At 36.0% G+C, this 55358-nt stretch overlaps 3 protein-coding genes and 1 non-coding gene across 4 annotated transcripts; 1 reads left to right on the forward strand and 3 right to left on the reverse strand.

Moving 5' to 3' along the window:
- Positions 1–468: 468 nt before the first annotated feature.
- Positions 469–2725, reverse strand: LOC125588713. Its single transcript, XM_048760420.1, has one exon. The coding sequence runs from the start codon at positions 2385–2387 to the stop codon at positions 1545–1547; it is 843 nt and encodes a 280-aa protein (XP_048616377.1). The 5' UTR covers positions 2388–2725; the 3' UTR covers positions 469–1544.
- Positions 2726–12693: 9968 nt separating this feature from the next.
- On the reverse strand, positions 12694–12800 carry LOC125589406. The gene has a single exon (XR_007325599.1). It is a non-coding gene; the product is annotated as a small nucleolar RNA R71 (small nucleolar RNA).
- Positions 12801–29281: 16481 nt separating this feature from the next.
- On the reverse strand, positions 29282–31122 carry LOC106379506 (putative FBD-associated F-box protein At1g50980). Its single transcript, XM_013819441.3, has one exon. The coding sequence runs from the start codon at positions 30699–30701 to the stop codon at positions 29526–29528; it is 1176 nt and encodes a 391-aa protein (XP_013674895.2). The 5' UTR covers positions 30702–31122; the 3' UTR covers positions 29282–29525.
- Positions 31123–40941: 9819 nt separating this feature from the next.
- LOC106380477 (phosphatidylinositol 4-kinase alpha 1) lies at positions 40942–50922 on the forward strand. The gene is made up of 26 exons (XM_013820246.3): positions 40942–41815; positions 41960–42292; positions 42420–42581; positions 42663–42830; positions 42954–43112; positions 43205–43332; positions 43574–43814; positions 43951–44119; positions 44247–44464; positions 44643–44801; positions 44868–45050; positions 45457–45882; positions 45973–46335; positions 46549–46763; positions 46929–47109; positions 47207–47328; positions 47419–47572; positions 47925–48191; positions 48462–48539; positions 48642–48686; positions 49005–49177; positions 49260–49470; positions 49716–49856; positions 49933–50141; positions 50213–50374; positions 50459–50922. The coding sequence occupies exons 1-26, from the start codon at positions 41054–41056 to the stop codon at positions 50556–50558; spliced, it is 5529 nt and encodes a 1842-aa protein (XP_013675700.2). The 5' UTR covers positions 40942–41053; the 3' UTR covers positions 50559–50922.
- The last annotated feature ends 4436 nt before the right edge of the window (positions 50923–55358 follow it).

A 55358-nucleotide genomic window follows, 5' to 3' on the forward strand; every position in this document is an offset into this window, starting at 1 on the left:
TGAAGCTGAGAAAGGGAAAACATCTTCATCAAATATCACATCCCGAGATACTGAGAACAATTGTTTCTCGAGATCAAATACACGCCATCCTTTCTTACCGTATGGGTAGCCAACCAGAACACATTTTCTGCTGCGGCTTTCAAATTTATCTCCCCTCGTCTCCCGGTTGTGAATATAACACAACGAGCCTAGCACACACAGCTGTTCATACGCTGGTTGCTTCCCATGAATGACCTCATAAGGCGTCTTCCCTTGTAATATCACAGACGGTGTACGATTTATCAAATATGCTTCTGATAACACACATTCAGCCCAGAATTCGATCGGAAAGTGACCTTGGAATAAGATCGCCCTTGCCACGTTTAAGATGTGTCTGTGCTTCCTTTCAACTCGTCCATTTTGTTGCGGAGTTCCGACGCATGATGTTTCATGATGAATCCCTTGTTCTTGGAAGTAAGTGGTCATCGATAAGAACTCACTTCCATTATCGCTTCTAACAACTCGAACCAGTTTGTCAAATTGGCGATATATCATCGAAAAAAATATATCGAAGTTTGGTCTGTGTTTCACTTTTCGTCTTCATGAGATATACCCACGTTCCTCATGAGTAATCGTCCACAATGGTCAGAAAATATCGATCACCAGAGTGTGAAGGGATCCGATATGGTCCCCATATATCGCAATGAATCATTTCAAAAATCTTCGTAGTTTTATTATTGCTTAAAGGAAAAGAACACCGAGTTTGCTTAGCGCGATGACATATCTCACACACAGAATTCAACAAATCAGAACTAGTACTAGAAAACTTAAAACCCTTCAAAGCTGCAACTACTTTCAAAGATGGGTGGCCAAGGCGTCAATGCCACAGTTCTAGAGACTCAGCTGGAAGAACTTTCGCCACCGCAACCACTTCCACATTCTGAAAGTAGACCAATCCTCCTCTCGGCTTACCCACTCCAGTCAGGATCCTCGTAGTGCGGTCCTGAAGAATACAAAACGGAACCGACAATTGCATTACACAATCATTTTCTGCCATCAGCTGAGTAACAGAGATCAAATCAAAACCCAAATCTTCAATGTAGTACACCTCAGCCAAACTAAGATAAGAATTCAGCCTAACTGATCCAACTGTATCTGCCAAAACTGTCCGTTTATCCGCTAAGACAATATATGTAGGTGTAGATTTTCGCAAGTTTTCTAGGATATCTTTCCTACAAGTCAGGTGGTGTGTAGCTCCTGTATCTAAAATCCAAGTAGGAGAAGAAATCATACCAGACAAGTGCTCATCTGCACTAATAGTGGCCGCATTGAGGACCCGTTTCACACTTAGCCACTGCTCATCACTGAGCCCTTGAACCGCTGTTCGATCAGCTTCGGTAATGGCTAGATTTGCATGCGCTACATTTGATTGTCTCACAGCTACATTGGCACGTCCAGTTCCTCCTCTGCCACGGGTTCCAGAACCACCAGCTGCACCAAGTCTTCCTCGACCAGTTCGATTACGAGGTCAACATTACGGATATCCAAGAGTTTGGAAACAACTCTTAGCAGCGCTCACAATTTGAGCACAGAACAGAGTTATATTTGTCTCTTGGTCGGATGGCTTGTTGGCTTACAAAGGCCATTCCTTCTTGTCGTTCATCGCCAAGTCGCGTCTGTACCCGAGTGTCCTCATCTTGAGTCACCTTGAGGTACGCATGTTCAAGGCTCGGGATTGGCTCCTGCATCAGTAGCGAGGAACAAACAGTTCCGAACACACTCTCATCAAGACCCATCAGAAAGTCATGCACCTTGTCTTCCTCCCGCTGTGCCTCAAGAGTTGCACCAAGCTTGCAGATGCATCCATTACAAACACAGCTCAGCATTGGACGGTAACACGCCAAACTGTCCCAAATCTTCGTGAGTTTTCCATAGTATGCCTCGATGCTGAGACCAGTTTGACGGCAGTTTGCAAGTTCCTTCCTCAGATGTTGAACCCGGGGTCCGTTCGTCACACGAAATCGTCTGCGTATGTGTTCCCACAAGTCTCTAGCAAGCGGTTTGTGTGAGATGTTCGATCGCAACTTTGGATCAATCGTCATCTTGATCCACGAGACCAACAATGCATTGATGGTCTTCCAATCTTCATAGTCGGATGAGTCTTCAGCTAGCTGGGAAAGACTCCCATCTACGAATCCAAACTTCTTCCTTGAACTCAAGGCAGTCTCAAGGTTGATAGCCCATTCTTCATAGTTATCTCCTTGTAACAAGGGATGTGAGATAACATTCCCGGGATTGTCGTTCGAGGTGAGATCGTACGGCGAGATCGTACGCCTTTGAATCTCCGTCGTTACTGTCGTGACTCCAGATCTGGCAGCCGAGTTCTCAGTCATGTTTTTATCACCCATATCGTAGAACAAAGTGTTCAGTCGTTAGAAATCGAAAAAAGAGTCGAGACTAAGAAAACAAGGAGATCACAAAATTATTTGTGTAGGCTCTGATACCATGTAAACAGTTGCAGAGATCAGAGAAGGTTTTCCTGTGTCTTATTCACGTTATAGATCGTCTCCATATATAGAAGTTGTCTAAAGTAAAGCCCAAGTAACCTAGCTATACGAATATGTAAACATTCCTTACAAGAAAGATTTTGTATTAACTATCGTATATACTCTAATAAATGCAGCAGCCTTATTTCGACGACGCATTTGCTATGATGAACTTTGCACTTTCTCTCTCTTGGTCGGTGCCGTTGAACTTTCAGGTTGGCCAGAAACAGTGTTGACATCATTTTTTGAGGCCAATCAAAGAAAAGTTAGATGGGACATCCACTAGACTCACTACAAGAAAACACGCCGAATTCCGACGGAGGTTTCGACGGACATCAATGTCGTCGGACGTTTGTGACGGATTACCGACCAATTTCCGACAAAATCCAAAATTTTGAAGTCGTCGGAATTCCGTCGGCCATTTCTGACGAAATTCCAACGAAACATGGGTCGTCGGAATTTTCCGACGACTTTTCGACGACATTTCGATAAAAAATGTAACCGTTGTAGTCGTCAGAAATTCGTCGGAATATACCGACAAACTTCCGACGACATTCCGATTAACAGTACAGTCGTCGGTATTCCGTCGGAATTTTCCGACGAATTTCCGACGAACCATGTGACCGTTGCCGACAAATATATATGACCGTTGTATAGCCGTTTGAGATTGGACAATACCGACGGAATTCCGACGGAATTCCGACGGACTGCTTTACATCCATCGGAATTTCGTCGGAAAGTCGTCAAAGGGCCGTAAGCAATTTCCTATAAATACAACCCCTCCTCATTCAACTCATTCACACTTCATTCTCTCCTCATTCTCTTTAGTCATAACAATTCCGTGAAAATCATGTCTTCAGAAGTTTATTATTGTTCGTGGATGGATAAACCTCATTTGGATCCGAACACCAATTTGCTTACGGAAGAATACGTTCAAGGGATTGGAGAATTCATGAGGCTTGTTCAACAGCAACCGGATGCAAAAAGTGGTATGTTAAGATGTCCCTGCTCTACTTGCAATAATAATAAGGTTATAAAAGAATTTGATGTTTGGACACATTTGTATATGAAAGGGTTTTCACGTAATTATAAAGTTTGGTACCTTCATGGGGAAACTGGTTATGAATATGGTAGTACTAGCGAACCTCAGCCTGTTAGTGAACTTCAGCCTGATATTATGTTAGAAGAATCTAGAACGGATATAGATTATGGTGTAGGTACTGAGCAGATGGTACATGATCATTATAGAGGGAAAGAACCAAATCCCGAATCTAGGAGATTTTTTGACATGTTGGATGCAGGAAAACAACCTTTGTATCAAAATTGTAGAGATGGTCATTCAGTCTTATCATCTTCAACTAGATTAATGGGTATTAAGACAGACTATAATTTGGCTGAAGAATGTATGGATGCGATTACTGATTTTGTCAAAGGTATTCTACCTGAGGACAACCTTGCACCGGGTTCATACTACGAGGTTCAGAAACTTGTTGCTGGTCTTCAACTACCGTATGAAGTGATAGATGTATGTATTGACAACTGCATGATCTACTGGAGAGCGGATGAGACACGGAATGTATGCAAATTTTGTGGGAAACCTCGTTATCAGGAGACGAGGGGAAGAGTTCTGATCCCATTCAAAAGAATGTGGTATTTGCCTTTGACGGAAAGATTGAAGAGGTTGTATCAGTGTGAGCGCACAGCAAAAGCAATGAGATGGCATGCAGAGCATTCCACAAATGGTGAGATTAGACATCCTTCAGATGCGAAGGCTTGGAAACATTTCCAGTCAACATATCCAGAATTTGCGGAAGAGAGAAGAAATGTTTATCTTGGATTATCTACTGATGGTTTCAGCCCATTTGGAAAGCATGGAAGACAGTATTCTCTATGGCCAGTTATTGTGACACCGTACAACTTACGGCCGAGCTTGTGCATGCGACGAGAGTTTTTGTTTCTCTCAATTCTCGTCCCCGGGCCAGATCATCCTAAAAGATCACTAGATGTGTTTCTTCAACCACTGATATATGAGTTGCAACAACTATGGGCGCATGGTTTTGAGACATACGATGTTTCGTGCAAAGAAAACTTTCAGATGCGGGCAGTACTTATGTGGACAATAAGTGACTTTCCAGCATATGGTATGTTATCTGGATGGACAACACATGGGAGGCTATCATGTCCATATTGTCAAGATGACACAGATGCTTTCCAACTAAAGAACGGAAGGAAAACGTGTTGGTTTGACTGTCACAGACGATTTCTACCACCTGATCATCCATACCGCAGGAGTAAGACTTCGTTTACGAAGAACAAGCAGGTGTTTGATGGTCCACCTGAGGAAGTTAGTGGGAAAGATTTGTTGAAGCAGTTTAGGTATTTTGATGCAGAAAGGACGCCAGATGTAGGTGGACATGAAAACATTCGAGTCAGTGCGGTTGGAGAGCTACATAACTGGCACAAAAAAGGTATTTTCTGGGATCTGCCATATTGGGAGAGTCATCTATTGCGGCATAATTTAGATGTCATGCATATTGAGAAGAACTTCTTCGACAATCTGATGAACACAGTCCTTAACATCCAAGGTAAAACGAAGGATAATTTGAAGTCAAGGTTGGATTTAGTCGATATCTGTGATCGTTCTGAACTTCACGTTGATGAGAACGGTACGGCCCCTTTTCCCATTTATCGGCTGGATGGTGCTAGAAAAGAAGAGTTCTTTGATTGGATTACAGATAAAGTGAAATTTCCTGACGGATATGCATCAAATTTGGGGAACTGCGTTGATAGAAGCGAAGGAAAGTTTACTGGCTTGAAGAGTCATGATTGTCATGTAATTATGCAGCGCCTCCTTCCGTTTGCTTTTTCAGCATTATTGCCACGTAATGTTCATGAAGCAATTGCAGGTATCTTATATTTTTACAATTTTATTTATTTTTATATTTGACAATTATGCTTATAAAAACTTAATACTTACGAAAATTATGTCTTTTATCTATGTAGGGATTAGTGTTTTCTTCCGCGACTTATGCAGCAGAGTAGTGACTGAAGAGGGTATTAATAATTTGAAGACAAACGCACCAGTCAGCATGTGCAACCTTGAGAAGATATTTCCTCCATCATTCTTTGATGTAATGGAACATCTTGCTATTCATCTCGCAAGAGAATTGGAACTTGGTGGTCCTGTGCAGTACAGATGGATGTATATTTTTGAGCGTTATATGCATCATCTGAAGAAGATGGTCAAAAATCAAAGCAGGGTGGAAGGATCTATAGTGGCACAGGTGATCAATGAAGAAACTGCAATCTTTGCTGAAAATTATTTTCCACCAGAAGTGCATACAAAACACCGAAGACCTGCTCGGCATGATGATAGAGGGGAGAGAGCAACATATCATGTTACTGTCCCAAGCATGTTCAAGGAAATAGGATGACTTAGTGGAAAATTCACGACGCGAAGACTTACGGACACTGAGCACGCTCATTTGCAAACATATTTGCTCACCAACTGTGAAGATGTTCTACAATATGAGAGGTAAAAATATTTATTCATTTATTGTTAGATTAATATTCAATAAATTTATTTCATATTGATAATATTTTTGTATATAGTGTATATATGGCGGAGTTGCGTATGACTCACAGGCATGCAACAGAAGATGAGCTTCGACAACTTAGAGATAATGGATTTGCTGCGTGGCTTCGTAGTTATGTGAGTCATATATCATATTACCCTATGCAAATGATTAGTTTAAATTTAATCATATATGTTTTTAATTTATAGGTGAATGATGGTTTGGCCAGAGGTCTTGTGTTCGATGATTGGATACGTGAATTTGTGCAGGAACCAAACCATGTGGTCAAATCATATCCTAAATTTTGTACGCGAGAATATGCATTCAAAAGGAAAGGTCATTCTAAGACAACATATGATGCTGGTGTTTCATCTTCTTCCGGTGACGATGTCTACTACGGCAACATAAAAGAAATATTGGAAATCCAATTTCCTGGAATGGTTGGATTGCGTTGTGTAGTATTCTATTGTGATTGGTATGACACCACCCCAGATAGAGGAGTGAAGATTGATGCGTTTGGTGTTACATCAGTTCATTCGCGGCGGAAACTTCAATATTATGATCCCTTCATTCTTGGTTCGCAAGCTGATCAGGTATGTCAATCTATTCATAATTTTTTACCAATATAATTAATTAATGTTATATATTTTACTAATACTTGTATAATTGATATGTATAGGTGTGCTACATCAGTTACCCTCGGGTGACGTACAGAGACGATCCATGGGTTACTGTAACGCAAATCAACCCAAGAGGACGAGTGGATGGAACTTCTAATGATGATGAACCATTGCAACCAGAGTCTACCAGCAACGCCCAGGCAGTTGAAGATTTGGAAAATGTTCAACTCGTTGAGAATTTGACTGTGTTTGGACATGATGCTGTTGTACATTCGGAGCCAGAAGCCGAGGTTGGGGAGTTTGATGAAGATTCAGAAGATTCTGATTAGTTTTTTTTTTTTTTTTTATTGGTCCGGAAATCCCTCGCAATATACCGACGACATTGGTTTTCATTGAAATTTGGAAAGGTCGTCGGTAATTCGTCGGAATATACCAACGACATTCTGACGAACTTGTCTAGTTCGTCGGAATGTCGTCGGTATATTCCGACGAATTACCGACGACATGTGTTTCTAAAAAATTTCAATCATAAAAATCTATAAATTTAGATGCCAAAACTATGAAAATAACACATAATAAGTGTTTAGTATAGTATTAGATCGCAACCGTTCAAATATAACAACTCATTAAAATATTTATGTATGCATATCATTGTTTTCATAACATCTCATCTTAACACTCATATACTTATACAATCGTATTCATATAATCTTACATTACAAAAAATGTTGTTGTGTAAAATCGTGTTATAAAAACATTTTTATTGTTAAATCTTTATGCAAATACTATATATCTTATCAAAGATATGGATTTTGCATTTAGAAACTTGTAATCAACACCCTAAACACTAAGTCGTCGGAATTCCGTCGGAATATACTGACGGACACATTCCGTCGGAAATCCAATTTGCCCGGGAGAACCAAACCGCGTGAAAATTTTCGCGAATCGCCATTTGGTATATTTTAATTATACCGACGGAATACTGACGAACCCATGTCCGTCGGAATCTTCGGATATAATAACCCTTCTTCTTCCTTCTTCGTTATTTCCGCCTCTCTCTCTCAAAAATCCTCTCTCTCACGGCGATTCCTCCCTCTACACCGGCGATTCTGGCCATTATCCACCTCCTTTCACCGGCGAATCCTCTTCTCACCCTCATATCTCTTCCCCAAACCCCAAATCATGTAAGAATCATCCCAAACCTTCTTTAATCTCAATTGTTTAGGGTTTTGGAAGTTAGATCTCAGATTTTAGGTTGTTTGAGTGAAAATTTTAGGATTGAATGGATAGTTTAGGATATATAAGTTAGGATTGCTGTTTGGATTGTTGTTTTAGTTTTTTTTGGAACGTTCTTTGATTTTTAAAAACGTTTTTCAAGTTTCCAGTAATGAAATATATATAATAAAACGCTTTTAAAATTTTTTAAAAATATTTAACAACATTATTCTTTATTTATAATTTTTTATAATTTTGTATACATATATATATATATATAAATCATGTATTATAAAAATTTTAAAATTTTTTATAATTTTTTATAAGTTTCCACAAATAAACTATGTATGATAAAACGTTTTTTAAAAAAATTTATAAATATTTAACAACATTTTTCTTCATTTATAAATTTTTTATAATTGTGTATACATATATATATATATATATATATATATATATATAAATCATGTATAATAAAAAATTTTAAATTTTTTATTATTTTTTATAAGTTTCTAGTAATAAACTATGTATAATAAAAGGTTCAATAGTTTTTTTTTAAAACGTTTATAAAACCTTTTGTAAATATATAAATGAAAACATTAAAAATAGAAATGATTTGAAAATATTTTTGATGTATTAATTTTTTTTTTAGGGCCGAGGATGAACCCCGCCCCGCAGCCCGTCTTCGACGTAGTTCGGTGAGCAGTTCCCGTGCATCGGGATCGTCTCATGACTCGGTTCCCGCATATATTCCCGCTCCAGCTCCCGCTGCCCCTCGCGCTGCTGCTCAACAGGATCCGGGGGTCATGCCAGTTCATCTATTGGTTCAACAACCAGGTCGAGAGCATCTCCCGGTTCTCCAACCCAACCCACGACGAGGACATAGCATTTGGTTAGTATTTTTTTTATTTGTACCATTATGTTTTTTTCCTTTAATTAACTTGCTAACTTGTATTTTTTTTAAAGGTTCACCAAGTCGAAAAATGGCATTAGCCGGAGCATCAACCAGATGATGTACTTCGTGCTCCGTTTTGGATATCCAAAGTGGAGTGTGATCCCTTCCGACGAACGAGAGTTGTGGTTTCGTCAGTTTGCGGTATAGTAACTCTTCATTTTTTTTAAGTTTTTTACATTTTTTTAAATATATTTACTTATTAAATTATGTTTGTTTTGTAGCAAGAGTTCAATTGGCACTCCGATCTTACGGAAACAGTCCGTAAGAAATTCAACGAAAAGGCCATGGACTCTTATACGAAGCAGATAAACGCGTGGAAGACAGTTTGGCAGAAGAACAAGAGGCCACGGTTCATCAACGGGACGGTGTGGGAGCAGTTGATAGCTCATTGGGAGAAGGAAGAAACTGCAGAGACGTCTTCTAGGAACTCCAAGAACCGGAAGAGCGATCGTGGCAGGAAAGGTATGTATGTGCACAACCTCGACGCTTGCTCTATGTCTACTAAAGAGGATGAACTTGTAAGTTTTTTATTATTATTTATCTTTATATTTTTTAAATAAATATTTTATATATTTCTTGGCTAATAATGGCGGTTTTTTAGATCGAAGCAAATTACGGTAATCCCGTTGATCGTCTCCAATTCATTAAGGTGACTCACACTAACAAGACGACGGGTAAAATTCAGGACCCCGTGATCAAAGGTGTCATTGATTTGGTAGAAGCTGAAATAGTATCTCAATCTCAGCCTCTCTCTGATGACGGCGATTCTACGGGAGCTTCAACCAACTTGTCTCTATTGCAAATAAATGAGATGGTTGAAAAAGTAATTTTTTTTATTAATATATTTTTTTTATAATGTCGATTACTAACTTGTCCCTATTAACTAACTTTAAATATTTTTGTAGGCGGTTCCTAAAAGGAAAGGAGGCCGTTTAGTTGGGTTGGCCCGCCGTGCTTCTTCGTATCCGGCATCTTCTTCGCAAGCTCCGTATGCCGATCCCATGATTCTCGAGGAGCTACATGACAAAGATGAACGGATTGGGGCATTGGAGGAGCAGAACACCACTATCCTTTCTGAGAATGCCACTATCCGTTCGGAGAATGCCACTATCCTTGCTGAGTTGGCATCCTAGAAGAAGTTCAACACCGAGATAATGCAGAAGCTAGATCGTTTGATGTCTTCGAGTTCATCTTAGTTTTTTTCGGCTTTTTAAAACTTTCTGAATGTTTTTTTCTTCTATTTCTGTTTGTATAAATTTTAAACTTTCTGAATGTTTTTTTTCTATTTCGGTTTGTATGAATTTAAATTATATAATATTATTAGTTTTAAATTTCTGATTTTTTTAATTTATTAATTAGTTTTTAATATAAAAAAAATATTTAAAAATGCAAAATTAATTTGTTTTTAAAATTGGTATATTCCGACGAACTCTGGGCGTCGGAATATACCGACGGACAACGGTTCCTCGGAATATACCGACGAACCTACATCCGTCAGAATTTACCGACGAACCAATATCCGTCGGAATATACCGACGAACAAATATCCGTCGGTATATTCCGACGACCTATGTCCGTTGGTATATTCCGACGAACCAACGTCCGTCGGAATTGTCCGAGGAATCCACTACGTCAGAATTGTCCGAGGAACGTTCTCCGTCGGTACATAGTTTTTCCGATGAACTCTGGTCTCGTGTGTCCGCATCGTAATATCGTCGGAAGTTGATATTCCGTGTTTTTAACGGTTTTAAACTCGTTTTGGAGCAATTAAATGGTCGGTTTTAATTAATGTTTTGGTCTATTTGATGCGTTTTGGTGTTCTTAAGTGTAATATGCAGGTTACTAGATAGCTTGAAAGAAAAGAACGCATTCGGGATTTATTCAGAAGCAAGATGGACCGAACAATGGACCGAATGAAGTATTGATCGCACAGAGCACGAGATCGACCGATCCAAGATACCTGGATCGACCGATCCCAGGCTTTCATACACAAGATCGACCGATCCGAGCAATGTGGATCGACCGATCTCAGGCGCTACGGGCTCCACACGCACAAACGAGCTTTTCACTCCTTTTTACCCACTCCCCTCAATAATTAAGAGGAGAACTCGACCTTTGAGACTCAGAAAAGACCAGGGGCGACCAAGGAGGAGATTTACAAGTTCTAGAGAGAAGATTTGAGTGTTTTGTACTTGTTTTGGTGTGATTTGTGAAGATTTGTAAAGGAGTTCATCTCAAAACCATTTGGAGAAGATCTTCTGAACCTTTACTCTGTTTTAATACAATCTTATCATGTTTTCTTCATCAAAATCGTTTTGTTCTTGCTTAGTTATGTGTGAGTAGTCATCTAGTTGGGTTTAGGGGTTCTCATAGGGGATTTCTTGATGTTTTGATCCATAAAACGTGTGTAGACTAAGGGATTACGTTTTGGTTCTTCATCTAATGGATTTCTTACTGCTTGAACTGAATTGATCACTTAGTTCATGATTTCAGATTGTTTGATGCACCGAAAGTGATTGTTTGAACTTCCGAAAATACTTTAGATGAGCAAAGTGTCCTTAACCCTCGGAAGTTGATGTTATTGCGCTTTGTGAACATATTGAACCTGTTCTTAATGCTTGTTTAGAAATTGAAACTCAGCGGAAGTTAGTGTGGAGATTTCTATAACATAGAGAATTAGCGCTACGGAAGTAGGTTAATTCTAATATCGTGTTTGAGTTCTAGACGGTTCTTAATATATCCCTGTGTCTTCCATTAATTGTATCTTGATTAAAAAGAAATCCCTGAGAATTCCCAATGCCCAACGTTTGTTTTAAAATAGTTTTCAAATCGTTTAAATCATCTTTTTACATGCTTGTTTATGCTTTGTGACACTAGAGAAAATTAAATAAAAACCATCAAAAATATATTTTGATTCGCTGTAGCTATTAACTTGTCTGCAACTCTACGTGTGATCATCGGTCCCTGTGGATTCGATCCCGTATTACTACTGCGTACTTTACTGTGCACTTGCAGTTAGATAATCGGGTTAAAACTCGAGACATCAAGTTTTTGGCGCCGTTGCCGGGGACCATTTGGTCACCCTAGAGTTAATGATCAGTTTAAGACTATAGCATTTTCTTTATTTTGTCTAATGTTTCTGTCTTTCTCTTTCTGTTTGTGTTTTCAGGTGAATGAGCGGATTTCATACTAGAAGCAAAGGATCATCGAATTTAATACCTTTGGAGTTAGAGCTCGGCCGCCTAGAGAGACAAGTGAAAAAGAAAAGACTTGAGTCCGCTGAAGAGGTTGAAATGGCTGAACACCAAGAAGACCAATTTCAGGACAACCCGCAAAATCCAATTCCTGTAAATGAACGAGAAGGCAACAATGCTGGTGATAATCAGCAGGCTGGTGTAGCTGCAAGACAACAGGCTGGAGACTATGGCATGCCTAGGATGACGCTTGCACATTATGATACACCAGATGCATTCTATGCCGATCGTTCTGGGATTCGCCCACCTCCCATTGAGAGAAGAGACTTTGAGATCAAGACTGGTCTCATTAATTTGGTGGAGAAAAATCCGTTTCATGGAAACCCGTCTGAGGACCCGATGTATCACTTGGAGCATTTTGAGCGAGTCTGTGACACCAGCAGACATAATGGAGTTCCTCAAGGCGCTTTGAAATGCAGGTTGTTCCCGTTTTCCTTAGCTGATAAAGCTATCAGATGGTTAAAGTCCATCCCTCCAGGATCTCTTACTACATGGGAAGAGACAAGAGCTGCTTTTCTACAGCATTTCTTCACCAAGTCAAGGTCCACATATCTGAGAAGCAGAATTGGAAGCTTTCAGCAACTTGATTCAGAAAGCTTTCATGAGGCTTGGGAGCGTTTCAAGGAGTACACACAGGACTGCCCTCACCATGGCTACACTGATGTGAGTTTGCTGAACATTTTCTATAATGGAGTTCATGAAGAGAGTCAAGATGCCATGGACACAGCAAGTAATGGTGATTTCATGACCAAGACTGTTGAAGAAGCTTACACCTTGTTGAACAACCTGTCATCCAGCAAAGCAAACCGCAAGTCAAGGTTTGATACCAGCCAGAAGGGTGTTGGTTATGAATCCAAGAAGATAGATGAGTTGAATGCCAAGATTGAGATGCTTCTCAAGAGAGATCAGAAATCTGTGAAATTTGTGGAGGAGCAAGGCTATCGTTCCTCACAAGAAGCTGTTGGTGATGATTCAAGTGATATGCAGGCTGATGTGAACTACATTGGTGGTCAAGGAAACTACAACAGAGGCTACAATCAGAACCTTGGGTGGAATCAAAATCAGCAAAATAATCTGTCTTACCGGAGCAACAATGTGGAGAATCCACAACATCAGTCCTACCCTCAGGCAGGAAACAGGCAGAACCAGAATCAGAACCAGAGTGTGTTCAACCAAGGATTTCAGAACAGAAATCAATATCAGGGGAACAACTCGGGCAACTCAGGATTTCAGCAAAGGCAGCAGTACAACAACTATCAGAATCAAGGAAATGCCTCTTCGTCACAGCCTTCTCAGGATAACGAAATTAAGAAAATGCTGCAAATGGTGCTAGAAGGTCAGAAGAATAGCACTGCAGAGATAAACACCAAGGTGGATAACATGTATGGAGAGCTTAATGGGAAGTTTGAAACTTTGAACACCCATTTGAAAGTTTTGGAAAAGCAAGTTGCTCAAACCGCCTCCAGCAGCAGAACAGCACCTGGATTTCTACCAGGGAAGTCAGAGACGAATCCAAAGGAGTTTGTGAATGCTATAACACTTAGGAGTGGAAAAACGATTGAGGAACGAAAGAGAAAGAGATCGACCGATCTCAAGAACAGATCGACCGATCCAAGGGGAAGGAGATCGACCGATCCGGTCCATCTGGATCGACCGATCCCGTGTCGACAAAGCCAAATTCCTCTGAACCTGAAGACGTGTATGTGGCGCCTCCTGCTTATGTTCCTAAGGCTCCATACCCATCCAGACCAAGGCAGAAGATCAAAGAACGTGAGTACGAGAAGCTAAAGAACCTTGTTGGGGAGTTACATGTGAGATTGCCATTCGTTGAAGCGGTGAAGATGGTACCTTCTCTTAAAAGGTACATGAAAGAGATTCTTACCGATAAGATGAGCCTAGAGCGGGGTGTGTTGATGCTCAATGAGGAGTGTAGCGCAGTTCTACAAAATGTCATGCCTAAAAAGCGTGAAGATCCCGGAGCATTTGTTCTACCATGCCGCATTGGATCACTTACTTTTGAGAAGAGTCTCTGCGATCTGGGTTCAGGAGTGAGCCTAATGCCTTTCTCTGTCTCTGAGAGGCTAGGCATGACGAACTACAAACCTACAAGGATCTCCTTGGTCCTTGCTGACCGATCAGTGCGAAGACCAGTCGGTGTACTAGAGAACATCCCTGTTGGTGTTGGAAAGGGATACGTGCTTACCGATTTTGTAGTTCTGGAGCTGGAAGAGGAACCTAAAGATCCTCTCATTTTGGGCAGACCGTTTTTAGCTACTGCTGGAGCCATGATTGATGTACAGAATGGGCATATAGACTTACGTCTAGGAGACATGGCGATGAGATACAATGTGGAGAAGGTGCTGAAAAATCCGACTATTGATGGACAGACTTTCTGGGTTGATACATTGACTGAACTGGTGGAGGAAATGGATGAAGAGTTGCACACTGATGATCCTCTACAAGTCGCATTGACCCAAAGGGAGAGTGAGTTCGGGTTCATGAACCAAGAAGTGGTTGGATTTTCTGAGATTTTGGATTCAGCCTCACCGATTGAGAAGCATGTCGCCTATGTCAGCCTTGAAGACTCAGGCACCGATAAAACCGTCAAACCGTCATCCTCCCAACCAGATTGGAGTGAGGAGAATGCTCCAAAGGTGGAACTTAAAGCCCTCCCAGCTGGGCTGAGGTATGCATTCTTGGGACCGAATTCCACATATCCTGTTATTATTTGTGCTAACCTGAATAATGTGGAGACCGCTTTGCTTCTTTCAAAATTGCGAAAGTATAGAAAAGCATTGGGGTACTCTTTGGATGATATTACAGGTATTTCTCCAGATCTTTGCATGCACAAGATTCACTTGGAGGATGAGTCAAAGACGTCCATAGAGCACCAGCGAAGACTGAATCCCAAACTGATGGAAGTTGTGAAAAAGGAGATTCTAAAGCTGTTGAGTGCAGGGGTGATCTACCCAATTTCAGACAGCACTTGGGTGAGCCCGGTTCATGTGGTTCCTAAGAAGGGTGGCATCACTGTCATCACAAATGAGAAGGATGAGCTGATTCCTACCAGAACAGTCACAGGGCATAGGATGTGCATTGACTACAGGAAGCTAAACTCAGCCACAAGGAAGGACCACTTCCCACTTCCTTTCATTGACCAGATGCTGGAAAGACTAGCCAACCACCCCTACTACTGTTTTCTCGATGGCTACTCCGGGTTCTTTCAGATACCCATTCATCCAGACGACCAAGAGAAGACAACATTCACCTGCCCATACGGTACTTTTGCCTACAGGAGAATGCCTTTCGGATTGTGCAATGCTCCTGCCACTTTCCAGAGATGCATGATGTCGATCTTTACTGATCTTATTGAGGACATTATGGAGGTTTTTATGGACGATTTCTCAGTCTACGGTTCTTCATTTAGCGACTGCCTTGCTAATCTGTGCAAGGTGCTGGAAAGATGTGAGGAGAAGAACTTGGTGTTAAATTGGGAGAAGTGTCATTTCATGGTGAAAGATGGCATTGTTTTGGGTCACAGGATATCAGAGCAGGGTATCGAGGTTGACAAAGCAAAGATTGAAGTTATGACCAGCCTACAGCCTCCCAGGACAGTGAGGGATATTCGGAGTTTTCTGGGACATGCCGGTTTTTACAGGAGGTTTATCAAAGACTTCTCTATGATAGCGAGGCCACTCACCCGTCTGCTGTGCAAAGAAGCGAAGTTTGTTTTTGATGCTGACTGCCTCGCTGCGTTTCAGATTCTCAAGAAGTCTCTAGTCAGTGCTCCCATTGTGCAGCCACCAGATTGGGACTTGCCATTTGAAATAATGTGTGACGCAAGTGATTACGCGATTGGAGCTGTTTTGGGGCAGAGAAAAGACAAGAAACTCCATGTGATCTATTATGCCAGCCGAACGCTTGATGATGCTCAAATCAAGTATGCTACCACTGAGAAGGAGTTGCTGGCAGTAGTTTATGCTTTCGAGAAGTTCAGGTCCTATTTGGTGGGCTCGAAAGTAATTGTGCACACAGATCATGCAGCCTTGAAGTACCTGATGACGAAAAAAGATGCTAAACCGAGACTCTTAAGGTGGATCTTACTCCTACAGGAGTTTGATATTGAGATCAGAGACAAGAGAGGAGCAGAAAATGGAGTGGCAGATCATCTTTCCCGAATGAGAGTGGAAGCTGAAACACCACTGGATGATACATTACCCGAGGAGAATGTCTATGTGATCACCTTGCTGGAGGATGAGTATTTGGATCAGGCTGATTGCTGTGCCATGAGACAAATTCAGGATGATCTCCCATGGTTTGCAGACTTTGCAAACTACCTATGTGCTGGAATTGAACCACCGAACCTGAAGGGATATGAGAGGAAAAAGTTCATGAGAGATGTGAACCACTACTACTGGGATGATCCCTTCCTCTACAAGAGATGCTCAGATGGTTTATTCAGGAGATGTGTTCTGGAGAATGAGATGCAAGGGATTCTTTTCCACTGCCACAGTTCAGAATACGCAGGCCATTTTGCAACATTCAAGACGGTTTCTAAGGTCCTGCAGGCTGGTTACTGGTGGCCTACACTTTTCAGAGACGCCCATGAGTTTGTCTCAAAGTGTGATGCATGTCAGCGGAAGGGCAACATCAGTAAGAGAAATGAGATGCCCCAAAATTTCATCCTTGAAGTTGAAGTTTTTGATGTATGGGGAATTGATTTTATGGGCCCTTTCCCATCTTCTTATGGAAATGAGTACATCCTGGTTGCGGTTGATTATGTCTCCAAGTGGGTGGAAGCAGTAGCCAGCAAGACAAATGACTCTAGTGTTGTCAAGAAAATGTTCAAGACAGTCATTTTTCCAAGATTCGGGATCCCGAGAGTGGTTATTAGTGATGGAGGCTCTCACTTCATCAACAAGACGTTCGATAAACTGCTGAAGAAACATGGAGTAAAGCATAAGGTAGCTACACCTTATCATCCTCAGACAAGTGGGCAGGTTGAAATATCGAACCGAGAAATCAAGGGAATTTTGGAGAAGGCTGTAGGCAAAACAAGGAAAGACTGGGCTGTGAAGCTTGATGACGCCTTATGGGCGTATAGAACCGCCTACAAGACTCCCTTGGGCACCACTCCTTTTAATCTGGTCTATGGAAAGTCTTGTCACCTACCTGTGGAATTGGAGTACAGTGGTTTTTGGGCAACGAAGTTGATGAACTTCGACATTAAAACCGCAGCAGAAAGGAGGATGGTTCAGTTGAACGAGCTGGACGAGATTCGGTTGAACGCCTATGAGAACACCAAAATCTACAAGGAAAGAACTAAGGCATGGCATGACAGAAAGATAATCCCGAGAGACTTCGCTGCTGGAGACAAAGTCCTTCTGTTCAACTCTAGACTCAAGCTATTTCCTGGAAAGCTTAAGTCTCGTTGGTCCGGACCTTTCACCATCACAGAGGTTAGACCTTATGGAGCTGTTGTCTTGGAAGACAATGGGAGGAAATTCACCGTCAATGGGCAGAGGCTAAAACCTTACTTCACAGATGCAAAACCCGAAGAAGGAACCAACATTCCTTTAACGGAACCCGATCTCGCCTAAGGACAACAAAATAGTCAGGCTCGCGACTTTAAACAAGCGCTGACTGGGAGGCAACCCACATGGTTTGATTTTCTTTCTCTTTTGTGATTATATTTTCTTGTGTGAATTGATTTTTGGTTGTGTTTTTAGATGATTTTTAGGCATGTATCACGATCAGGCATAAATCGATCGATCCACGACACCGCTGCTGGACCTGAGGCAGCGGAGGACTCTCATGATGATGGAGCCTTGGAGAGGCGCTCCAAGAGGCGTACTGACCGCAACGCCTGATCGGTAATCTCTCTTGGAATTATTTTCACACCGAGACGGTGTGAAGTAAGTCTGGGGGAGGATGCTACTTATGTACCATATTGCTTTTATTTCTTTTATTTTCTTAGTTTATCGGATTTGATCTCTCTACGTATTTTTCTCAGACCCTGTGATGATTATTAGACTATTTCCTTGTGTATTGTGTATTACATTTCATATTGACCATTTTTCAGGACTGTTAGCGCAGACAAACCGAGGAACTACTTGACCAAGCAACCTCTCCTTAAATCTTTTATCAAGTCTCGGTGAATTGTAATCGACTCAAATATTTTTGACCATTAATGAATTTAATTTCTTTTGACCAGGAATCAACATCAGGAAACGGTACACCATATACACATTCAGGATTTTCTTTACCACATTTTACCACTCTTTAATAATCCTGAATGGCCAGACTCATCAATAGTTTGGTACCACACCTACACCTTACCCTTTTATTTCATCTCCATGCATTCTTACACACTGATTATATGTGCATACATGTTCAAAAACAATGGAGAGATTAGGGTAGACATGGTTCATCCGACTGCTTAGGTAGGATCGGAACATTTAGGTGGTTAGACACGGACCTGTGTGTCTAGAGGCGTAAATGGAAAAATTGGGTTTTGTAAGTGTGTGATTGCATCGCAGTGTATATATTCGATTTCGGTTTGTATATTGTTTTCAAAAAAAAAAAAAAAAAAAAAAAAAAAAAAAAAAATGATTCGATCGATTACCACAAAACATTTGCAAGTAATCGGCCCAAAAAAAAAAAAAAAAAAAAAAAAAAAAAAAAAAAGAGTTCATGTTTATATCTCATTCAGTATATTTGATTTAGACATTTTATTTTTATTTTATGTACTAGAGATGATGCTTTGTTTAAATTTGGGGTTAGAGTTTGAGATTTGTTGGGTTTTGATCATTTGAGACTTGAGCAGTTCGAAAACATGGTTATCAATATACTCGGTCTCTCCAGCGATTTTGCATAATGTTTTGCATTTTTTTTGTTATCGCTGATACCCACAAACACTTGAGCCTCACCTAATTAAACACTAAAACAGCCTCCCAAACACCGAGCCCGTTATACCTGATGGAGATATCTTTGGTGGAAAGGTCACGCCCTTTTTAATGAATGTAAAGAGTTGATTACTTGAAACTGAGACTTGCAGGTCTGAAATATGGAAAGGTTTGCGCGGTCTTGGTGGGGATTTGGAATGAAAGCCTTGACAGTCTCTGATTTAAGTGGTTAGCGAGATCACAAGGTAAGGTCTACTGAGGGTTAGTGAGCTGAGCTCCCAAATTTTAATCCTCTTTACTTGAGGACAAGCAAAGATTCAAGTCTGGGGGAGTTGATATTCCGTGTTTTTAACGGTTTTAAACTCGTTTTGGAGCAATTAAATGGTCGGTTTTAATTAATGTTTTGGTCTATTTGATGCGTTTTGGTGTTCTTAAGTGTAATATGCAGGTTACTAGATAGCTTGAAAGAAAAGAACGCATTCGGGATTTATTCAGAAGCAAGATGGACCGAACAATGGACCGAATGAAGTATTGATCGCACAGAGCACGAGATCGACCGATCCAAGATACCTGGATCGACCGATCCCAGGCTTTCATACACAAGATCGACCGATCCGAGCAATGTGGATCGACCGATCTCAGGCGCTACGGGCTCCACACGCACAAACGAGCTTTTCACTCCTTTTTACCCACTCCCCTCAATAATTAAGAGGAGAACTCGACCTTTGAGACTCAGAAAAGACCAGGGGCGACCAAGGAGGAGATTTACAAGTTCTAGAGAGAAGATTTGAGTGTTTTGTACTTGTTTTGGTGTGATTTGTGAAGATTTGTAAAGGAGTTCATCTCAAAACCATTTGGAGAAGATCTTCTGAACCTTTACTCTGTTTTAATACAATCTTATCATGTTTTCTTCATCAAAATCGTTTTGTTCTTGCTTAGTTATGTGTGAGTAGTCATCTAGTTGGGTTTAGGGGTTCTCATAGGGGATTTCTTGATGTTTTGATCCATAAAACGTGTGTAGACTAAGGGATTACGTTTTGGTTCTTCATCTAATGGATTTCTTACTGCTTGAACTGAATTGATCACTTAGTTCATGATTTCAGATTGTTTGATGCACCGAAAGTGATTGTTTGAACTTCCGAAAATACTTTAGATGAGCAAAGTGTCCTTAACCCTCGGAAGTTGATGTTATTGCGCTTTGTGAACATATTGAACCTGTTCTTAATGCTTGTTTAGAAATTGAAACTCAGCGGAAGTTAGTGTGGAGATTTCTATAACATAGAGAATTAGCGCTACGGAAGTAGGTTAATTCTAATATCGTGTTTGAGTTCTAGACGGTTCTTAATATATCCCTGTGTCTTCCATTAATTGTATCTTGATTAAAAAGAAATTCCTGAGAATTCCCAATGCCCAACGTTTGTTTTAAAATAGTTTTCAAATCGTTTAAATCATCTTTTTATATGCTTGTTTATGCTTTGTGACACTAGAGAAAATTAAATAAAAACCATCAAAAATATATTTTGATTCGTTGTAGCTATTAACTTGTCTGCAACTCTACGTGTGATCATCGGTCCCTGTGGATTCGATCCCGTATTACTACTGCGTACTTTACTGTGCACTTGCAGTTAGATAATCGGGTTAAAACTCGAGACATCAGAAGTTCGTCAGAATGTCGTTTCTCGGTATTCGTCAGAAAGTCGTCGGAAGTTCTGACGAAATTCCGACGAATTTTTTTTTCCCGACAAAACGATACCGACAGACAGGTTCGTCAGAAATTCGTTGGAATCGGTCTATTCCGACGAATTTCTGACGATTTCGGCCATCAGAATCCCCCTGTTTTCTTGTAGTGACTAGGTTTCTCGAGTTTGAGGGTTTCAAGATGTGGATAGAAATACAAGCTTTCAGGCCACTCAAAAGAGTTGTAAAGCATCTCAATTCTCAATTCTCTCAAAGAGCGAGCAACTAAATCATCAACCAAAGGATTGATGAGTACACTCAAAAAATATTGGTTCAGCTTGAGCGGCAAGCTCTCTATACTTGATCCACTTCTAAAAAATAGCGTAAACATATAAAAGTGCCATCATTTGGAAGAGTATCATCATTTCTGAATGTCTTTACCTCCTTCTAAAGAGACTTCCACCGTTTTGACATGGCACTCGTGGCTACAACATCTTTACTAGAAAGGAAAGACAGTATCTTCAGCAGCAACTCGTCTGGAAACTCACTCATTGTAACCCTCATATGAATCTCATTATTCATTGCTTTGACAATAGCCAGATTCTTATACACAAGGAATGAAGGAACAAACCCAAAACTCAGCCGGTGATTTTTAAAAAAAAAAATATCTTAACCTTATCTTGTATTTGCGATTGTGCTCACTTCATTTCTACAAAACTGTGTATATACATATGTTTTTATATAGTTTTGATATCTCAAGGAAAATCCTGTTCAGACTTTGCTTTTCAAATATGCGTTACATTTTTTCCTTTCCTTTTTTATCCTTTTTGTTTCCATCTTAAAACGAGAAAAAATGAATAAAACACCCTATTACAAAAATATTTATAGTCATTGTGGTTACCAGAAATGTATATATATTTTTCGGAGTCAAAAACTATATGACCGTCTTCAGCTTCAGAGGAAGTTATTTGACGTCTGTCAAAGGAGAAAGGAAACAACACTATTTGGGAAACTAGAAATCCATTGGCAAGGGAACGAACCAGTTTCTTTGTTGTTGGGTTTGTAATTTTGTTTCTCGTTGTAATACATTTTTTTTTGTTACTTTGCACTGGTTGTTTTTCCTTTTGGTTGTTACTTGGAAAAATTACTAGAGTGACTCAACTTGAGAAACTATTGCAGTTTTATCTATCTACAAACAATCCTATACTTATTTGTGCTTTAGCAGATGAAAGAAAATAAGCAAAAACAGGTTACATGATATATATTTAGCTGCTTTGAAGATGTAAAATGCCAAGCTGTAGTCATATCCTATGGACTAAGACTAAACCTTTCTTTGTTTTAGAGATTTTTTTTACTTTTTTTGTGGCTCTCTCTAGCATATTTGCTTTAATTAGCATCTTAGATTACCAGTTTTGATTCATCAATAACTTGTAATCTCCCTGTGTCATTACTAAATTCACATACTTAACAAAAAAAAATGATGTATATATATTTAGGGAGATCATCCGTTTGAAACCCTAAAGCAAATGTTATTGTGAATTCATGCCTAATATGAGTTATTAAAGTGAATTCCGCAACCCATATAAAAATATCTTATACTGTTTGGGTATCTGTTGTGCTGAATCAACGAAAATTCAATGTAAATATATCAAATGTATATGTATTACTCTCCTCGAAAACTCTTGTTCTATGGAGTTTTTGTTTCAATTGTTTTCTTAAATAGTAACTTGAGACATGGATGTTTTGTGACTTTGGTTGGTGTATAAGTTGGAACACTATCCCTGTCTTTTTATTGTATGAAATTTTTTTCTTAGGATTACCAACATGGTACATTTGCACACTTTCTTACATTTGATCATAGACTATAGAGCAATGTTTTCCTTATTGTTATACATGATGAAACCGAGAAACATACATAATGACAGGACAATCAATCCTTCACTGACTCAATAATAAGAAGAGTAATTGGTAAGAATGCACCCAAAATTCCATATAATTTGTCATATATCCTTGTTTTCTTTTAATATTTTTTATGACTATAATACCTTTATCTCTATCTCTCTCTCTTTTCCCTTTTATGTGTTCTAATCTCTTTATCTTTCGTATAGATTCTTCAAATCATCTTCTAATTCAACACAAATCTTTATTTTTTATTCTGATTCTTTTGACATCCATAATGCTAATCTTATTATCTCACCTCAATTCCAATGTTTCTAATTTTGACTCACAATCAACTTTTAGATAATATATACGTTAGTAGGTATTTTATTACTTACCTGCTATTATTTAGATTTTAATGGATTCTTAATCGATACATGAAGTGTTAGCTGTTACAAATAGTTTTGGGGCTATTTGATAGATAACTAATTAATTGTTAATAGTTTCATTAACTGATATATGATTTGTTAGTCGATACATTTGTTTGATACATAGATTGTTAGATGATACTGAAATTATTAACTGATATGTTAGTTGATATGTAGATTGTTACCTGCTATGTAAATATTTAGCTGATAAATCTAGAGTTACTTGTTTTCGATAAAGCATAAGGGTATTTTCGTCCGCACAGTGTCAAAAAGTTACTCTTTTTGGGTTATCCATAATTATGGACATTCAGCTAATTTGGACCTTAATTGGGTATATTCCACGCAAGAAACACAAATAGCAAATAACAAGAAATATGTTGGAAACTACCTATTTCAACTTATTAATAATAAACACAGATAGCAAATAACAACAAGATATGTTGGAAACTACCTATTCCAACTTATTAATAACAAAGAAGTTATTCAAACAGAAGCATACAATACAAGCCACACATTCTAATACTTCAGTACATCATGTTTCATATTTTGAGTAGAATGCACCAGCCTTTTTTAGATGACTCAAATTTTCGATGATGTACTTTGCACCTTCTCTCTCGCGGTCAGTATAGGTTGGTCACAAATAATGTTGACACTCGCCTTGACCAGCTCGGGCATATCTCCAAACCGAACATAGTTGCTGAAGGTGTCCTTAATGCTAAAGCACCTTAAAGAAGGTGCATTAATCACAAACCCATGAACACCTTCAGGCCGAGATTCCCCAGACGTATTATCGATAGATAAACACTTCAGCGTTGGCACATCGATAGTAAATACCATCACATTGGTATATGTGCTTCTTCTCACCACCAAGTCTTCAAGACGTGGGCAGATGCTTAGCAGCCTTTGCACAGACTCGTCGTTTGAGAATCTAACCGATAAAAGGTTGAGTTTCTTGAGGCCAATCAAAGAAACATTAGGTGGAATATCCACAAGACTAAGTTTCTCAAGTATGAGGGTTTCAAGTTGTGGGTAAAGATACAAGCTTTGGGGAAACTCAAAGGATTTGTAAATCATCTCTATTCTCAGCTCTCTCAAAGAGCGAGAAGCTGCATCATTAACCAAATCTCTGATGTCCTGTATCGAGTTATTTGGGTTCAGCTTGAGCTGTAAGCTCTCTACATTTGATCTGCTTCTAATGAATAGATCAAACATTTGACAAGTGCGAGGATATGGAGGAGTAGCATCATATCTGAATGTATTTACCTCCTTCCAAAGAGACTTCCACCGTTTTGAAATGGCACTCGTGGCTACAACATCTTTACTAGGTAGAAAAGACAGTATCTTCAACAGCAACTCGTCTGGAAACTCACTGATTTTATCCCCTCTAGGACTCCTACGATTCTGATTCCTCATTGCTTTGACAATAACCAAATTTTCATCACCAAGGAACAAACCCTAAACTCAACCGGTGATTTTTTTTTTTTGGAAAAGATCTAAACCTTATCTTGTATTTGTGATTGTGCTCTCTTCAATTCTACAAATCTGTGTATGTATGCTTTTATAGAGTTTTGATATCCCAATGAGAATCGTGTTCAGACTTTGCTTTTCAAATATACGTTACATTTTTTCCTTTCCTTATTTTATTCTTTTTATTTCCATCTTAAAATGAGGAAAAAAGAATAAAACACCCTATTACAGAAGTATTTATAGTCAATGTGGTTACCAGAAATGTAAATATATTTTTCCATATTAAAAAAGTTATTAGAATATATCTGGATTTATAGCCTAAATGCATGCATTAGATGTTGACTGAAAAGAAATAAAACTTGACTAATGGTAACAATCCAATACTATTTAAGTCATGAATTCTCTTATGTGTGACTTTTTATTTGGACCATTCCATATAAACTATATCAAATTTTACATAATGTAAATATAATATCTTTTATTATCTTTATCATTTTATTTGAAATGAAATGTGTATTATAAAATAAAATGCTAACAAAATCAATAAAAAACCTTTCTAAAACTTATTTTCGAAATTAATTAATGTAAACTTTAATTATCATAATTATAATTAGATATTAAAATTAGTTTATTATTTCTTATAAATCAAAATTAAAATCATATTAAAAGATTTATATTTTTAATGATAATGAAAAATTTAAATTGATTATTTTTAAAAATATATTTTAATAATATTTGAAAAATATTTTTTAGAAAGTAATTTTCTTATCTCTTTCAAATATAAAATAAAAATATTATTATTAACTATATAAAATGATAAATGAAAACGGTAAATTTTTTCAAATAAGATGATTTGTATTATAGTAAATATTTGATATTATTTAAATATCGGTATAAACAAATAATATCATATAAAAATAAAAAGCACAGCCTTTCTTATATTTAGTTCATTACAAAAATAAAACACCCCCATACGGATGTGCAGATAAAATTCTAGTTTAAATTAACATTTTATAAAACTAGTAGGATTGAAAATTGTTCTCTCTTAGCAGTTGGTTGGATAATAATCAAACCAAAAATATATGGGTCATACTATATAGAGATAATTGGCTGTATATACCTTTTATGAGCCAATATTAAGTAAATGTCCTACGAGCCATAAAACTCCAATTCACAGTAGAATTTTGGCAGTATTGTTCCCATAATACCCTTTTGTCTACGATTTCATTAGATTTGGCATATGTCTCTATTCATCTCTAGGTGTGCCAGCACACTGATTCTAAACCATATTTTTATGCCTTTAATACATTACTATTTCATTGCAGTAAAACATCACAATCATCTTCTTCCTCTTTCTTAACTCTTCATCAACACATTTTTTTCTACTCCTTTCTCCTTTGCGTATTGATATTTTTCACAAAGGATCAATTTTTATTGTTTAATCAATTTATGTATATATATATACTCTTCGGTCGACTAACGATTCTCCTTCTATTTTTCATATGTAATTTGAGATTCAAAAAAGAAAAAGAGAAAAGCGATGATGTTTATGGAGGCTATGGAGCACAAACTGGTAAAAAGGATTTGTGTTGAAAAAGAAAGATACAGATTTGGAAGATTAAATCGTAATATCCACCTTCGTATTTTACTTTTATGAAATTGATAAGTTTTAATGTAGCAACTAATATATTGTGTTATATATAAAATATACTATAACGGTTAACATTGTAGTTATCGGATGCATAATATTTTAGATGATATATAACACCATAGTTTAGCAAAAACAAATATGTGATGTTTGCCGGTGTTAGATAAATGGTCTGTATTTTTCTTTCAAAGCATCTTCTTTTTATCTTTTTGTACTTCATCGCATTTTGGTGGAACTTAAGGTCGTTTAATTAACAACATGTGAAAGAGCTCAAGCGCAACATTCTCTTTAGCAACTCGCTTGTTCAAAAGATGCGCGAACAATCTAACAAATGATTAAGAACATATGCTTCTTGATGCAATAGTAAGTCCGCTGGAGTTGCAAAACCAAAGTATAACACTATGATTTAGCGGTAAAACATTTTGTTAGCTGACACTAATCTGTATTGTTTATCGGTATCATCTGTATATTTTAACCAAACTTTTATCAGTTAATGGTAACTTAATTTGTAGCATGTAACAAACCAAGTATCATCTAACAAAAACTCTTCATATATAAGATAAACATTGGTCAGTCACTCACATTTAACAAAACCATTAACCTTTAAGCCAAAAGATACATAATATATCAATTATATTATCTATCTTTTTGGTTTAACAAGTAACATAATTTTTTATGTTAATCTGATTGTTGTTCCAACATAATGTAAATATTGTTCGCTTGGACAAGTTCAAAAATTTAACACATACTCCATGTACTCAATAGAATCTCATGAGGGCTAACAGTAAGCCGGCAATACCATATAATAACCTCTAACAATGCATTTTACGTCTAACATCGGGTGTAGCGCCTAACACCATGCTAAGCGACCATAAAAGAATGTAACTAGATATACATCGGTTGTAGCACCTAACACCATGCTAAGCGACCATTAACAATGTAACTACATATGATTTAACAACAGAACCTAACATCTAACAAATCTTGTCATCAGATAACTAATATAATTTAGGCTAACATAAAAGTCAAACCAAATGACTAAGATAATGCATCTAACATCAGGTGATAAAAAACTGAGACGAAGACGGCGCTGTAGGAGAGGAAGATCGGTAGCGGACTCTCACCGTTCAACTCATGCAGGAAAACCACGAGATCTGGCCATTTTATTCGGATGCAGCGACTCGTGTGACCTCTGATTAGAGCTACAATTATGATTTGGAATTTGAAAAAGCTTCGATTGTGAAGGAAGGTTAGACACAATTATTAAAGGAGAACTGAAATTTAGATACCTAACAACAAGGAGCTTAGGAGATTTCCATGCGACAGAGGAGGTAGGAGAACTGGGCACGAGCAGTTGCAGCAGAATCGATCACCGCCATAGGTCATCGTCGTCTAGATATTTATCATTAAAGGTATAGGAAGAAATCAAAGATCGTGACGATGGCTCTATGAAATTGTTCTCTCTACAAAAAGTGGTAATTTTCCAACCAATGGATTCTTCACCTGCTACAAAATTCTAATAAAAAATGAAATAATTCTCTCACCATATGTATACGTAGAGTACGATCGTAGAGTCATTATTTCATCTGACACAATTTCATGTATGCTCCCATTTAGAGTCATAGATTAGTAGGGGTCAAATGGGGATTAAGAAAGTTCAACAGTGTCGTGGGCATTTAGTTAATTTTGAGTTATTGTATGCATATAGAGCCTAATTTCTCTACTATATATGCTCTTTTCTTTTTAAGTTTTCTTATATATATCAGATCGTCGCTGGTATATGTCCCTTTTGTTTAAAAATTTATTATATAAAGAAATAACAAGTTGTACAGATTCCAAACTTGTATAGTAAACATATCACATACTAACAAACTTGAATCATAGGTGAACCTTCAAAAATACACCAAAATGAATTCGAAAGAACCAAAATTGAGTATGGTAACCAGCAAAGCGGTTTTGAGTAGAAGCACATAAAGAACATGTTTAGATTGAGTCTATATATTTAAGAAGCCACATTTTAATGCAAAACATTCATTATCGCAGGTGGTTACAATTTCACCATGTATACAGGTTGTGAGTTTGATTCCCCTTTGATAATTTTGTTAAAGTATAAAACACATATATTTAATATTTTTAGATATAAAAAGCTATGTAAAAGTGTACGTAGAAATTGTAAATTAAAAAGTTTAACATCAAAACTGAGTTGTGAAGAATATTTATTCCCTTAGAGTTTTCTTTCATTTTTTTGATGTTTTCCTCAAAATGTGTATTATTGGTGATGGTTTTAAGCTTTCCTTGTGTTCGGTTGAGGGTAAGGTACCATTTATTTAGTTTTATGAAGATTTACCATTTATTTGATCATAGATTATATGGGAAAACGACCATTTCATACCCAACATATCGTGATATGTCCAATTCATACATGACTCATGTGATCATGTAAAAACATACTTGTACTTTGAAAATTTCAAATAACATACATATTTTTTTATTTTATTTTGCAAAATCATACACCCGTAACCACATCAACTGTCATGTCATCTATTTTTATTATTGTGGTTGCTATATCAACTAATTTTGCTAACGAAGATGCCACATGTACAATTTGTTTTTAGAAAAAAAAATAAAAATAGTCGTTTTTAAAAAAGTAACTTTTAAACAATATAAAATTTTACTTTTTATATTATTTAGTAACTATTAACCAAAAATAACTAAATCATTAAAAAAGTATCTTAAATAAGAGATATATCTACATCATATATTTTTTAAATGTAGCATTTGAATAGTACCCATTGAATTTCAGGTCGGGTTTTTTGGATTTTGGTTATATTTTGTAACACGTCATCAGATCCATACTGATTTTTTTTCAAGTTTGGGTTGGGATAGGTTTTGTAATCCTACAAGACCCATTAAGATATTTTTTACATTTAGGACCATGTACTGATCAGATTTTTCGGTTTGGGTTCGGTACGGATTTCAGTTCACAGATTTTATACCCAACCCTAAACACAATCATGATAATTGAGAGTAACACGACTCTAGCACTAGCACTAAGTTTGAATCATTACAACATATATAACTGTTATGAATTAGGATGGTATTGTGATAGAATCAAAATATTTACGAATAAATCGATTAAATTTCTATGAGTTAATTAATTTTTTTACTAAATAATAAAAAATTATAAATTTTACCTTTTCTAGAAATTTATTTATAAAAACAATTATTTAGTTGGAAATACATAATTGAGTACGGAAATAAGAGAAATATGATGGAAAATACTATTCCCAAGTTATTATTAATAAAAGAAGCGTTCACTCAAACACAAGCATGCAAGTCTTTGAGCCTCTTGCCACAGACTCCAACTCCTTCAGAATATCATGTTTCCTTGCAGATTTTGAGTAAAACGACGCCTTCTTTAGACAACTCGCATTTCTTAGGATGTACTTTGCAGCTTCTCTCTCTTGGTCGGTGCCATTGTCTCCACTCGAAGCTCTCCAGATGGGACATTAAACATTCAGGAACAGAAATTGGTTGGTTCCATGAATAAGTCACGTCGTTGGACTGAGAGTGTTTCTGATACAACTTGAGAACTCGGAGTATTGGAGCGTCTTTGAGTAAATTACACCACTGGGAAGGACATGAAAATAGCTCTAGGTGGTCAAGAAAGAGGAACGAAGTAGCAAGATGAAGATATGGAGACTGTAAACACAGAGAGAGATGTCTTGTTGAGGCAAGAGATCCTAGAATGTCCTCAGGTTGGTCACACACGATGTTGACACTCGCCTTGACCAGCTCCGGCATATTACCAAACCGTAAATAGTTGCTGAAGCTGTCCTTAATGTTAAAGCACCTCAAAGAAGGTGCATTAACCACAAACCCATGAACACCTTCAGGCCTTGACTTCCACGAATTATAGATACATAAATTCTTCAGTGTAGGAACATCAATAGTAAATATCATCACATTGGTATATAGGCTTCTTCTCACTACCAAGTCTTCAAGAAGTGGGCATATGCTTAGAAGCTTAATCACTGATTCGTCGCTTGAGAATCTAACCGATAAAATGTGGAGTTTCTTGACACCAATCAAAGAAACGTTAGATGGAATATCCACAAGACTAAGTTTCTGGAGTATGAGGGTTTCAAGTTGTGGATAGAAATACAAGCATTGGGGCAACTCAAAGGATATGTAAAGCATCTCTATTCTCAGTTCTCTCAAAGAGCGAGCAACTGCATCCTTAACCAAAGGGTTGATATTTGTTCTCGAAAAACCTGGGTTCAACTTGAGCTGCAAGATGTCTACACTTGATCTGCTTCTAATGAATAGCGCAAACATGTTAAAAGTGAGAGGATATGAATCATCATATCTGAATGTCTTTACCTCCTTCCAAAGAGACTTCCACCGTTTTGAAATGGCACTCGTGGCTACAACATCTTTACTAGGAAGAAAAGACAGTATCGTCAACAGCAACTCGTCTGGAATCTCACTCACTGTATCCCTCCTACGAATCGGATTCCTCCTTGTACCCCTCCTACGAATCTGATTCCTCATTGCTTTGACAATAACCAATTAACAAACCCTAAACTCAACCAGTGTTTTCTTTTTTTTAAAAGATCTAAACCTTATCTTGTATTTGCGATTGCGCTCTCTTCATTTTTATAAAACTGTGTATATATGTTTTTATAGAGTTTTGATATCTCAATGAGAATCCTGTTCAGACTTTGCTTTTCAAATATACGTTACATTTTTCCTTTCCTTTTTTTATTCTTTTTATTTCCATCTTAAAACGAGGAAACACGAATGAAACACCCTATTACAAAAATATTCATAGTCATTGTGGTTACCAGAAATGTATATATACTTTTCCATATTATAAAATTTATCAAAATAGAGATAGATTTATAGCCTAAATGCATGCATGAGATTTTTTTTTTTTTTGACAAAGAAGGAAAACTTAACGAATGGAAACAATTTAAATAAATATTTTATAAACTAATAAAACTTAAACTTGTTCTCCCTTAACAGTTGGTTGGCTAATAATCATATGGGTCACATATATATATGATCTTTTCTTTTTAAATTTTCTTATATATATATATATATATATATTAAATCGTCACTGGTAAATCCCCCTTTTGTTTAAATATATTTTATAAAAGAAATATTTTTTTTATAGATTTATACCACATAAGGCAAAATGGCCAAACATATTAGTAAACATATCACATACTAACAAACTTGGTGTTGGGCCTTGTCTCCAGCCAGGTAAAGCTTTTCCGGGTGAAGTGGACCGCTGCCTAACCGAGCCCAAGTGAATGATCCACGTAAGTGGAGAACCCCTGGATTATCAAAAAAAAAAAAAAAAAAAAAAAAAAAAAAAAAAAAAACAAACTTGATCATAGGTGAATATATCAAATGGATTCGAAAGAACCGATATTGAGTATGGTAACCAGCAAAGTGGTTTTGAGTCGAAGCACATCAAGCATACATGTGTTTCTAGTTTAGATTGAGTCTATATATTTAAGAAGCAATATTTTAAGAGAAAAATACAAAAATAACACTAAATAAAGTTTTTGTTCACAAACTAGCACACAAAGTCAAAAGTCACAAAAATAGCACTTAATGTTTTATCAAAAGTCACAAACTTAAGGTTTAGAGTTAAAGGGTGGGGTTTAGGATTTAGGGTTTAGGGTTTAGAGTTTAGGGTTTAAGGTTTAGAGTTTAGGGTTTAGGGTTTAGGGTTTAGGGTTTAGGGTTTAGGGTTTAGAGTTTAGGGTTTAGGGTTTAGGGTTTAGGGTTTAGAGTTTAGGGTTTAGAGTTTAGGGTTTAGGGTTTAGAGTTGAGAAATGAGGTTTTGGGGATAAGATTTCAAATTTTGAAAAATAAAAAAATTAAAATTTTCAAAGGATAAACTTAGAAATGTGCTATTTTGGTCATTTTAGTTTTTGAGTGTTATTTTTGTGATATAAACTTAGAAATGTGCTATTTTGGAGATTTGTCCATATTTTAATGCAAGACATTTATTATCGCATGTGCTTGCAAATTCACCATGTATTTCAGGTTGTGAGTTTGATTTCCCGGGTGTCTTTTCTTTTATAAGTACACTAGGTGATAACCCGCGCCTTGCACGGAGTGAATTGACTCGGTGATTTAATGTTTGACATCCAAAATAGAGTATGTATTTGCAATATGTGATTGATAAAGTATGACTTTATAACAACGGAAGAAAGTTTCAAGAACGGTAAAAGCATATTTAAACAATAGAAATAACTTTCTTATAACTAAAAAGCTCATTTATTATTAAGATGCATAATTAAAGAATTTATCATAATAGTTCTTAAGTAAGACGTTGAAAGCCAAAACAAAAAATATAAATATAAAAAGAATACTAATAAAACGAAAAAATCTTCAAATTAATAGACACTCCAACATCAACTTCAATTTGCTGGCATAGGAATTCTGTGACCATAAACGCAGGTTATAAAAAAATGATGTTTTGAAACCCCAAACTTTAATTTTCCCAAACTTCAAAACACAAATGATGGCATTCTCACCACGTCCTTGAATAGCATCACTTACATCAGTAGCAAAGTTACCCCACAACACCATTGGCAACCGTTCATCCCTAACAATAGATATAAATTAGCAAATATGAACATACGCATACATATGACATATGAATACATTAGAATATATACAGAGGCGTCTTACTTTTCATTACGAAGCTCCACAGTCAGTTTATGAGTTTCTTTCCCATTTGCTGATACAACTTCAATTGGCGTCACCTCAACAATCTGACCAATTACATCTGGAAAGACAAATATTTAGTTGAGTCTACAATTGAAACATATACTCATATTAGAAAGACAATAAATTATTTAGCTAACTTACCAACCAAATAATCCATATTGAGTGTACCATCTATAATGTCCCTGTAGTTAACTGGTTCAAAGCCAGTTAGGGCATCGGGCAAATCATCACAATTCCTCACACATGTTGTGGAGAGGAAACCAATTCTGTATGGATGTATGGTTGTTCGGTATGAACCGCAAGAGGGGTTGAGTGAAAAGTTAATGATAATCTTTGAACTTCCTTGTGAAAGGAAGGAATCAAATTGATTAACCAGATCTTTTTTCACCGAAGCGTTTATCTTAACACCCTAAAAAAAGTTCAAAAATTAAGGTATTAGACAATGAAACACGTTTGTGAACTGGAAATTAGTAACATGACCAATATAGGATGCTTACGTTAGAGTCGATTAGCACCATCTCAATGGTTAGGCCACCGTCCACAGAATACTGCTTCCACAAACGTATGATCTTCACTTGAATCTTCCACATACTCTTAAACGGTTTCAAATCAGACACAGCAGTTATCGCAGCCATTATAGGAGTATGAGGGAAGAGTAGTTTTGTTTCTGTGTGAATGAGATGAATAGAGATCGTAGGGGACGTGACTCTTATATAAGAGTAAAACCCTACGGATTTTAACTTAGTTTCCACGTTAAAAGGGCATTCATTATCATATATTTTTGCCTTGGCCAGCACGAACAGATTTAATGATATTGCCATAAACAGATTATCGTAGTTGATTCTCATATATTCTGGCCTTGGAGAGGAAACAAAGAATTGGTTTTACCGGCGAGATTTTAATATCGCAGCCATTATTCGATGAACCGACCGGTTGGGTTCAGTAAACCCAAATAACCGATTTTCAATATTACGTCCAGTTAAACTCTATATTAAAAAAAGTCCAGATGTGTAGTTGTAATTATGCCTCTGTAATCCTGGCTTCACAAACTAATGATACGTACAAATAGTTTGTATGCCATAAATCAAATATTACAGAATGGGAGATCACGTCTTCATCTTCGTCTTGCGTAACAAATAACTAAGCTTATCTTCTTGTGACATCGTCATATTCTCTTTTCATAGTTCATAAATTCTATAAACGTTCAAGAACCGTAATGCAGTGTGGAGCTGCGCAACTTAGCGAGCTTGGTCATGTCTCGGTTCTAAGATACAGAGTGTACTCTGTTTCAAAGTGTTCTCGTCGAGATGAATAGTCATGTCTCTCTTGTAAGACAAAAGTAAAAGACGTCTTCATCTTCTCGGTTCTGTCATACGAATTTAAACGTCTTCATCTTCTCCGTTTTATCGTCTTGAGTAACACAGAACTGCAGCTTACATTCTTCAGACGTCGTCATCTTCTCTTTCGATCATACTTCTTCATATCACAAGCATGCGCAAAGATTGTCACATTGAAGAACAAAGATATGTAATAACTCAGAAGTCACGGTCAAGAACAACGTTAGACATAATAAACTAACTTTTTATAGTTCATACAATCTATACACGTTCAAGAACCATTATGCAGTGTGGAGCAAAAATGCTTAGCGAGCTCAGTGATGTATCGTTTCTAAGATTCAGAGTGTTCTCTTGTTGAAAGTGTTCATGATGAGTTCTTCGCCGATATGAATGTTCATGTCTCCCGTATAAGAGAAAAGTTAATTACGTCTTCATCTTCTCGATTCTGTGTTTCTAACTTACACGTGTTACTATCTAGTGCTTCGCGATGTGCACTGACAGAGCACACCCGTATATGTTCTGGAAAGTGTTCAGGATGGGAAATAATCTTTACGATGGTACGGTGATGTCGTAGCTTAAGCTTTACGTGATAACTCATTCCACGAGTGGTTTTTTTAATTTTCTAGATCAATGAAACGTTTCCCAAAATTATGGAATAGCAAAACCAATTAAGGCAACTAATTTGTGAGAGTCTCTGTCTAGTGGACACGTGTCATACATGGTGTGAAAGCATTAACTCCAATGCTCCTCTTTTAATATATAAGGGATACCAGGATACTACCCACGTTTTAACGCAGTTTATATTTTTCGGTTCAATTCACAAAATTGACAATTCCTTACAAAAATAACAAGATAATTACTAAATGTCCACATGTATGTGTATGTAAAGTATATAAAAGTGGTTGTTAAATATATAAAGATACTGTTAATCAGTATTAAATAACATTTTTATTTAAAATAACACATGAAAGATAAAATTCTTAAAATAAAATTAATTAAAAATAAAATAAGCATGGACACTGAATTTTCTTTCATATAAAAAAATTAAATTGTATCCGTAAATAGGGGCGGTACGGACAGAATATTCGGGCATTTGGAGGTATTTGTGTCGTTTCGATCCATAGCCACTCGGATATTCAGTGTCTCAGATATCCGGAAAATTTTAGATTTTTCACGGATATCCGATTTGATCAGTAAATAAAATAAAAAATAAATGAAAAAAAAACTATAAAATAATAATATTTCATTACAAAATAAATTATTATTTAACTTTTTAAATTCCAATACCTAATAATAAATTAAATACATTAACATATTGTAAAAATTATATAAACTATAATATATATATATTTTATATATAATTCTTTAAATATATGTATATATAACGGATCGAATGAGATATATATTCCTAAAAATATTAGTATTTGTGTTTTTTTTCGTTTTTAACAAATATTTCATTTTAGTATTTGATATGCTTCGTAGTGTTACGGATATCCAGATTTTTTTGGTTCGAAGCAAAATGGATAATGAATCAAATCAAAAATTTACGAATATTTTTTACAAACTATCCGTAAATAATAAAAATAAGATATGTATAATTGGACTTTCGATTCGTTATCCGTTTTGATTCGAATCGAAAAATCTGGATAGTGTGAGTTTTATTGGAACATTATATGTGAGTTTTATATTTAAAACAAAACGTAAAGTACGTGTGAACACATTTATATAGAGTTTAGCTTAGAAGATCTGTACACGTGACACATCAACGTGCTCATTCTCAAATCGCACGTTTCTATTATATTGTGAATGCATTTATTACAATATTTCACGTTTAATATATAACGGATTAGAGGCAAGGCTGTGTATCACGTACCAATACTTATTCATTTGTTATCATAAATTCAGTTAGAGAATATTTTAATATCCATACTGTAATTATATATTATCATTTTTCTTGGATTTTTACATTTTTCCTTATAAAGCTGCATATCAATCTTATTATTTAATATAGTCTATCTCTTTATTTTGATTAATGGTTAGCGGAAAGCCAATCCTTAGCTTATGCATCACTTAATAGGCTTTTAATAATTAAAAAAAAATTGTTCGCAATAAACAAACTGATATAGTCAAACTTTATATGCCGTATATAACCGTGTAAAAATTAATATATAATTAAAAAGTGTAATTATAAGGTAAATTAAAATGATACACTACAAGAAAATAGCGGCATACTGAGAGAATAAATCGTCGGTATGTCGTCGGAATAACGCTATTCCGACGACATACCGGCGAAAAAAGTCCTCGGAAATAACTCTTCGGAAATTCATCTTTCCTCGGAAATCCCTCGGAAATGTCCGACGGAATTCCGAGGAAATTCATTTCCTCGGAATATTCCGAGGAGTTTTTTCGTCGGTAATTCCTCGGAATATTCCGAGGAAGATGTCGTCGGAATATTCCGAGGGATACACTTCCTCGGAATATTTCCAAAATTAAAAAAAAAAATTATAAATTTATTTTTTTAAATTGAAATTCGAAAATATAAAATTAAAATTGAAATAGAAAACATATTTAAAATACAAAAATAATAAAATAGTTTTTATAAATAAAAAAAAATGTTTTATAAATAAAAAATTAGTATTAATAAATATAAATATTTTTATAAATATGAAATCATCTTTTTATAAATACAAAATAGTTTTTATAAATACAAAAAATAAAATAGTGTTTATAAATGAAAAAAATGTTTTATAAATACAAAATTAGTTTTAATAAATATAAATATTTTTATAAATATGAAATCATCTTTTTATAAATACAAAAAATAATAAAATAGTGTTTATAAATCAAAAAAATGTTTTATAAATACAAAATTAGTTTTAATAAATAGAAATATTTTTATTGATATGAAATCATCTTTTTATAAATACAAAATAGTTTTTATAAATACAAAAAATAATAAAATAGTGTTTATAAATCAAAAAATGTTTTATAAATACAAAATTAATTTTAAAATATGAAATCATCTTTTATAAATCCAAAAATCGAATTTATATACAAAGAATGTTTTGTATATTTAAAAATAATTTTTATAAATACAAAAATAAAAAAATAGTGTTTATAAATAAAAAAATGTTTTATAAATACAAAATTAGTTTTAATAAATATAAATATTTTTATAAATATGAAATCATCTTTTATAAATCCAAAAATCGAATTTATATACAAAAACGTTTTGTAAAATCGAATTTATATAGAAAAAACTTTTTGTAAATACAAAAATAATAAACAATTTGTAAAACAAGTTCTAAATCAATTCAACACAACCAAATCACAATTCTAAACCTATTACACAACAAATCACAATCCTACCCAATCACCCTAACAAAAATCTATCAAAAAACTTCTAAAATCATCAAATCTACTTAAAAACCTAACAAATAGGACCTAAGAGAGTGGGATAGGGTCCTTACATGATTTGTAAGGGAATGGAAAGGATTTGCCGGAGAGATCGTCGCGAGAGAAGGTGGAGAACGCCGGAAGGAGAGAGAGATTGCCGGAGAGGAAGAAGAGAGAAATGGGGAAGAAGATGCGGTTCGAGTTTATAAAACCTTCGGTCTGACGGATATTTTCCGTCGGAATTCCCTCAGTATTTTCAATTTCAATTTTCGCGAAATATTTGGCGGCTTGTTTGCCCGGTTAAATGAAAATATTCTGAGGAAATTCCGACGGCCACTTAAATATCCGTCGGAATTTCCTCAGAATATTTTCATTAATTCGAGGAAAAAGAATATCCTGTGCATATATTTCTATTAATTTATATTGTTCCTCGGAATTTCCTCGGAATATTCCGAGGAAATACCGAGGAACTAGTGTTTGGGGTTTCAAAACATCAATTTTTTTTGCCGTATTTCATTTCTTATACAATTGTAATGCATACCATTGAGGATTCTTTGTATAGATGAGCATAAACCATGAAATAACAAATTTCAAAACGAATTGTAAGTATTCCATTTACCGTTCATTAAAGTGTATAAGTGTTTCTCTTATGTTGTGGGGATTTCGTTCATACAATCGAAAAAGTGTTTATTATAGGGTAAGGAACAAATTTTTGACTTCATAATGAACGTAAGACACTTAATAAGGGTTATATAGGTGTTATTCAAACCGCAAAACGTTGTTTTCGGTTTAAAAACCCTATTTCCTCGGAATTTCCTCGGAATATTCCGAGGGAATTCCGAGGAAACCCTTTTCTTCCTCGGAATTCCGTCGGAATATTCCGAGGAAATTCCGAGGAACTAGTGTTTGGGGTTTCAAAAAGTCAATTTTTTTTTAAAACGGATCGATCGATGGATATATGTCCAAAAACGCATCGATCGATCACTAAGATGGACCAAAGCGTAACAATGTGATCGATCGATGAGATTATCCCATCGATCGATCTAGGATATCAAGTGTTCCTCGGAATTTCCTCGGAATATTCCGAGGAAATTCCGAGGAACTACTGTTTTGGGTTTCAAAATCTCGAATGTTTTTTTATAAACGCAGCGATCGATGGTTTTATGTCCAAAAACGCATCGATCGATCACTAAGATGGACCAAAGCGTAACAATGTGATCGATCGATGGGTATATGTCCAAAAACGCATCGATCGATCACTTGTTCGTCGGAATTTCCTCGGAATTTTGTGAGGAACACATTTCTCCTCGGAATTTCCTCGGAATATACCGACGGATTAATGTTTCCTCGGAATTCCGTCGGTATATTCCGAGGAAATTCCGAGGAAACCCAAAATTTGGGCTTCCTCGGAATTTCCTCGGAAATTCCTCGGGAAATTCTGAGGATTTCATTTTCCGTCGGAATGTCCGTCAGAATACCGATGTTTTCTTGTAGTGATATGACTGAGTAAAACAAGAAAGTGTGACGCTTGATAAATGAAATATCAATTTTTATAATTTCTTTTCTATAAAATGAAATGTTACATAACTTCAAATAAAATTTTATTTTGGCTTTGAAAAAAAAAAGATAATTAAAAAAATTGCATTATGTTTATCTTATCTTACTAAAATGTTTTTAAAAATGATATTACAAAAATGTATATATGATATCTATGAAGAGAGAGAGAAAAATATATTGTTGATTAACTTTATAAATATTAAAATTAAGTATGTACATTTGAGATTTTTTTTTTTTTCACTTTTAAAAAATATATTTATAAAGCTGTTATTTTGTTTTTACCAAAAACATTTTAATGGAACATGTGGAAAGGGAGATATAATAACAGAAGATATGATAATATGGTTCTTCCACTTTATTTATTTGGACTGCAATAGTATATTACATAAACAAAATAACACTTCAACAATTGTTTATCATTCTAATCAAGTTTTTGGTTAAAGAAAATAACTTTATGAGAGAGTGAGAGAGAGAGAGAGAGAGAGAGAGAGAGAGAGAGAGAGAGAGAGAGAGAGAGAGAGAGAGAGAGAGAGAGAGAGAGAGAGAGAGAGAGAGAGAGAGAGAGAGAGAGAGAGAGAGAGACGAAATGAGAGAGAGATACGAAATGAGAGAGAGAGAGAGAGAGACGAAATGAGAGAGAGAAATGAGTTTGAGAAATGAGTTTGTTGCCAATTAAACACACAAATTTTTGAAATTCATAGATTTTACACTTCGATGTAGACGACGCCAACTTTGTGTTAACGGAAGTGATGACGACGTTAGTGTTTAACTAAAAACGTGGTTAACCTTTGAAAGAAAAATTATTTAAAAATACAGGAACTAATTTTCATTTACTCGTAAAATACACGAACTATTTTGGATCTCCGCTTAATACACAAACTAATTTTTGTATTCCAGTAAATACATAACTTTTGAATTTTGTAGATTTTACACATTGATTTAGACGTTGTCAACAATGTTTAATATTAGTGAAGAAAACATTAATGTTTAATTAAACACATATTTAAACTATGAAAAGCAAACTCACCCTCATACAAAATCTCAAATCAATTGAACTCTAATTCAGTTTAGTTTCAATTTTAATTCAATTTAGTTTCAATCCGAGTTCCCTAATCTGTTCTAACTTCTCTTATTCTCCAAATGTTCTTTTTCTTCTTCTTCTTCATTTTGAATTCCCTTTATATGTTATGAGTCGATTTCCATGTTATGAAAAGGACAAAAAAACGAGTTTCTGATTTTGGAATTAGTTTAGTGTTATGCATTTCTGATTCTTCCTCTCTTCGCTTTGATTGCAGTGATAACGAGTTAGTCGAAGTTAATGTACACTATGAAAGCGTAATAGGGAAGAAAACTAACAATATAATCTACATGGGAGGATTTAAGGGTTTTTAAGTGAAATGCAACATCGTTTTCAATTCTGTTAAACATAGTTGATGTCGTCTACATATATGTGTAAAAACTACAAAATTTAAAATTTTGTTTATGTAATTGGATACGAAAATTACTTTTGTGTATTAAACGGGAATCCAAAATAGTTTGTGTATTTTATGAGAAAATAAAAATTAGTTCATGTATTTCATAGTTAAACACTAATGTCGTCATCATTTCTGCTAACAACGTGTGTCCAAAGCGAAGTGTAAAATCTATGAATTTCAAAAGTTTGTGTATTTAATAGATAAAAAAGTTAGTTCGTGTCTTAATGAAAATTTTTAAGGAATTTTCCCGATTATTATCCAACATATGTAATACATTAAAAAAAAGCTAATTGAATTGATCATCAGATATTTTCCCTCTAGACCCAAACCCATCACTCACATTACTGGACTCTCCCATCATCATCGCCATCGGAGATTCTGATCGGAGATGGAGGCATTGACGGATATTTGCGAAATCATCGAGGAGAATCCGATCAACTTCTCGGAGAATCTCGTTTGGATTTGCCGGCAGTGTCCGCACGAATCAGCCATCGTCTCTCGGAGTCATCTCAACGCTGTTTTGGCCGTAGCTCGGATCATCTCCAGGAACGTCGACACATCCGAGAATCACGGCAAACTCGCCGTCATCAATTTCCTCCAGGCTGTTCCAAACTCGTTCCGCCGATCGTTCTGGCCGTGCTCGTTCACGCTGGAGTCGATTACGGAGTTCTATTGCGCCTTCCTAGGTTACGTGTCGTGTACGTCACTGCAATTTGGGACTATTGTTGTGGAGATTGCAGTGGAGGCTATGGTTTCCGGTGATGACGTGGACACGGATCGAGGAATATCTAGGGCTTTCTTGGTTGCTCTCTCTCAGAATGGTTTCCCATCGATTCAACAGTCTGATGGGGATATGTTGATTACAGTGCTGCTCCATAAGTTTAGCACGAACTCAGTAGTACATAATGAGGAGTTTAGTCATGGCCTTGACGTTGCGAGCAATGCATCATGTAGTGGAGGATCTTTCTCTGTGTTTAGGCAGCAAGTTGCTTCTTCTGAGGACGAGTCCATCGAGAGTTTGGAGAAGCAGGAGATTACTTTCAAGTTGATGGCTCATGTTTTGGATAAAGTGAAGGTTGATTCTAAGCTCTATGATCAGGTGAATTCTATAGCTAAGAGGCAGCTTCAGTCCATGTCTGCATTTCTCAAGGTAATTGTTTTTGTTGCTACTTGACATTGGTGATATTGAGGTCTTACAAGATGTCTTGGTGCCGTAATGGTGCTTACCTTGAAGAGCTTTTGGGAAGTATGGATTTTCTAGATGATGAGTTTATTTCTTACTTTTGTTTCACAGTCAAGAAGGCAGGACAGGAATGACCAAGACTCGGTTTTGAAAACTAGAGTGCTGTTGGTTTATCAAGCTGCAGCGAAAATGAAAATCAAGAGTCTTTTGTCGCTTGAAACAGACGGAAAGGCATATAAAAAGCGGGCTATGGAGACTTTTACATTGCTGTTTGATGCTGCAGAAGCTTGTTTGACATCCGTGTGGCGGAAAATGAAGGCCTGCGAAGAACTGTTCATATCTCTGCTTAGTGGGATTGCGGAAATGGCAGTCGCAAAGGGAAGATGTTTACCACATGGGCTGTTTGTCCGACTTAAACCACTGGTACTAGCTGTCTGTGCACAGGTAATTCTGTTTTGTGGCAAGTCAATTAAGAAACATAATTTAGGCTAGTGATGACTATTGGGCCCAAGTATAGTTGAACACAGCATGTCACAACTCCTCTGATTGGGGTTTCTTATTTTTGTAACAGCCTGATACTTGGGTGAGAGATCAGAGGAATATCTTTGAGAGCGTTTCTAATATTTGTTGTGAGATTATTGAATCTGGTTGGGCCAAGGATCGAGCTTTAGTGAACACCTTCATCGTGGGGTTAGCTTCAAGGATTCGTGAAACAAATGATTACGAAGACCAGGTTACTCTAAACCTTTCCTGTAGCTGGATTAGTCATCTTTCTTGTGTTGCACTCTTAATAAACCTAATCATTTGACCTCAGGTTGGTAGAGAGAAGGAAGATCCTACTGTACGGCTGAATGTTATAAAGCTGCTTGCTGATATCAGCCTTGCTGTTAAAAAGCCTGAAGTAGCGGACATGGTTTTCCCATTTTTTATTGATAGCCTAGAAGAGGGTGATACTTCAACTCCTGGATCTTTTCGACTCCAAGTATGGCTCCATTTCAAGTGATAACTTTCTCAAACTTTGGCAATAGAACGACTACATATATATTTTTCCTTTTTCTCTTTTTTGGCATATTTACTTATGCATATATTGCCCACTTATATGTAGCTTCTTGATGCTGTTTCTCGGATAGCAATATTAGGATTTGAGAAGTCCTACCGCGAGACAGTAGTTCTGATGACTAGAGGTTACTTGAGAGAAGTATTGACGGTAGCATCTGTGGAAAGCAAAACATCAGAACCAAAATCTAGAACTGAGCACATAGAGGTATAATGCAATCTGATACTTGGTTCATTTTCTGTGTTTTCTTTTTGATTTTTCCTATTACACTAATGCTTACATGTGTAACTGGATTGCAGACTCTTGCTGCAGGCTTTCTTACAATTGCTAATGGTCTTATGAATACAAAACGTCGAGCAGACTATCGCCATCGGCTGCTTTCCTTATGTTCGGATGTAAGCCTGGCTTCTGAGTCTAAAACTGGAGGGTAATTAACCATTTATGTGATCCTATTTTGTATAAATCTATTTTTCATTGGTGTTAAATAGAGAAACATAGAATACAAAATCTTGACTCAACACAACAGTAAGAGAAATTGAATCATGTTTAACTCTCCGACTATCCTTATAGCTCAGTATAATAAGTGATCCAGTAACGTTTCTCCATGTTAAATCACTTTTTCTGCTGAGAATGATTGAACCTTTAATGCGTGCTTCATTTTCTTATAGGAGTGGTGCAGACATGTTAGGTCCTCTTCTTCCTGCTGTTGCGGAAATATGTTCAGCTTTGGATCCTACTTCAAATGTGGAACCATCACTTTTGAAACTGTTTCGCAATTTGTGGTTCTATATAGCCCTTTTTGGCTTAGCGCCTCCTATTGTTAAACCTCAACCTGCAGGAGGGCCTTACATGTGGAACACTCAGTGGTCTCTTGCTGTTCAGAGGATTTCTCAGGGAACTCCTCCCCTTGTAAGTTAGCCTAACGACCGTATCATTTTACTGGCTCCATCTCAGCTTATATGTATTATGTACTGAGGTTTACATCTTCCAAGACAAAAAATTTCTGTGTTTTAATTTTAACTGATTGAGTATATGGTCTTTGTAGGTCGTCAGTTCTGTAAAATGGCTTGAAGACGAATTCGAGCTCAATGCGCTTCGTAGTTCTGATAGTTCTCGAGGAATTGGGAATAAGAAAGTAGCTTCAACCCAGAGAACTGCTCTTGCAATTGCCTTGGGTGGTCGAGTTGAAGTTTCAGCACTGAACACTATCTCAGGTCCAACATATGCGATGTGTCTGAATTCGATATCTAGAAATATGGCAATATTGTTAGCTTTAGATATATAGCAATGTTGTTGGTCCAACGAGTACAATGACTAAACAGTTGTCTTTCTTTTATTCAGGGGTGAAGGCTACCTATCTACTTGCAGTAGCCATTTTGGAGATCATACGTTTTACTAGCAATGGGGGTATCCTTAATGGTGGCTCAAGTGTGTCTGCCTCTCGAAGTGCCTTCAGTTGTGCCTTCGAGTACCTGAAATCTCCAAACCTCACTCATGCTGTTTCCCAGTGTTTGACTGCAATTGTGCATAGAGCCTTTCAAGCAGCAATATCATGGCTGGTATGTAATTTTCTGATTATGTTTATTAGGTGGGCAATTCTTAGCTTATATAAGCAGTTTGGCCTTTATGTCAACTGTCACCAGTACCAGCTTGGGTTTTCTGTTATATTTTTTCCTTCTGTGTTTGTAAGCATTCTAGCAGTAGATGAATGTTATGGAAATGTTCATCTGGTTTCAGGAAGATCGGATATCTCTTACTGGGAAAGATGATAGTATTAGGGAATCGACTATGAATGCACATGCATGCTTCCTCATAAAGAATATGCCACAGAGAGATGAACTCATTCGAGATATCTCAGTGAACCTGTTGAATCAGATTAGGGACAAGTTTCCCCAGGTAGGAATAATTGACAATCACGCATTACTTAATGCAACATGAATCAGCTAACAATAATATATGCAGGTCCTCTGGAGCTCATCTTGTCTGGATAGTTTGCTATTCTCTGTTCATGACAACGCACCTTCAATGGTTGTCAACGATCCTGCTTGGACTGCTGCCGTTCGATCTTTATACCAAAAAGTTGTTCGAGAATGGATCTATATATCACTTTCATATGCTCCATGCACTATTCAGGGTTTGCTTCAGGTTTCCTTCTTTACGCCTGGTTATATATTTATGAACACTTTGATACGAGAACCTTGCTGCAATCAAATACTTCTGTCTGGAAGTGCTTTATTACATCCTTGTTCTGCATCTAAATCTCTTTTAAAACTTTAGGCTCCTCTGTTTTCTCGAGATGCTTGAATATGTGAGGTCTCCTTTTATTAATTTCTCTCTATATCACTGTTATTATTCAATGTTTCTGAATTAATTCACTGGTCACTCGCAGATGTTTTTAAATGGTTTTCTATTCATGATTATGCATTGCTTAAAATATTGGTTCAGCCTGCTGCTACTTTGAGTGGAATTAGGATTTATTTTGTTGTTTCTTTTCTTGAATCACCAGAGTGTTTGTTGCATGCATTTATTGACTTCCGTTTATACATCTCAGGATAAACTGTGCAAGGCAAACACATTGCAGCGAACACAAACTACAACTGATGTGGTTTCTCTTCTAAATGAGATAAAGATCGGAACTGGGGAAAATGAAATTTGGTCTGGAACAAAAACAGCAAATATTCCAGCTGTGATGGATGCAGCAGTTGCAGCGTCTGGGGAAAATTTAAAAGCTTCTGAAGCCTTTAATTTGGAGATACTTGGTACTGGTTTCGTTAATGCAATGTATAAGTGTAAGCATACCGGACAAATTTCTGGCTTGGTTAGATTGGGAAACAGTATTGGCATTGACAAGTTGATAAACAGTTCTGTGCGGAGCCTTCAACAAATTGTTAATACTTCTACGAATGGAGGAATTACTGACAAGTTGCAATTTCGAGAAACTTGTTCTCAGGCAACAGCAGTACTACTGTCAAATCTGGTAAGCAAGGACAGATGTAGTTCCCATATCTTCCAGCTAATTAGTATCTTATACGGTTACATTTTCTATTTTTTCTTTTCATTGTTGCAGCAGGCTGGTGAGCCTAAAACAGATATCAAGGGGTTTTCTCGTTTACTGCGTCTCCTTTGTTGGAGTCCAGCTTATATATTAACTCCAGATGCTATGGAAACTGGAGTATTCATTTGGACCTGGTTGGTTTCTGCTGCTCCACAACTGGGATCTCTTGTTCTTGCGGAACTTGTTGATGCTTGGACATGGACAATTGATTCAAAACGAGGACTATTTGCATCTGATGTGCGATCCTATGGCCCAGCTGCAAAGTTAAAGCCCCAACTTGCCCCTGGAGAACCAGAAGAGTCACCTGATAGTGACCCTGTCGATCAAATAGTCGCTCACAGACTATGGCTTGGATTTTTAATAGATCGCTTTGAGGTTAGGCCTTATTCTATATACATTACGCATAGCAATTGTATGTAAACCATTAACATTATTTCTGCTTTGAAGTTAGATAAGACGAACAAAACTGTTACGAGTAACTGAGTTTTTTTATTATGATCTTAGTTGAGTTTGATATTATTGTCCTTGTAACATTATTAGAATTTTCACACCGAGTCATTTTGTGTTTATTACTTCCATGTTTTTTAGATCGTTCGGCATAGTAGCGTGGAGCAACTCTTGTTGTTTGGTCGGCTGTTACAACGGAGTACAAGTCTTGACTGGTGCTTTACCCACCACCCGGCAGCGACTGGTACCTTTTTTTCCTTGATGCTCCTTGGCCTGAAGTTCTGCTCATGCCAAAAACAAGGCAATATGCATAAATTTAGACATGGACTTGAACTGCTGGAAGATCGAATCTACAGGTGACTTTTTGTTGTTACCCCTGTTTATGTCACATTGTAGATTTGCTTGGTTAAACATATTACAATGCTTTTAGTCGTCTCACAGGTGGCGTTTAGATTAAGAGTTTCTTAGATCTTTATCTTTATCGTTATCTCTGATAATCTTGTATTTTGAACGTATTCCAGGGCTTCTTTAGGATGGTTTTCTCGTCAACCAGAGTGGTACGATGTAAACATTCCGAACTTTTGTCAGAGTGAGGCTCAATCTGTGTCAATTTTTGCTCAGTATCTGTTAAACGAGCGATCAGATTTTAGCCAATCTGATTCCAAAGAAATAGCTCATGAAAACGAGAAATTAGCTGAACTGGTATAGTAGCTGTCCTCTTTAGTTTTTCTACTTTCATGCTGGTATACAAAGCATGTGGATGCAAAAAAAGATGTTTATTTGGGATGGATGTTTACAGATTGTCTGGGGTAAAATGGACAACTATGCAGTGGGAAAGGAGAAGAGGAAGCAACTGCTTCTTATTCTTTGCCAACATGAATCTGATAGGCTTGACGTTTGGGCACAACCTATTAGTTCAAAGTAACAGATCCTCTTTATGGTGTTTCCAATTATTAGGTTTCTTGCCTACCTACGTTGTTGATAGTCTTCTAACTTGCAATTTATGTACAGGGACAGTCCATATTCACGGCTAAAAGTAAGCTCTGGGAAATGGACTGAACATGCTAAAACTGCCTTTTTAGTGGATCCAAGGATTGCTATATCATTAGTATCAAGATTTCTAGAAAACATTGCTTTGAAATCCGAAGTCACTCAGCTAGTTGAGGTACGATTTTACAGAGGTCATTACATTTAGGACTTGTAAAAGACAGTTTTTGTTTTTTTTATTTTGGGTTAGAGGTGAACTATATTGAAAGTTTGTTAGTAAGTTAAGAGGAGGATATCAACAAAACTAGTGAGACATGATGAATACCAAACGAATATCTTTTATGCTACTTTTATTTGACTAATTTATCAAAGTTATAAAACTTTTTGATGACAATTAGATTGGTTAGTTATACTATACACGCATGCTTCAGATCTCTTGGTGTAAAAAGTCACAAACTGATTTATGACTATTTTTTGTATTATCTGAGTGATGTTGGCTTCAAGTTCACACCAATAGTACTCTTTTGCAGGCTCATATAGTAGATCTTCGTACAATTCCGGAGGCATTGCCATATTTTCTCACATCTAAAACTGTTGAAGAGAATTCAGTGCTGTTGCAGCATCTGCCACACTGGGCTGCTTGTTCAATTACACAGGCTCTTGAATTCCTCACTCCTAATTATAAGGGCCATCCGCGTGTCATGGCATATGTCCTGCGAGTTTTAGAGTCCCACCCCCCTGAGCGAGTCACTTTCTTCATGCCACAGTTGGTGCAGTCTCTGCGCTATGATGAAGGGGTAAGTCTTAAAGTGAAAATCTACAGATCACTCTTTCTTTCCTCGTTTTTTTTGTTTTTCAAATCTGTGTTCGTCTATCAGTCACACATTTTTCAGAAGCCAAGCCTGTTCTTCTTCTCGTTAGGCTCTCAGTTGTATGTTTTTCTAATTGATCTTCAAAAGTTGTGAAAATTTACATATCTCCAGGGGCTTGATGTTGTGTGATATGTACTTGATATTTGTTTCCTCTCACTGGTTATAATGCTCATTTTTAAACCTTTTTGCTAACAGAGGCTGGTTGAAGGGTATCTTCTGAGGGCTGCCCAAAGAAGTGACATATTTGCTCATATCCTCACTTGGCATCTGCAGGTGAGTTTAATTTTGTGGTGTTTGCGAAAGATCAATTTTGTTGAAACCAATAGACCATTTATTTTTTCTTAAATTCCTGAAGTCTGTTTTATATACTGCCAGGGCGAGTCTTTTCAGGAAACAGTGAAAGATGGTGCTTTCGATAAGGTTTTGTTCACTATTACCCCTTTTGTACTTATAGCATTGGTTTCAACTTCAGTGTAGAATATTTACCGTAGTATTGTTTGTCCAATTAAGTAACTATGCAACTGATGAGATTTATTATTCACAACATGCAAATTATCCCAATAAATTTCAAAATTGGTTTCATGATGGTCTATTGTTCTGCTTTTATATTTTACCTTTTTCTTGAAACTAATCTTCTGGAGATAGCATTGATAAGACCAAGTCATAAAACATGAAAAGGCCAATAGTATGTTGGCTGTAACACTCTGTGCTCATGGGGTTGTCTCTGTTATATTTTAGAATGCATCATTCCAAGCAAGCTTGGCCGAGGTTCGACAGCATATCATCGATGGTTTTACTCTCAAGGCCTTGGACTTGTTCAATAGAGAGTTTGACTTCTTTGAAAAGGTCACCTCCATATCTGGGGCGTTATTTCCTCTTCCAAAGGAAGAACGAAGAGCTGGTATCAGGAGGTAGCATTCTAATATTAAATTTTTGTTACTGGATATAATGGTACAAATGAATCTGCGCGTTAACATGCAACATGAACTATAGTATTTTATGTGGCAGGGAGTTGGAGAAAATCAAAATTCAAGGAGAAGACCTTTATTTGCCTACGGCTCCTAACAAGCTTGTTAAGGGTATCCAAATAGACAGTGGCATACCCCTTCAATCAGCTGCCAAAGTCCCTATCATGATAACTTTTAACGTTGTCGATCGTGATGGGAACCATAATGATGTGAAACCACAGGCTTGTATTTTCAAGGTAAGCTTATGCATATATACATTTTGCTAAGTTTATGAGCCGATCTGAAAACTGGTCTCCTGTAATTGTTACATAGTGACCAAACATAGATAGATACACCTTTCCTCTTGTTGCCTCTCCCATTTATTTTATCTTTCGCTTCTATACACTCCTTTTTGTTATGCCAGTGTTAGCTGAAGACTTATATGTGCTGCACCGGTTGGTATATAAATATAAGGTAACCTAATCCTCTCTTGTTTCATTAGGTTGGAGATGATTGTCGTCAAGATGTTCTTGCCCTTCAAGTGATATCACTTCTTAGAGACATATTTGAAGCGGTTGGTCTTAATCTTTATCTTTTTCCATATGGAGTACTTCCAACTGGGGCTGGGAGGGGGATCATTGAGGTATGTTCTAACTCATTCGCATTTCTCAATCCAAATGTGAGTTGTGTGTTTTATTATTTTTTTCTTTTTATAACAGGTAGTGCCATATACAAGAAGCAGAAGTCAAATGGGTGAATCAACCGATGGAGGCTTGTATGAGATCTTTCAACAAGAGTTTGGACCCGTTGGCTCACCCTCCTTTGAAACTGCACGGGGTAACTTCCTCACCAGTAGTGCTGGTTACGCGGTGGCGAGTCTCTTACTCCAGCCTAAAGACAGACACAACGGAAATCTCCTCTTCGACAAGTATGATAAACCTCTCTTCTGAATCATTTCATGAAATAACCATTACATTTTTTTTTTTGTTATGAATGTAGCATCGGAAGGCTTGTTCACATTGACTTTGGTTTCATTTTCGAAACTTCCCCTGGTGGAAACATGCGTTTTGAGAGCGCACATTTCAAACTGAGCCACGAGATGACACAGTTGCTTGATCCATCAGGTGATATGAAGAGCGAAACTTGGCATCAGTTTGTGAGGTAAAAACTTCCTCCACACGTTGTCTTATTGACCTAATTCCAAAGAGAGGTTCTGAGAGGGTTCTATACTCTCTCTCGTTATAGCTTGTGTGTTCAGGGTTACTTGGCTGCTCGCCGGTACATGGAGGGGATCATTAGTACAGTGGAAATGATGGTGGAGAGTGGATTGCCTTGCTTTAGCTGAGGAAATCCAATTGAGAAACTTCGCAAGAGATTTCATCCTGAGATGAGTGAGCGTGAAGCTGCACACTTCATGATCAATGTATGTACCGATGCCTACAACAAATGGACCACTTTTGGTTACGACTTGATACAGTACCTGCAGCAAGGCATCGAGAAATAAACGCCAAAATGTTACAATATAATTTTACCATTTTTCAAATAGTTTCCGTATTATGGTAAATAAACAAATATTAATTCAGTTTTTTCTAATAAACTTTCCCTTTTGAAAGAAAAATATCATTTAATTATATGCTTTAGGTTTGTATAATTTTTTTTTACGTTTCTACATTACTAATTTTGATACATCCTACTTTATATAATAGATATATGTAAACTAAATATAAAACAAAAGAAAAAAGTTGAAAGAACATTGCTGAACAAGTTAGGGTTTTGTCCAAAGATGGAGCAGCAAGACGAGGAGAAGAATCAAATGGTGAGATGCTCTCCTAGGACAAAAAATAATCTCATATGCTCGTCTCTTTTTATTATTTATTTATTGTAATTGAAATATTTGTCAAAAAGATAAAAAAACCCTAAAACATCAATCTAATTACAAAATGAATCATCTATATTATTAAAAGAGAAGTACCCATTTAAAAATGTTCTTACTTCATTAATTAAACTCTTTTTTTTTTTGCTTGTTTTTTTCAGTTGCATTTATGAAATATCCTAAAACGAATAAAACTGCCTAATTTATTATTTGTCTTTTCAGTTACATTAAAGAAATATGCTTAAATGAATTTAAACTTCCTATTTTATTGTTTGTCTTTTTCAATTACCTTAATGAAATATCCTTAAATAAATTTGGACATAATGTCATTTAATCAACCAAAAAAGTTCATGAGTTATCCTTACGTGCATAATTTTAATAATGGAGATTTTTAAAAACGTGCATCATTAAAATGTTACTTAAAACATATAACACTAATATATAACATGCATCAATAAAACTAGAATTTGACTCACACAATTGTACGGATATTATTTTCAGTTGATTAAATTTAAAAATAATTATTTATTCAAAAAATATTTAAGAATGACTATGTTTTTAAAAATTATATGGTATTATTTGTTCATAACTCATTTGTCATTTGATAAATTGTTAGAAAGAAAATTTTAGCATAATATAACTCAGTTGTCATTTGCTAAATTTATGATTTTTATTTATATTTTTTATTATTTAATTACAATATTTTTATTTTATATTTGAAAGATAAATGAATTTTCTTTCAAACAATATTTTTGTTAATGTATTTTTAAAAAAATAATCAATTAAAATTGTTATTATCATTGAATATCATTATTTTTGACATAATTTGAGTTTTCGTTTACATCAAAACTTATCATATTTTAGGATAATTTTAATTTAAAATGTAATTTTTATATTTTTCAAACAAATTCTAAAAATATTTTTTAAATATTTTGTTATAATTGTTAAAAAAATATTGAGTTGCATTACAAATAAAAAGGTAAAGATATTAAAAATATTCTAATCAAAATATGTGAAATTTAATATAGTTTTAAGGAAATTGTCAAAATAAAAAAAATTACACATAAAATAATCATGATTTTTGTTAATTGGGCGGATCATTATTTATATGATATCGCACACGAAAGAAATTTTTTTGTTTTTAAAATTATCTAATTAACTCTATACTCATTTTTTTATATTTTTTATATGATATGCCACATTCGTAAAAAAATAGATAGTTTAAGATGCAAAAAAAAATATTTACTTAATGAATATAATATGAACGAATATTACAAATACATCATTTAATAAAATAAATAATTAAAAACTGAAAATTCATATCTGCGCGGATCCGGGTCTAGTTCCTACTTAAATCTAATATCTTTTCCTCTATCACAATTCTTAACTTATGTTTCTCTCTTCTTCTCTCTATTCATTCCTAAGACATCAATCTAATTACAAAATGTATCATTCCTACTTTAAATCTAATCATTATTTTTAGATATGTTCTTCTTCGAAATATGTTTTCCTTTCTAGATCTCTTTTTCTTCTTCGAAATATGTTCTTCTCAGATTTTTTTTTTGGTTTAGGAATTTAGTGAACTGATCAACCATGTTCTTAATTGTTATATGAGCTACTTGAATCTGCAAATAAATTTGGGATTCCTGGAATTAGACATAGATTATCTCTGCAACGGAAGCTGTTTGATTTGTGCATTGTATTTTGAGTTCTAGAATTGTTCTTCATAAACCATAATAATTGTTCGATCTGCAATTCTGATTTCCTGAGAATTTTCTTGAGTCTAACGTCTTTGTCCCATAACTTACAACCGTTTTACTTTCTTACTGTTTACTGCTTTCTCATTATTAGTCTCTTTTTTACCCAAAAGATTCTATTTTAATATGAAACTAATGGCTAATGTGTGATCCCAGAGACGATCTCTAAATATTACAACTGACACTCTGAAGTTGGAGAGGTGCTCTTAAGATAAATTTGAGCATATCACATATGTAGCTTTGTTAGTCAAAAAAGATTCCAAGTTTTAGTCTTAAAATTTCTTAACCTGAAGAAGATATCGAATTTGTTGTTTAGGCTTCAAAGTTATTTTAATCTGTCGATTGTTTTATGTTGATTTCGGGACACTGTGGACATCCAAACATTATATGTCATACACAACCACATCAATACTCTATTCACATCCCCAACTACATCATAAGCAATGTTAGGGGAAATTTCGGCTACAAACACACAAAAAAGGCCTAACGTACACTTCCAACAAAAAAATACCTAATTGTGTTAAAGAACTTCCCCAAAGTATTTTATTATGTAAGGCAGTACTCTTTTTAAAACTTACAAAACCACACAGAACAATCTAAACCACATGGTGTACATGTGGATGTGGTTTTCCGTTTTCTGTGTAAATTTGACATGCGGGTTTACTTTGCATTTTTTATCAAAGAAAATGTATACCACGTCCGAGACAATATTGGTGAATGGTGAAAACCCATGGGGTACGTTCCGCAATAGTCAAAATAGCTTAATTACCTCATTCATGCACTAAGCCTGGGTAAAAAATTTTAAATCTGAACCCAGATTCGAACCGGAAATTTGAATTCATATCCAATCTAAAGTGTTAAAATTATTTGAATGGAACCTAAAAGATTATATAAGTGTATATGAACTTTAAGTGTTATTCCAAATGGGCACCGCAAAAAACTTGAAAAAACGCAAAAAAAATTCAGAAAAAAACAATCCGTTTATCTAAATTAGTATATGATCAAATAATTATATAAAATACCCAGTTCCGTGTTTATTTTGATATCTATATCTAAAAGTAAGTATTTAAAACATTAAACAATTACTTCAAATATTTAATCCTATGTTTATTTTATATGATATTTAAAGATCCGAATCTGAACCAAAATAATCCAAACTGAAATAAGTATGATTACAAAATAGATTTTGGCATGTGTTACAAATTATACCCGAATTCAAAATGTTATTAATTGAACTTGACCCAAACTATATTACCAAAATCCAAAAAATCTGAACCGAACCGACCACTCATGCCTAATCTTTTTTTTTTAACACTGGGTTTGAATATCAAAATAAAGAGTTACAAAATGTTTTACTCATGCCTAATCTCTGCCACCAATATCTCTTCTTTCTTCTCTTTGTTCACACATCATCCCTTTTTGGAAGCTGCTCGTTTTGGTTGATTGTTGGGGGCGAGAATGGTATCTCCAAAGAACACGAACTGGCTTAGTGATTATTACCCTGATTAATGCTGCTTTCTCATATCAGAATCTTGCTTTCCCTTACAATTTAGTTTTTAGAATGATTGATATAAATGTAAAAGATTTTGGATCTAACCGGTGACCAATAAATAGAAATTAAATAATGCATTAAGAATTCCTTAATGTTTGTAATTTTTTTTACCATTTATAAGAAATAGTTTTTCTTTTTGATTTCTTTTCATTTTTTTTATTCTAAAAAAATATATAACAAATTTGTTCCTCGCCAAAATTGATAAGGAATAATTTTTCTTTTTATTTCAATAATATTATTCCTCTACATTTTTTTTTCTTATTCATTCCTAATGTTCCTATAATAGTTACCGGTTTTATTTTTTAAATATACGTTTACTGTTTTTCTTTTAAAATTTTGCTTCCATATTTTTGGAAGGGTTTATGAAAGGGCTTTTGTCAAAGTTTAGGCCTAATTAGGTTGTAAACATTGGTTAACTATTAATATCGAGTCGGCCTAAATCACTTTTTGTGTTTGTTTCTTCTTCACATACGTGTAAAAATGAGTGTGCGGTTCTCGATTTTATATTTAATTAAAAAAATTGTGTGTTTCTCAAGTTTTTATGGGTGCAAAATGGGTCGGCTCCTAGAGGATTTAATTATTTAAATGATTTTAGTGGAAGGTTATCAACATGGAATAATCATGACACCACTTGTCTTCTTCTTGCATTCTTCACTGTTTCTTTCTCCTTGAGGCAAAGCATAACCCTAAATCTCTCTCTCTCTCTCTCTCTCTCTCTCTCTCTCTCTCTCTCTCTCTCCTCATGCAGAATCCCTTCACTTCCCACCTTATGCGTCTTGCAATTTGGGTCGGGTCTACCCCGGCTAATAGAAGTTTACTCCTCCTCAAGTCATGGAGTCAGCAAACCCGAAGGAACCTTAGTTCCCACGAATTGGCTCGTCGAGCTTTCTTCTCGACCCTAACCGATTCAAAGCCTACCGTGTCCTGTTCGGCGACTGTCTCTTCTAAACCTAATTCCCTCGA

The sequence above is a fragment of the Brassica napus genome, chromosome C6, assembly GCF_020379485.1.
Source record: "Brassica napus cultivar Da-Ae chromosome C6, Da-Ae, whole genome shotgun sequence".
NCBI lineage: Eukaryota > Viridiplantae > Streptophyta > Magnoliopsida > Brassicales > Brassicaceae > Brassica > Brassica napus.

What these genes read in the sequence shown, in the direction of transcription:
- LOC106379506 (XM_013819441.3), bottom strand. Translation starts at nt 30,701, where the DNA reads ATGAGGAATCAGATTCGTAGGAGGGGTACAAGGAGGAATCCGATTCGT.
- LOC106380477 (XM_013820246.3), top strand. Translation starts at nt 41,054, where the DNA reads ATGGAGGCATTGACGGATATTTGCGAAATCATCGAGGAGAATCCGATC. An exon ending in TTAGGGACAAGTTTCCCCAG is followed by an intron (nt 44,802 to 44,867) that starts GTAGGAATAATT and finishes TAATATATGCAG; the next exon opens with GTCCTCTGGAGCTCATCTTG. An exon ending in AAGATGGTGCTTTCGATAAG is followed by an intron (nt 48,687 to 49,004) that starts GTTTTGTTCACT and finishes GTTATATTTTAG; the next exon opens with AATGCATCATTCCAAGCAAG.
- LOC125588713 (XM_048760420.1), bottom strand. Translation starts at nt 2,387, where the DNA reads ATGGGTGATAAAAACATGACTGAGAACTCGGCTGCCAGATCTGGAGTC.